This window comes from Geotrypetes seraphini, chromosome 18, assembly GCF_902459505.1.
Source record: "Geotrypetes seraphini chromosome 18, aGeoSer1.1, whole genome shotgun sequence".
Classification (NCBI taxonomy): Eukaryota; Metazoa; Chordata; class Amphibia; order Gymnophiona; family Dermophiidae; genus Geotrypetes; species Geotrypetes seraphini.
The window spans coordinates 46,515,070-46,587,158 of NC_047101.1; the positions used below are offsets into that span (position 1 = coordinate 46,515,070).

Sequence of the window (72,089 nt, forward strand, 5' to 3'; positions counted from 1 at the left end):
GTAGTTTTAAATGTATTTGTAGTGGGAAAGGAAGCCTAGATCTTGGTGTCAAAATACCTTATCATTTTTATTTCAAATGTTTTACATTCTTGGATTGTCTTCAAGTTCCCTTTTAGTATTCTTACTATAAAATCATTGGTGCAGTGGTCAGTTTTTCCAAAGTGGTGTCCAACAGAAGTGATGTCCTAGTTGGTCCTTGTGATCCTGGGCAAGTCACTTAATCCTCCATAGCCCCAGGTACATTAGATAGATTGTGAGCCCACCGGGATAAATAGGGAAAATGCTTGAGTACCTGATTGTTAAACCGCTTAGATAACCTTGATAGGCGGTATATAAAAACCTAATAAACTAATAATAATAAACTTGGTATTGCAGTTTTTAATATGATATATCTATATAAGTTGACTCTGGTCTTCAGCATTTGGCTTGTTTCACCAATGTAACATCCCTCTTTGCACTGAATGATGTAAACCACATTATTTATTTATCTATACCATTCTCCCAGGGGAGCTCAGAATGGTTTACATGAATTTATAGAAAAAACAGAATTGGCCCACAATCTATATTCAAATTCAAGTATAATTTTGAATTTTGGTATCTTATTTAAAGGAAAGGATTGAAAGGAATAGTATCAGTTCAATTTAATAATTATAAATCCTCAAATATAGAGGAAACCTTTTAACTTTAATGTCATTACTCCCATGGACATTCAGTATGAGCCATAAAAAGGCGCTCGATATATCTCAAAGGCTCAGGTAATGACCTTGCGATGACTTGCATCATCCAGACTTTTGTCTGGGTAAAAGTCACTGCCTCATAAATCATATATAGTCCATAATATGGGAGAAAAAGACTTTAAATGTGAAAAAGATGATATGTGAAGAAAATTAAAATTAAAAAAATATATAAATAGATCACCAAACTTTCCCTAACAATCCTTACTCCTAAAATGAAACCACATAAATCACATAATCTCCCAAAGCTGGTAAAATAAAGTGTCAATGGCTAATATTGCCTGTGCTCCAATGTAATGTCCATATCTTGGTAAAATGCCTGTGCTGTGTCAAAAATACCCCAAGAAAAGAAAACTAGAAAAATTGTGTAACACATAAAAAAATATAAAGTCCAAATATGTAAAATCCTAAACTCAAAAACTCAAAAAAGGGCTAGAAGAACGCCATGTGAAAAAACTATAAGAAACAAGTAAATCCTGGGCGTACACTGGTCAAATTTAGATCAAGTTCTTCAGAGACCAAAAGTTCTTAGGTGGATTATAAAAGACTACAGTTTGTTAAATAGTTGAAAAAAATGTAGTATTTCCCCCTAATTGTGCACTAGCCCCAGAGTTTTATGAAAAAATGAATACTTAGTCAAATAAAAAGTACTTAGCTTCGAGTATTCAAAGAAAAAAGTGTCCAATGTTAGTCTCCACTCAACGAAGCTCCGTTTCGTCGCCTTCATCAGGAGCGGGGATCCGGAGTAGTAGAAAAGCGACAGGCTGAAAATAAAGCTGTCAGCTGCTTAGGCGATGGTTAGACATTGAAGCCATCAACCTCTCTTGGTGAGGAGCGGTTCCAAATAATACCATCTCCTCTGAACCCTATTTTACATGAATTTATTCAGGTACTCAAGCATTTTTCCCTGTCCGTCCCAGCAGGCTCACAATTTATCTAATGTACCTGGGGCAATGGGGTGATTGACTTGCCCAAGGTCACAAAGAACAGCTTGGGTTTATGTGAAGGATTCCTTAATGCTGAATGTTTTTCTCATATGATGATCCTTTGAGATGTGCTCGCACAGTTGCAGTTTGTCAAACCAAAAGGATGTGTACCATTCTCTTCTTCGTGGGTTTGTGTGAAGAGCTTGCTTTTTACCAATTTTTGTTTCAGATTAAATGGCTGACGGAAGGCCGGCATAAGTGGAGCTGAAAATATTTCTTTTAGTAATTCGTCTTCCTGGAGTAGTGGTTGTAGATCTTGTATAATTTTTCTAGCTCTGGATTGTATGTCACTACCAAAAGGGTCCTTTCTGTGGTTTACTTGTCCTTGTAGTGTAGTAAGAACATAAGAATTGCCGCTGCTGGGTCAGACCAGTGGTCCATCGTGGCCAGCAGTCCGCTCACGGGGCGGCCCTTAGGTCAAAGACCAGTGCTCTAAATGAGCCTAGTCTCACCTGCGTACTTTCCAGTTGAGCAGGAACTTGCCCAACTTTGACTTGAATCCCTGGAGGGTGTTTTCCCCTATGACAGCCTCTGGAAGAGCATTCCAGTTTTCTACCACTCTCTGGGTGAAGAAGAACTTCCTTACGTTTGTACGGAATCTATCCCCTTTCAATTTTAGAGAGTGCCCTCTCGTTCTCCCTACCTTGGAGAGGGTGAACAACCTGTCTTTATTTACTAAGTCTATCCCCTTCAGTATCTTGAATGTTTCGATCATGTCCCCTCTCAATCTCCTCTTTTTGAGGGAGAAGAGGCCCAGTTTCTCTAATCTCTCGCTGTAAGTTTTCTCTGTGTGTTTTAAGGGATGAGGCAATATTCTTGGAGACTATTTTAGGGTTGTATCCTTTTTGTTTGAAGGATTCAGGGTCAGATTCTCAAAACCTACCATGCCCTTAACAATGGTCGCTAAACCATTCCAGCTGCTTTAGCGGGCCAATATTTTACCAACCAATTATCAAAACAGCTCACTGTGGTCTTTTCCAAGCTTTCTAGCAGTCTCCTATTCTGCCAAGCAAATGTTATACAACGAGGTCATTAATGTTAAAATGTTAGTAAAATGGACTCATTAATATTTAAATGAGTACTCCAGGCAATTCTCTCTCATCGCCAGGTGATTCTGTAACCTCATTGTACTACATTTGCAGGCAAAATTTTCTGGCAGCCTTACTTTCTGGTCAGTGCCTGAGCGCTGATTGGCTCAGGCACTGACAGGAAAGTAAGGCTTCACAACTCAGACCCACCCACCCCATTAATTAAAACAAGATCCTTAATCCCCCTGACACCTCCGCACTTTAAACAGAAGCATAGCAGGAGGAATGCACACTCCCTCCTGCCATTGGGGTGCCTCGACAACCTCCAACACCCCTCTGCACTTTAAAAAGAAGAACAGTCCCTTCTGCTGCCAGAGGTCCCCCATTCCCCCAACAACTCCCCCAACACCCCCACACTTTAAACTGAAGGACAGCAGGAGGAATGACTGCCAGAGGTCCCCTGCCCCCAAACAACCCTCTTCACACCACTGCACTTTAAACTGAAGGACGGCAGGAGAGATGCCCACTCCCTCCTTCTGTCGGGGTCCACCACCTCCGATGACCCCCACACACCCCGATGACTCCCCATACTTTGAAGAAGAAGACAGGCAGAAAGTATGCCTATTCCCTCGGGTCAGATATGAAAATTGGGGGACAAGTTACACTCAATGTAACAAGAGTGAAAAGGTGCATATATTAGAAAAAGAAAAAATCACTCTATAGACCTGTTCAAAGAGTAAAGTTGATTGAATGATGTAATTCAGTTCACCAAAACTTGCTCAGAATCAAGGAGGGGAAAACTGGGGCGAGCCCCAGAAAAACCACCTCACAGCTCAATCATCGCATGAAGGGTAAACAGTAACATTATATCATTCCATGTTTCTACCACAATCTTTAGGAAATCTACAGATAGAAATACCTTACTCAGGTATGACAGTCATCATCCAAAACATTTGCGTGATAACATCCCCACGGGGCAGTTTTTAAGACTCCGTCGTATATGTTCTACCCAAAGTGACTTTGTACATAAAGCTGAAGATATGAAACATCGTTTCAGTGAACGGGGGTATCCTCACTCCGTTGTCAAGAGGGCTTTTAAAAGAGCTTTATTTGCTCAAAGAGAAGTGCTTTTTTCACCTTGCAACAGGGAGTCTGAGTCTTCTCCAGTGTGTGTTATTCCCTACTCCCAGCAAGCCTTCAAGATCAAACGTATTATAAAATCACATTGGAGTATTTTACAACATCACGCTGTTTTTTATGAGCCCCCCCCCGTTTCGCCTACTCTCGTAGCCGGAACCTTAAACAATGTTTGACAAGGTCCCAATTTTTATCAGAGGCTCCTGCATTGAGTCCACCTGGGAGCTGTCATTCTCCTTGTTCATCCTGTAAAGTTTGCCCGTACAGTGTGCCTCTTACCAGCATCAATTTACCCTCGTGGATGCACAAACGTACTAACATACCGCCTACTAACTGCTCCACTAGTGGAGTTGTATATGTCATTCAATGCCCTTGTGACAAATTATACGTGGGACATACTATTAGGAGTATCAAAGTGCGTATTGGAGAACATCTCAGCAGGATTTCCACTCGAGTAATGGAAGCTCCACTCACCCAACATTGGGTGACTGAAAACCATCTCCTTACTTCAATGAAATTCTCTGTTTTGGAAGTTCCTGTGCTACCCCGCGGTGGTAATTTAAAAGCCAAATTACATGTGAGGGAGCAATATTGGATTTTCAAATTAAACACTTTGCACCCACTAGGCCTTAACAGTGAAATTGAGTGGCGTGCTTTTTTGTAATTCAGGCGTTTTTGTAATTCAGTTTTCTGTAATTCAGTTTTTTTGTAATTCAGTTTTTTTGTAATTCAGTTTTTTGCAATTTATTTTTTGATGCCAATTTTTTATTTTTTATTTTTCAATTTTTATTTTTCATTTTTTATTTTTTATTTTTTTGATTGATTGACAGTGTCTCTTCAGTCCTTTTGGCACCTGTTCTTTCTATGTGTGTTATGATGTCATCACGTTTCAGCGCGTGATCACGTCTTTCAGAGTCCTTTAAAATCATGGCGGTCATTCCGCTCTGGTTACCTCTCAAAGCAGTTAGCCTGCGCCACTTGCGCTTCTATATGGGAGACAATAGTCCATTTTGGTGAGTCCTTTCTCTGTTTAGCCGAAAGACAAGTCTAGATTGTTTCAATTTTTATGTGTTAAATTTTTTTAACTCATTTTTGAATAAAGTATTGATTCATTTAACTTTGTTTTTTCAGAATCTCTGTACCTATCGCATGTTTTTTCACCTATTCCTGTGTGTTCCCTGAGGCAGGATCGAAACGTGCACGTCGGAACCCGCAAGCTGCAAGTTAAGTTTGCTTAGTTCTTTGACTAAAAACAACCTAGTCATTATAGTGCTCAACGTTAACATTTTTTACAACATATAAAGCATACATGGAATGATATAATGTTACTGTTTACCCTTCATGCGATGATTGGGCTGTGAGGTGGTTTTTCTGGGGCTCGCCCCAGTTTTCCCCTCCTTGATTCTGAGCAAGTTTTGGTGAACTGAATTACATCATTCAATCAACTTTACTCTTTGAACAGGTCTATAGAGTGATTTTTTCTTTTTCTAATATTCCCTCGGGTCAGCAGGTCCACCTCTTCAAAATGGTGGGCCTTCCACTTCCCGGTGCATCCTGGGATGCATCGGGGTGGGGCCTAAAACTCTGATTGGGCCAGGCACCTAAGGCCCCTCCTATGGGAGAGGTGGCTGGGCCAATCAGAGCCTTAGGCCCCACTCCAGTGCATCCCAGGATGGTCCAGAGTTGATGATTTTAGGAATTTTTCACATGCAGCAATGCCTTCTACTACTACTATTAATTATTTCTATAGCACTACCAGACACACGCAGCACTGTACAGAGTCACAAAGAGTAAGAAAGCAGTCCCTGCACGAAAGAGCTTACAATCTAAACAGGCAAGACAGACAAACAAGATGTCATGGATACAGTTAAGGGGAACGGTTAATCAGCTGGCTGGATTGGAGGGCAGAGGAGTAGGGTTAAGGATTGAAAGCTATAACAAAAAGGTGGATTTTCAGTCTGCTTTTAAATAAGGGAAGGGGCTTGATGGACAAACTTGGGTAATTTATTCCAGGCTGTATAGCAATTCTACATGTGCCCCTTTCCTTCTCTTGTACCTCTTTAAAGTTTGTGGCACGAGCAGCAACCCCAACCTGCTGCTCGCACCAGCTTCAGCTCTTCCTCTGATGTCACTTCCTGGACCCGTGCCTAGGAAGTGATGTCAGAGGAAGAGCCGATGCTGGCAGGTTGGGGCTGCTGCTCGTGCTGCAATCCTTTGCTCATGACTGATAATGTCATGTAGAGCGCCTGCTATATAATTCACCCCAGATAGGAGCATGGGGATATTCATCTTCCTCTGAGGCCGGGACCCGAGATAGTCGGGTGTGGCAAGCATGAGCCACAAAGGAAACTGAGGCTCCCGCCTTAATCCCTAGGACCAAAGCTTCAAATTGTCTCTTGAGGACCGCATCCACTTTACAGTCCTGAGTATCCTTTAACATTGTACCTCCTTCACTAGGCAAGGAGGTTCAGTGGTGACCTGCACCACAAGCGAATCCACCTTTGACTGAACAAACAGGTCCTAGAAATCTGGAGCTATAGGGTAAAGCTTGGACATAGTCTTAGCCACTCGCAGGGACCCCTCTGGTGATTCACAGCAGTCTGTGACCAGCTTTGTGATGTTTTGATGCGAGGAAAAGAATGCAGTTGGAGTAACTGAACCACTCATAATTGAGCACTGTGATGAGGAGGCTGAAGGAACTTCCAGCTTCAATTCTCGCAGCGAGGTCGATATAAGGCCCAAGAGTGCAGGGGCTTTGAACAGCCAGTACACCGTGGGGCTTTCCTACTAGTCCAGGGCCACTACCACTTCTTGACTGCTGTTCTCATGCAAAGAATCAGACTCTGCCAGATAAACTATATCCTGGAACAATAATGGCATGGAATTGGACTTTCCATCCTTCCAGTCTATGTCAGACTGAATATCCTGGTCCAGCTCTTTGTCCTCGTTAGGGTGCATGCTGAGGGGAGATCTCCTGTGCCACTATCTCCGTCACACCTAATGCAGATGCTGAGGACCCTCAGAAGTTCAAATAGGCATTCCACATAAAGAACACAAAATTTGGGGTGAAGCCTTTTACTGGAGGTCTCAAGGACTCCGGCAGGAAACCCTGCAGGTCCTCCTGGGCTCTGTGACAACCATGCGTCTGCACTTAGCCAATGCATCAAGGGCTCTGGAAAGTGTCACTTACCTTGGGACCACACCTCCTCTGGCAGATCTGGAGGATTCAGAGGATATTAAGCCCAAGTCTCCACCCCTCCCCCATGTACTCTGCCACACGCAGGACATGGACGCTCATCGGCCAGCCATTCAGTGCATACCTGGCATGATACAGGGGTAGGAAGGCCTGAGGGGTCCATCCCTATCAATTTTAAGAAAAATTGAGGGGTTTTAAGACAGATGGAGGCTGTGAAATAAAAGATTCTTTAAAATCCAAAATGGCCACCACCAGCAAAATCATGCCAAAAACGGCTCATGGGGAGTCCCCTGAAGTATAAAAGATGCAGGGAAAGGGGTTTTAGAGGTGGAGGGCCTTGCAGAAACCTTAAAATTTCACTTTTGGATACCCCCTGATTTTCCACATAGGCTAAAATAGCCTTACTGTGCCATATGCATGCCTGCTTCAGCTTAGGAGTGCAGCTGATACAAATGTATTTATTTATTTTAAAAAATGTATCACTCACTACATCCTACTATTCTGAGCGAGTCACACTGCAAAATATACATAAAATATAAACAAATACACAAAACACACTTTTCAGTCATACATCAATATATCATCATAAGCCTACCTGACATAACCATACACAAATCAAACAAAAATATTTGACCATTCTAGTGCTGCAAAATCAGAGTTGATCAGACAAAATGTCTCTGAAATAAAATCATTTTCACCACCTTTCTAAACTGAAGCAGACTGTTAACATTTCGTACATCAACTGGAAGAGGGCACTCGAAGAAACTAAAAGGGGACAGGTTTAGAACCAATGCTAGGAAGTACTTCTTCACTCAGAGGGTGGTGGATACCTGGAATGTGCTTCCGGAGGGTGTAATAGGACAGAGTACTTTACAGGGTTTCAAAGAGAAATTGGATAAATTCTTGAAAGAAAAAGTTATTGAAGGATATAGATAGGGAAGATGTAGGATAAAGAAGGGTACAGTTAGAAGGATATAGATAAGGAAGGATAAAAGGGATTGAAGGATATAAAGGATCACTTACAGGTCATGGACCTGATGGGCCGCCGTGGGAGCGGACTGCTAGGCGCGATGGACCTCTGGTCTGACCCAGCGGAGGCAAATTCTTATGTTCTTAAGAGAATTCCATATCGCTCCCTGCACTACAACCATCGACTGACAAGAGCTTACTAGCCTCACATTTTTCACGGCTGGAGTCTCTAGGTTCAATGTGTGTTTAGAATGTAAAGACCTAGCTGGTTGATGTACTGTATATGAAACAAAGATCTGACAACTAATGGGCCATCATCTTTGAGATCACACAGAGAATTTTAATTTCAATCCAGCTAGCAATGGGTAGACAGTGGAGCTCATACAGCATAGAACATAAGAACATAAGAACTGCCATCTCCGGATCAGACCTTCGGTCCATCAAGTCCGGCGATCCGCACACGCGGAGGCCCTGCCAGGTGTACACCTGGCGTAATTTATAGTCCACCATATCTTTATATGCCTCTCTTAAGGAGATATGCATCTAGTTTGCTCTTGAAGCCTAGGACGGTCGATTCCGCAATAATCTCCTCTGGGAGGGCATTCCAGGTGTCAACCACTCTCTGAGTGAAGCAGAACTTCCTGACATTAGTCCTGAATCTGTCCCCCCTTAGCTTCATTTCATGTCCTCTAGTCCGTGTCAAATTGGACAATGTAAATAATCTTCTCAAATTTAGAAGCATAAATAATCATACGAGCTGCGACATTCTGTGCTAACTGCAAAGCCTGGATCACACATTTAGGTAAACCCAAATAAAGCGAATTGCAGTAATCAAAATGAGGAGTCACTACGGCAGTAAGAATGGAAGTTTAAAAACACTTTTGATATAGTAGTTTAATACAGCGGGGGTTTTCCAGGAAATTTCAAGATGTGTGGGAGCCATTTACAAAGTATTGTACTGATTAGATGACATTTTATTTTTTTTTTTTCCCATAAATTTACAAGTTCAGTTATGAGGGGGGAGGGGAGGGTAAATTCATTGTTACAAATTGTATAAGGTATTGATTATATGATAAGAAAGGGTGGGAAGGGTGGGAGATAAGAGCATATCATTTGTACCATTGATGATTATTAAGTGTTATATTTATTGTTAATTTGTTTGGCTATATTGTTACACTTATTGTAAATTTGAAAATGAATAAAGAATTAACCCCCCCCCCACACACACACACACTTTTGATACAATAGTTTTAATTTGAGTCCGCTGGGTCAGACCTGAGGTCCATCGTGCCCAGCAGTCTGCTCACGCGGCGGCCCAACAGGTCCAGGACCTGTGCAGTAATCCTCTATCTATACCCCTCTATCCCCTTTTCCAACAGGAATTGTCCAATCCTTTCTTGAACCCCAGTACTGTACTCTGCCCTATTATACCCTCTGGAAGCGCATTCCAGGTGTCCACCACACGTTTGGTAAAGAAGAACTTCCTAGTATTTGTTTTGAATCTATCGTCTGCATAGAAGTAAAAGTTCACCCCCCGTGGTTTCAACTCCTGGCAGAGTGGTAGCATATGTATGTTAAATAGGAAAAATTCTGCCTCAGGGATTCACGGAATGAACTTAGTCTTCAGACTGAGCCTCAACCCCTGGAATACCTGGAATTGCAGCGCCAAGGAGGTAAGAGAGGAATAGTCACTGAATTCTTTGTATGCTGGCTCTGCCAAACTAGTTTCTGGGGGCTGGGTCAGGGGCAGGGGGAGGGCGGAGCCAGGAGTGTGGTGGGGTGGGGTCAGGTATCCTCTTTTCAGGTCACAAATATGGTAATCCTATGCATAACCCTATGATTCAGGACTATTAGACTAGGGTTACCAGATGTCTGGATTTACCCGGACATGTCCTGTTTTTAGAGGACTGTCCAGATGGGTTTTCAAAATCCGAAAATTTGTCCGGGTTTTGAAAACCTTTGAGCTCAGAGCCTCCAGATGCCGTCCCCAAAGAGATGAGGTTTGTGTAGGGACGGGATTAGGAAGTGGAAAGGGGCGGGACTGGGGGGGGTAGAATGGAGTGGGGCCACACATCCTGTTTTGTTTTTTAGTACAAATCTGGTAATCCTATACTAGACATATTGCACTGGAATGACCATTTTCTGACTACAGTACAAAATGATCAGTATGCAGGAAAACTCCACATAAGCGTGTACACAGGCCACTTAATTTATTTCATTTTCTATACTGTTCTCCCAAGGGAGCTCAGAATGCTTTATATCGATGTCTCTCAAACTTTTTTCGCTCCAGCACACCAAATGGAGCAAATGTTTTTCGCAACATCTTATAATTGAAATTATAAAATTGAAAACCAACAGAAATTTAAATTTGAGAGTTATTTATTTAAAGTTCTTTAAGCTATGTATGGATAATTGTAACAATGGTGAAACTAAAGTAAATAGAATAGAATTGCTAATCAATGCGATGGGCATGATTGTTTTTGAGTGCAAATTAACTCAAAACATGGTTCAATAGTCGATAAGCAAACGTGCATTTCATCATCCACTATCTGCAGTTGTTCTCTTTTTTTCAATTTAATTTCGGTCAGAGCTGAAAATCCAAGTTCGCAAAGATAAGATCCAAATGGTAACAAAGCCTTGATTTCTTTATTATTCAAGTTAGGCTAACCACTGCATAAAAAATAAAAATAAAATTACTTGCTGTTAGTTTTCAAGGACCATCATGTCAAAGAATGATACTTGTCTGGACAGTTGTATCCTTAAGCATACAGACTCTCATAACACTGACAGACTCTTGCATACGTGATGTACATATCATCTATTCTAATGTATACTGTCACCAACCCTCCGTAGTGTAGGGCTGCCGGGTGACAAACACAGGGATTCTGGCGTGTCCCCTACAACCAGGGGTACCTTCAGGACTTTTTCAGGTGGCCCTAGGCAATTGCCTGGGCCTAAGAGATGCAAGGTAAGTAACAAGGTTTCACCATATCACCAGCCAACACAAGTTCTTTAGGAAAGAATAAGTTGTTTATTCTGACCCACAGGTCAAAAGTATGCAACAGAAAACAAACATCACTTTTGCAGGTCATTCACCAAAAATAGTAGATTTGCAAAAATAAAGCTTTACTGCAAATTCAAACTAAATCAAAACTCCTTAAGCAAACATAGCCACAGCAAACTCTGGTAACAGTTCAGCTTTTCTCTCAGCTCCCACATGCAGGCAAAATCACACAGCTGAGACAGATAATCTAATTAGCTTCAAGAACGGGAGTCACAGCAGGATTTCTAAAGTTCCAAAAATCAAACTTAACTATGTCAGTTTGAGCTTCAGGTTCATAAACTTGCTTTTAAATCCATTCCTCAGTTTGAAGCAAGTATTATTCTTACTCTCAAAATACTTATAAAGTTCAAACATATCCTAACTTCTGCAGGCATAGTTTGCACAGCAGAAACAAACCAAACATCAGCAAAAGAAAGAAAGAAACACAAACCACTAATGGTTTCTCAGTTGCTGCATTCTTTCATGCGACTTCCATACCTTCCGTCTGGCTTTCTAACATAGGGCCAGCCAGTTCTATCTCCATGCCTTCCACACGATCTAGAACCTGGTAGTTTGAAGTAGGCAGGATTTCCTCCAAATCCTGCATGGGATAATCCAGCACGTTTTCCTCTCCTGCTCTGTTCCACAGCTCTTCACCTGCCTTGAGCTGTGGGAGTGACTCGCCCTGGTCACTCGCTCCTCCCCCTCCTGCTTGACTCAACCTGCTTTTAAACAGATCAGAGCCAATCCCCTTCAGCCTGTAGCGGGGGATGGGTTTTGGCTCTACAGCAGTTTTTCTCTGCCTAGGTTTTTCTACTGCAGCTACCTTCCTCGTGGCTTCTCTAGCTGCTCTAAAGCCAGGAGGCTGCTGTTGCCAATCTGCCTGTCTCTGTTCCAGTTCACTATCTCTTTGGTTATGGGGGCAAGGGAGGTCAGCCTCAAGGTGAGTGCCAGAATCGATCTGGTCTGCTCTTCTGCATCCGATCCTATCAGGGACCGGACTAGTGCTGGTGCTGGGTTTGTCACAATACATATGAAGGGAATTTTTTAAAATAAAGTAAAATTCTGGAATCTCTTGTGGCATGTCTGGAATCTGTTCAGGGCATACCACTGTGTTGTGGCACACTGATTACTGCATATTACTAAATTAGATTACTGCAATCTACTAACTGGACTCCCGCAGTGTCGCCTCTAACCCTTGCAATCTGTGCAAAACTCTGCTGCACGACTCATCTTCTACCAATCTTGCTAAGTTACTTCACTAGCTCACTATCTGCCACCGCATACAGTTCAAGCTCCGATTGCTGGCCTACAAGTGTGTTCATTCTGCTGCAACTCAATATCTCTCCTCTCTTCTCTCTCCTTATACACCTCCCAGAGAACTCTGTTCCTCCGATAAGCCACTCTTAGCCGATAAGCCTTCTCCTCCACTGCCAATTCCAGACTTCATTCCTTTCATCTAGCTGCCCCCTATAACTGGAATAAATTACCTGAGTTTGTCCATCAAGCCCCTTATCTTGTTTAAAAGCAGACTGAAAACCCAGCTTTTTTATATAGCCTTCAATCCTTAACCCTACTCATCTGTCCTCCAACCCAGCCAGCTGATTAACCATTCCCCCCTTAACTGTATCCATGACATCCTGTTTGGTTGTCTTGGCTGTTTAGATTGTAAGCTCTTTCGAGCAGGGACTGTTTTCTTCTTCTTTGTGACTCTGTACAGCGCTGCGTACGGCTGGCAGCGCTATAGAAATAATTAATAGTAGTAGTAGTTTGAGAGACATTGGTTTATATGAATTTATTCAGGTACTCAAGCATTTTTCCCTGTCTGTCCCAGTAAGCTCAGTCTATCTAGGGTACCTGGGACAATTGGGTGACTTGCCCAGCATCACAGGGAGCAATATGGGTTTGAACCCACAATGTTAAAATGCTAAGGCTGTATAGCTTTAACCACTGCGCCACACTCTCCCTCTCAGTTTTGTAAAAGGACCCATATGTGTCCTACACTGCTTCTCTGTTCCTACTCTATAGTTGAGTATATACCAATCTCTGCATCACTACTTCTTTTTTTGTTTGCAATAAAACGGTGTGGTAGCCGTTAGTTCACTTTTTTAAAATATAATATATAGAAATAAAACAAAATTGATATGGACCCATTGGCATCATATGTCACTTCATTATAATTGTTTGTTGACTGTCAGTTTTTTGTTTACTTTAGTACATATCCAGGGAAGGGTGTGAGGGGGTTAGTTATGTTTTAAATTGATTTTTGAATATTCACACTTGGGATGGGTGGGAAGATATCAATATTCAGAATAGGGTAAGGTTTTATGGCAATATATGTTTATTGAATGATTATTGAATGAGTGGGTGGGGGGGGGATGGTTGATTATTAACGTGTGAAAGTTGAATGTGCTTTTGTCTATCATTATATGTTGCATTTGTTGTATTGCACTGTTGAAGTTTTGAAAATTAATAAAGAATTGTTAAAAAAAATATTTTAGATGATATCTATTTTATTGGACCTTTGCTTGCAATAAATTTTTATTGAATTTTCGTGATATAGGTGTAACAAAACATTGGTGAAATCAGTGATGTATTTAATTTCATATGTTTTATTATTTGTACACTTGATGTAAGATTTAAAAATGAATAAAGAATTAAAAAAAAAGAAAAGCATATCCTGTAAGATACAAACACCCGCCCATTTCCTTTCGTCTCTATGGCGGTGGACGCTCTAGCCTGCTCTTGCTGGTTCCGGCCAGGTGTGCGCTTGCAACACTTCCGGTTGCTTGGTCGCACGCCGGGATGTGGCGGCTGCAGGGCTTGCTGAGTCGAGGTCAGTCGTGTTTGGTGCTCTTTTCGGGTACTGAGGATTGGGGCGGTACCGGGTCGGACCCTGCTCATTTCTCTCTTGCTTCGAGTCACTTCCCAATAAGCGAAGGGCGGAAGACGTGCGGGCGCTCTTGGTTGTATCCTGCGAAGATAGCAAGAACACTATCTGCAGTAAACCACATGCCAGGGAAAGTGAACTTTTCTAATGTTCCTTTGTCAACCTTGCAATATATTTTGTCAGGGTTGTTGTTTTTTTTTTATTTCATAAAAATCTTTGCAAACAATAATACTGTCAGGTCGGCAAAGGGACGTTAGAATAGTTCACTTTCCTTAAAATATCATTTACTGCAGATACAATATTATCACTGCCCAAAGTAGATTTTTGAAATCGACACGTTTCACTGGCTGGATGTCAGCATTACATACGGGTGATGTAGTACCTGAACATTTAAAACTTGGCCTTGAGTATCTTTAAAATTCATACACAGTGTTGTAGGTAATTTTTTGTTTTACTTGCATTAACAATTGAAATTTAATTGTATTAACAGTTAAAATTTAATTGCATTAACAATTGAAATTTAGATCTGTCCAAAGATATCCTGTGAAGAGTTTGTTTTTCTTCAGGAGTAATAGAGCTACTTAAATTTTGACTGGGTTAAGCATCTCTGTGTATGTAGTGATGAGAGCCATAGGAGTATAAAGCACTGTATGAGGTCTACATGTGTTTTTCTATGCCAGGGATTATTAACCAATGATGCCCACACATCTTGTCAGTCTTTATGTTGCCTGCTCCCCTCCCCTCCCCCCTCCCCCCCGCAATGGTGTATGTGCCCCTACCATAATTGACTCCTTTCCCAGACTCCCTGACACACTGTTTTTGAGCGGCAGCTGCCATTTGCCTACTGGACCGCTAGGGTGGTGGACCTGCTGCAGTGCTGTAGAAGTTTGCATTCTGGGGAAGAGGGCACTCGTGGGGAAGCGTGTTCTTAAAAGAAGGCTAAAGCACAAGACAAAAATCCAAACTGGATCTAGTGGAGAAATTCTTTAAGGATCTCAAGCGCTCACAGCTAAAAGCCCGATGTATCTTACAAGCTGATAACCATAGGGTGAGCTATCATCGGTCCTTTTAAATTCTCCAATTTACTTATTATTTATCAAAAACATTCTTTTTTTCTTTTTTTGTTATTTTAGATATTTTAAACTTGTTAGATATTCTGACTTTCGATTAGCAGCCAGTACTCCTATATTCAACTATATAAGTCATAGAGTACTTAACTTGATGACTTGATGACGACGGAAGATCTCCATTTCGCTCTTACTAATTTTAGAAGAGCTTCATCAGGGAAAGTGCCAACATTAACATTAAGTTTAAAATATCTAAAATAAGAAAAAAAGAATGTTTTTGATAAATAATAAAGTAAATTGGAGAATTTAAAAGGACCAATGATAGCTCACCCTATGGTTATCAGCTTGTAAGATACATCGGGCTTTTAGCTGTGAGCGCTTGAGATCCTTAAAGAATTTCTCCACTAGATCCAGTTTGGATTTTTGTCTTGTGCTTTAGCCTTCTTTTAAGGATTTAGTGTGTTTCACAAAAATTAGAGATTTCTTAAGATTACCTGGAGGTTTACAGATGCTAGCCATTATTCAGCCTGAACTTGCCTAGTTTTTGAGCTGTAGCTGCCATTTGCTTACTGGATACTAGGATGGGGGTGGGCCTGCTGCAGTGTTGTGTAAGCTTGCTTTCTGGGGAGGGGACACTCATGGTGGGGGAACATGTAGGTCATTACCTGGAGGTTTACAGATGCCAGCCATTATTCAGCCTGAACTTGCCTAATTGTTTTATTCAGATTTCAACTGAATATCAGTCAGGACTCTCTCAATGGCATACCCTTGGCCAGTTAGACCAGGATATTCAATGCCAGTGCCAGCACTTAGCCTGTGGCAGTGGGCATTAAAAATAAAAAAACCAAAAACACTGACTGCCACTAGGTGAATATTGACTGGCATATGTCTAGTTGAGCTGTACAAGAATCAGAAGTTTGAGTATCTTTTATGAATGTATTCAGGGGCACTGTCTAAATAGATAGTGTTGCTGAATAGATGTATAACTTAAAGCCATCTAGACTTGACATTTCAAAAAAATATATTGCCTATCTAGCTAAATCTTGACCTCATGGTATGCATATGCTGCTGAAGTGGATCACTGATAATTGCTATGCACATCCATGAAGAAGGGCCTTGATTTGTTTCTTGGATCAGGAATTCTGCACCCCAGAGATGGGTAGATTACATAAGCCATATGGTCTTTAGTTGCAGTCATTTTTCTATGTTTCTGAAGGGGATGTTTTCCATTCCTTTCCTGATAATTCCTAACATTCTACTTGCTTCTTAGCCAGCTCTGCACATTGAACTTAGGGTTTCAACGTATCCTCAACAATGACATGAGTAATGTTCAAATTTTCATGCCTCTGTTTCAAGTTAGTTTGGGGATTGGCCCCTATCTACTTGTTATCTCATTTTGTGCTATATAACCCGTGAGGGTAACCAGGAATTGTTACTTATTTGCATACCCAAAGATTTTAGGCTGTAAATTTAGGTCTTTTTTAGACAGGATGCTTGCATTTCAAGCAAGCAACCAACAGTCTTGGTTGGGTAACTTTATTAGCGGAGCCATGCTGTCCTATGGCGCCTTCCGAAAAAAAATAGTACTATTTGATAGATTATCTCTTAATACGAGATTTTATTCTCAATATAATAATTTTACTGTATTAATTTAAATTTTTTACTGTCCTTTTCGTTAATATGCTGCATTCTTACTATTACCATTTTGTATTTCGCTGATTGTCCAGTTTTTCTCTTTTGTGTAAACCACCTAGAATTCTTTAGAGGCGGTATAGAAAAATAAAGTTATGTTACTTTATTATGTTAGATCCTTTCCCTGGGCAGTGACTCCTAAAGTGGAACCTTGCATCACGTAGCTATAGTTTGGGTTCCTCTTTCCCACATGCATCACTTTGCACTTATTAACGTTAAACATCATCTGCCATTTTGATGCCCAGTCTCTTGCAATTTTTCACGGTCCTCTTATAATTTTTACAACTTTGTGTCTTCAGCAAATTTATCTCACTAGTTATTCCCATCTCTAGATCATTGATTAATATGTTAAAGCAGCAGTCCTATCACAGACCCTTGGGGAATTCCATGATTTAAGTACAAACTAAATCCCACTTAAGGGTATTCAAACAAGATCATGGAATAAAATGGTCTCAGTAACTCGCTTGGATAGGGATAATACAATCCTAGGCTATCTCAATCCAATAGCAAGTCATTCAAGGTTCAAAATTACCATCACTGACCAGATTACCTCCACCTCCTATTTTGTATAACCAATTTTTACTGTATCATGAATAAATTATTATTTTTTAATTTTTCGTTTGTACACAGCAAATCAACACTTATCTTAAAGTGTGCAGAGTATTGTCAAGCCCATTATTTACCCTTATCCATTGAGAATATTGACCATTTAAACCTACTCTGTTTTCTGTCTTTCAACCAGTTCTTAATCCATAAGACATTCATTATTATTTAAATAAGAAAATGGACAAACAAACATCTCCACTGGCACTCTTTCGCCACACATACAAAGTATAAGTATGTGTGTAGAGAAGGAGAGAGAAAAATCTCTACTGTGCCTAAGAACATAAAAATTGCCGCTGCTGGGTCAGACCAGTGGTCCATCGTGCCCAGCAGACCACTCACGTGGCGGCCCTTAGGTTAAAGACTAGTGCCCTATTTGAATCTAACCATACCTGCATATGTTCTGTTCCAGTAGGAACTTATCCAACCTTTTCGTGAATCCCTGAAAGGTGCTTTCCTCTATAACAGCCTCTGGAAGAGCGTTCCAGATTTCTACCACTCTCTGGGTGAAGAAGAACTTCCTTACGTTTGTATGGAATCTATCCCCTTTTAACTTTAGCAAGTGCCCTCTGGTTCTCTTCACCTCGGAGAGGGTGAACAATCTCTTTTTTTTCTACTAAGTCTATTCCCTTCAATATCTTGAAAGTTTCGAACATGCCCCCTCTCAGTCTCCTGAACTGAATGTAAGTTGCCTTGAACTACAACTGAAAAAGGAGTGAGCCAAATCCCAATCAATAAATAAACCAACCACAGCTATTAGAAATGATATGAGACAGGTTTTTACTCCCACCTTACCATGGCAGAATAACGCAGTTTACAAACAAGTAAAACAAAAATGGGAAAAGAACGTCATCTAAGATAGAAAAGAGTATATCATCTTTATTTTATATGTTCTTAGTAGGTGATTATTGTATTTTATACACTGTCATCAACTGAACAAAATCATATTTGATTATTACATCTTTTCCTGTTTTTGTGCATAAAGTTTGTGCAGTACCGATATCTCTGCATAGAACAGAATTCCAGCACATGCACTGACACATTGGAATTACATTACATTTACATTAGGGATTTCTATTCCGCCATTACCTTGCAGTTCAAGGCGGATTACAAAAGAATTATCCAAGATGTTTTACAACAAGAACTTACAAAAAAAAATTGGTCATTTTCAAAAAGAGTAAGAAATGGGTAAGGTTATTTGTTTGGGGTAGTTGGCTTTAGTGAGAGGTGGAGTTTGAGACTTGCGGTATTATTTCTTTTTTCAGAGTTTGGTCTTTATTTCTTTTCTAAAAGTCTTATAGTCGAGGGATGCCGTCAGTAGATTGGCAATTTGGTTGTCTAGTTTGGCTGATTGAGTGGCCAGGAGGCCATCATATAGTTTTTTCCGTTTGATCTCCTTAATTGGGGGGTATGAGAATGGGGAATGCCCATACAACTCCAAGTGCCAATACAATTCTTCGTGTTCAGATCTGTGCTTGCATACAATTCTCCAGCCTGATCGCCGTGTTTTGAACACACTGGAGATGTTGTACATTCTTCAATGTGAGACCGACTAAATTGATCTTGTGCTATCCGATTGGGACTTTTGCTGGTTAAATATAATTCATACTTGCAACTGATAAATCCATTAAAAACAGTAAATACAACCAAGAAATCGAATACTTGCTGATCATGTTTAAAATACTGTTGGGTTAGTTTTCAGAAGATTTGTTTAGATAATTTCAGAAGTTAACCAGACAAAACATTTTTTTTAAACAGGTTAACATTTGTCAAGGCAGCTTGACCAGACAGACATTATTCAATTTTATTGAGGCAGGATTAGAGGCATGCCAAGTGCACAGTTAAACTTTATGGCATGCCAGGTAGTGCCTATATTCAGTGTTTGTCAGGTCGGAAATATTACTGTTCTAAAAAACCAAATAACTCATCCAGTTAACCTTGAACCAATATTTTCAATGAAACAATTTAACTAGATAACGTTAACTGGTTTATTAACCTGATTTATCTGATTAACTTTAAACAGATGAACCCAGTGAATAATAGTCTCTAAGTATAATGATTGTGAGTAATACTGTTTCTCAGTTTCATATTTTTCTTTTTATTTCTCCTCTATCTATAGCCCTTCATCGTTTCCATGTGCCCAATAGTCCCAGCTCTGTACATGCGACTCCAGGGCCTCACAGTGAAACTGAAGTCTTTAATTCCTCCTCTTTACTCCACTTTGGACAAAGCACAAGCAGCAAGAGGTATGTATGTACATCAAATTCCCTGAAACAATAGAAAATATTCAGGGAAAGAAGGTTTACACATATGCTTTATATCGGTGGTCCTCATTGCAAAGCCCATGAGCCAATGGCGGCCCTCTGAGACCTCTGTGGCGGCTCTCAGAGCCTGTGCAGAATGTCATCCCCCCCCCCATCAAGATCAAGTACTTTTGTTTTTTCCAGCGCTGCTGTCCTGCACTCTTCAGGCCTCTGACAAAGTGAATGAAGTAAACATGCTGCCTTTGGCAGCCCTGAAAGCTTTCCCTTTGCTGCAGCTTCCTGTCCCTGCAATAGGAAGCTGTAGCAGAGGGAAAACTACGGTAACGGGGGCCCCAAAGGCAGTGTGTTGTTTTATTTTATTCACGCTGCATTCGTACTGCCCGTATTCCAAAGAGTGCAGGACTGCAGTGCTGGGAAAAAAACGTTGGATCCCGACAGGGTGGGGAGCAAGGAAAGGGGAAGAAGATGCCAGACCTTTGTGGGAAGAAGTTGGGGAACAAAGGGGAAGGGCAGAGAGAGGGAGGAGATGGTGCACTTGGGTGGAGGGAGAGGAGGGGAAGACATGGAAGAGTAGACGAATTGAGAAGGAAGCAGAAAATGGAAGAAATTTGAATGTTAAAAGTGAATGCCAAAGATGGATGTAGGGCAGAAAGTGAAGGAGAGAAAACCAGCAAATAGATAAGAAGGTCCTGGAAACAGTTAAAGCACAAACAGAGCCTGTGAAAAGATGATTAGAAAAATAAAATCATCAGATAACAAAAGGTAGGAAAAATAGTTTTATTTTCAATTCAATGATTGAAATATGTCAGTTTTGAGAATTTACATCTATATTTTGCACTGTTAAGGAAGTAATGCATTTTTCTGGTGATGTACTGCATGCAGAGTTTGGCATTATGGGTTTCAGTTGTGTATATTAGGACTTTTAGTTTGTGGCCCTGTATTTGCATAGGGTGCATTGTGTGACCAAGGCCAGATGTTCTGGTAAGAATGAATATCGAGAAGCACTATTGGCTTCATTGAAGAAATTTGTCGGCTCTCCTTCAGCCCTTTTGGATCCAAAACAGCCCTCGCTTAAAAATTAGCGAAGACCACGGATATATATAGTGCCTTGTAAAACTTTCACACTCTTTCATATATTTTACCTTCTACTTTCTTGGGGAAAAAACCCCAATTGCATGCATTTTGAACTTTTTTACAGAACCTACTCTACAATTTCAATGCTAAAGAACAATTATTGAAATATTCTAAAAGTTAGTAAGAAACCAAGATTCTTGATTGAATAAAGGCTTCACACACTTAGGCATCACAAACCCAAGTTATCTCTGTTTCCAAAAAACTATCTTAACACTCGTATAAGTGTGTTAAGTCGTGATTCTTGAACTGGTTCAAATATTTTGGATGAAACATCACACTCTTGGAGGCGGGTCATAAATGTACTGAAAAGAAAACTCCAGAATTTCTTAGATCCAAGCAAATAAACAGCATCTTTGTTTTTGTCTTCCTTTCTTCTAGTTCCCAGAATGAGCAAGATAAAAATGACCAGGGACAACATAAAACATTTAAGTTTTTCCAAGGACAGCAACCACAGTACACTGCTTTGGATGCATTTCGATGGGTAAGCAACAGGTTTAGAAGAAAAGTCCATAGTCTGCTATTGAGAGAGAAATGTGAAAAGTTACTGCTGTCCCTGGAATTGGCTGCATGGAATCTTGCTACTATTTGGAATTCTGCCAAGTACTTGGCCATTGCTGGAAGCAAGATACTGGGCTAGATGAAACAGTCTGCCCCAGTATGGCTATTTAATGTTATGTTCGTAACTTCCATTTAATGTGCTTAAGTAGGACCTACCTTTAGGCATCCCTTTGTAGAACTGTCCCATGGTAACCTACATTTAACTTCAGGAAGGATAGATGGATGGATTAATAGCCTATATTGTAAAGCTTAGGTTAAGACTTGTTTCAAATATGTTTAAGATCTGTTCTGAATGGTTTTTTTTAACTATCTGAAATATATCTGTAAGATTCTTGAACTGTTTTGATGGCTTAAAGACAGTGGGAGGGTTGTGTATTTCTCAATGGAAAACTTTAACTTCAATCCACTGATCACGGAGCATTTTCTCTGCCACATTTCTGTAGATATATTTGTAGTGAGACATTAAAGGGCAAATTCTATAAGAAGAGCCCAAAAGTTAGGCGGCACTGTTGAGCGTGATTCAAGTAAAATTGGGTACTGTTTAGTGAATCACGCTGAGCAGAAACTATTTGGAGGCGCCCATTAAATAGGCCAGCTCTAGGCTCACTTTCACTTAAGATTAAGATTCTGTAAGAAGGTGCCTAACATGCATAGCGCTTATTTTTTTGAAGGCCGCCGCAATTTTTAGAGGCGCCTTGTTACAGAATCACCTTTTTCTTGATAGGCTCCTATGTTTCAGTCAGTACTGATTTAAAAGCTTAATTGGGCTTGTTCTTCAATTTAGATAGGCGCCTATCTAGATGGGCACCTCCGAAATAGGTGCCTAACTTTAGGCGCTGGTTACAGATGTGTTTGAAATCCATGCCAAGTGGAATATACTTGTCGGTGTTCAATATTTCATGGCTTTATCTGCAGATACTGTAGAGTCCTTTAGGATGAAGCTTTTATGGCCAGATTAAGAAACAGCACTCTTGACTGTATGTATAATATAGATTTAGGTAAATTGTTTTGCTCTGGTACGAGATAAGTTTCCTTTTACTTCTCCCCTTTTCTGCAGGGTGCCGTGGCTGTGGTCTTCCTGCAACTGGCCAGACAGGGCCTGTTACAAGGTTCTCTCCAGACTCACAGGGAGACAGGCCTTTCCTGGAATTGTTATCTAAAGAAGATTCTAGATTGTCTCCTACAACATCAAGGTATAGCAATCCAAAGTACAAAAGCATTTGATAACATAACATACAGTATAACATGTATTACTAATACATCGCATTTCTAAGCGGCTACAAAAAAGAGAGCAGAGGCATACCTCCAGAAGAATGAACATAATCAGGAAATCGGAAAATTACAAACCAATTTTCCTAAAATCTAGATACGAATGTGAACTTTGAAATATACCCAAAATATCTTTCCAAAATTTGGTAGATTGAAACTCCCAAGAGAATCCCAATAATTTCCATCTTTTTCTCTTTTGGAGAAAGAAAACATATTAAAGTTATGTAGCTTACAATTTCTAACAAAATTGGCAAAAACATGTTGATTTGGATAAAATGGTGCTGAACCATGCAAAATTTTATATAGAAAGCAAGCAAGCTTGAAAAAGATTCTTGCCTCTATATTGAGGTATTCTGTCATATTTTCCTAATGAAAAAATTGCCGCTTCTGGGTCAGACCAGTGGTCCATCGTACCCAGCAGTCCGCTCACGCGGCGGCCCCTAAGTCAAAGATCAGTGTCCTGAGTCTAGCCTTACCCGCATACTTTCTGGTTCAGCAGGAATTTGTCTAACTTTATCTTGAATCCCTGGAGGGTGTTTTCCCTATGACAGACTCTGGAAGAGCGTTCCAGTTTTCTATCACTCTGGGTGAAGAAGAACTTCCTTATGTTTGTACGGAATCTATCCCCTTTTAACTTTAGAGAGTGCCCTCTCCCTACCTTGGAAAAGGTGAACAACCTGTCTTTATCTACTAAGTCTATTCCCTTCATTATCTTGAACGTTTCGATCATGTCCCCTCTCAGTCTCCTCTTTTCAAGGGAGAAGAGGCCCAGTTTCTCTAATCTATCACTGTACGGCAACTCTTCTAGCCCCTTAACCATTTTAGTCACTCTTCTCTAGACCCTTCTTAAATGTTATTTGCCTGTTGACGAGTAATTCAATTGTGTTAATAATGGGGCTTTGACCAGCAGTCTGAATTCATCAAAGTTGGTATTCCCAGGTATCTGATTCTGAGCTCCCTTTGGACCACTAATTTATGCTAAGAAATTGACTCTAGTGTCCCAAGTAAGAGGCTTAAGATATTGAATTGAATAGAATCTACTACTACTATTATTTATTATATATATGTATGACATACTCAGCGCTTAACATTAAACACAAGAGACAGTCCCTGCTCAAAAGAGCTTACAATCTAATTACAAAAGGCACACTGTCTCGCTCTTGTCTGGGATACTATATTTCTATCACTAAGTCCCTCAGACCTCCTATATTTGTATCACCAGTCCCTCAAACCTGTTCCACTTAGTTTTATGGACCCCCTAGAAACTCTTGTGTAACTCTTCTGGCACAGAGCACTTGTACTGTGAGAGAGAGAGAAGGTGCTAGAAACCATCACCCTACACTATTCATGCTTCTTTAGCTTCCTGCATCACCAGAAGTGGTCACTAAATAAGCATCTGACACATTATGTAGTTTCCCCATTTTCTATGACAGATGTAGTTCTAACCCCATTCCTTCACTATCATGTTTTGTCTCATTGTACTCCCTACTCCCCATTTGAATGTAAGCTACTTAGATGGTTTGACTAATTGACGGGATAGAAAAATGTAATAAACTTAAAACATGTCAAGTACAGCATTCATAGCTTATCTTTGGTGTCTTTGTTTCAGCAAGTATGAAAAACATTCTTCATGATGCTTTTACATGTATTGAATGTTTGTTTTATAATCGTCGTTCTGATGTGATATGAATGAATGTCAAGGTTCTTCAGGTTGTCCAGTAGGGTTTAAATTTTCTGAATTTTTTTTTTTTTTTTAGTGCTGCGTAGCCATATTGTACCTAACCAAAGTAAAGCATCATGTCTGAACAGCTACTCAGTACAGGAATTGGTGTCAGACCATGTCTCCATCTCACAGAGTGGAAATTCATCTCCTGACAATTCTTCCTCCTCCAGAAAGAGTGCAACCCAGTTTAGTCCTGAAGAAGGTATGTTTCTTTCTGTCTCCACCTCAACTTGTAGACTATTTCAGGCCTAATCATTTTCTTTAATTGTTACAAGAACAACACATAGTCCAACACCTAGTTCTCTGCTCCACACACTAGCTCCAAGATTTCTAACAATGTTCACAGCCACCAAAATCAGCACACCTGTTGTCAAAAAACATTTCTTTTCATGCTCATTGAAGTATCAAGTTTTAACTACTCAGTGTGAGTCATCTTAGAGCCAGTGCAGCAATTCCACTGCTACTAGGGTTGCTGTAGTTGAAAATTATAAAACTGATCAAGAAAAAAAGAGAGATTTCATCTTATCTTCCATAACCCTGTCACATTCCGTCATTTAATATAATTTAATATCTTACAGAAGAAATACTCTTCATAAGCAGCAAAAGTACCAGATATGGCCAAGGACAAGAGCAAGACACGAAGGTATGTTCATTTCAAAGTATAGATTTTTTTTGTTAGGACCAAGCTGAACACTTTTCAAAATAACAATGACCAAATGAGGCATGAGTGCACAGCTGGAGAATGACATGGGGACAAATTTTTCCCCATCCCTACGGGAATTAATTTTCCTGAACCGGTGAGTTCATTTCCTGTCCCTGCCCCATTCCTGCAAGCTCTGTCCTCATCTGCACAAGCCTCAAACACTTTAAAATCATAAGTGTTCAAGGCTTGTGCAGTTAAGGCAGAGCTTACAGGAATGGGACAGAAACAGTGACAAAACCCGTAGGGACTGGATGGGGAAATTGAGTTCCTGCGGAGACAAATTTGTCTCCGTGTCATTCTCTATGCACAGCTTTTACTGTTACCTTGAATGACCCTCAAGCCAGTCTTAAGTTCTGACATACTAGGGTGGTATTTTCATCCAAAAAACTAGTATCAGAGCAAAAGCAGATCCTAGGATTTAATAATAGAAGACTAGGGTGAGGAGGGGAGGATGATTTCATTGCTGCTATTACAAATAGACCTAAAGCTGTTATCTTCGCACTTGTCCCTAAACAATATTTCTTCATTGCTCAAAGACGTAGGTGTTTTTAATACAGTTTTGTATTTGAGAGGAATAAAAACCCTTGGCCCTGAACTCACTTATTTGAGTTGTAATCTCATACTTGCTGGCCATGCTACAACTTTCACATCCAGTTACTCAGATTCTTAGTGATCAAAGTGACAAGAGACTTTCATAAACTTTGTCCTACTTGGCCTTGACACTAAAAACTGTTAACGTTGCAATTTCTTCTAAAAGAAAAAGAAAAATCAATTCATCAAATCACAAAATGTATAGTTTTATCTTTGCTTTAAACTCTGTTTTGTTTGTCTGACAGGAAGAGCCAAGTCTACAAGAGAGTCTGGAGGATGCAGCGTCCAGGCTGCAAGAAGTGTCCCAAACTAGTGTCTCTGTAATTCTCAATATCCTCGGTAATTTGGGTCTCGACTTCTACTTACTTGTGATTAACTGTTTTGTGTTATCTTAAATTAATTTCAAACCTTCCCAATCCTCCAAATAAAAAGAGAAGGAAAACCTATAAACTCCAATATAAATTTTCCAGTGGAACATGCATCAGACCCTGCTTCCCTGGCATACTGCAACAGCGTTAATATGTGCTAATAAATGACCCTCACCCCCTTTATGCATACAGTCATAGGCCTCAAATATTTGTTTATGTAAATACTAGCTGAAACCTACAATGCTGTTTGTTGGCAAATTTATTGCAACAATAGTTTTGTAATTCTAGAAATTGAATAGAATCCATACTTCAGGGCTCTGTAGACAGTCACTTTATCCCGAATCCTCTCACCTTTCCAACCCACATTTTTTGTGCCCCTTCTTCCACCCCCTTTTTTCTGCCATGGCTTTCACAGTCCAAGTTCCCTACTTCTGGTACACCCTAATAGAGCCTTTGTATTCTTATACTGGTACTTCTTCCTCCCCAGTCACATGACTTGCCTTGGCTTCACTCACTCTGCTGTATTGTACAACATTCCTTCCTCCAGTGCAACCTAATTCTGATGCCATAATGTTTAATACTTTTCAATGTGCTTGGGGCCAATTCCAGTCCATTCTTCCATCTATCCAGAAGTATTTTAACTTCCCCTGGCACACACCAGATGGGTCCCAATGTGGGAGGAAGGTCCAGTATGGTCTCTCACAGTACACTGTTCAAAATGACCTGAACTTGAAGAGGCTGAAGGTAATGTGTATATTTTTAGACTTTACATTTTAAGTTCTTACCATTCATAAATCCTGGTTCAAGCTATATTATAGTCGGATAGCTTAGTTCCCTGTTCAGGAGTGTGTATGGTCTGTACTGGTCTAATGGATGGTTAACTGACTTGCTCACATTAAACACTAGAAAATCTCAACAAATGAGTGGCTTTCACTTCCTTCCTTGTTACAGAATTTATGTGTAGTTGATGTCTGCTGCTGACTTTACCTGTGCACTGCCTATTCATACCTCCAGTTCAGCCAAGACACATAAGTATATACTTTCTATATACTTTCTTGCCACTAGATGGAGACTAAGAACCACTTACTGAATGACATCACTCTATATAAGATTTTGTGCGGCTCTCTGTTAACCAGTATTTCTCAGTCTCGGGCAGATGGTAGTTGCAGTCTTTCTTAGTTTGAAAAGATTCTGAGGTAGACATTTTTCAGAAGGTGAATGGGCCTTACAGCTCCTCTGGTGGAGGCAAGGCAGCATGGATTTGTGGGGAGCGGTCAGAAAGCCCAAGGGATTCAAAACTTGGCAGTGCCGGGTCCCTCCCCTCCCTTCTCCTGTGCTATCAAGCATGATCGCCTGACACGTAAACATCTGTCATTTTAGCATGTGACAATTAACTGCATCATTTAACTGCACGTCAGTTAAGCATGTATTTCGCCCTGCTGGACCCTCCCCCTACACTCACTTCTGTTACACCTATCCTCTGACCCTCTTTGCGGGTCTGGCCTCCTGGACCCCCTCACTTACCTGAAGCAGTCCTGACCTGCCGATCCCTTCCCTCACCCAAAGTAGCAGCAGCAACTGGTCATTAGCAGAGGCAGTGCTGTAAATAGGCTGCTCTCAGCCAGCCCAGGCAGGGCCTTTCCTGTGCCACGTTGGAAGTGGAAAAGCATTGCCAGGGTTTGCTGTAAGCAACCTGTTTACAGCACTACCTCTGTTAACTGGCTGCCACTGCTACTTCAGGAAAGGGAGGAGGGTTTGGCAAGTCAGGACCGCTGCTACTTAGGGGCAGGAGGGGGGATGGCGGATACACGCCACCGCTGCTGCTTCTTGTAAGTGAGGGAGGGACAGGGGTTGTCTGATCAGGACCACTGCCACTGTTGCTTTGGGGGCTGGAGGGAGGGTCAGAGGGGGGGGTTGTCTAGTCAGGATCGCTGCTGCTTCGGGGGTTGGATGGAGTATGGAGGACAATTTTTTTTTTTTATTTTTTTCCAATTGGGTGAGAATGTTGGTTGCTTGAGTAGAAACATGATGGAAGATAAAGGTCAAATGGCCCATCCAGGCTGCCCATCCACAGTAATCATTATCTCTTCCTCTCTCTTAAGAGATTCCAAGTACCTATTCCACACTTTCTTGATTTTAGACACAGTCTCTGTCTCCACCATCTCTCTGGGAGACTCTGCCACCCTTTCTGTAAAAAAAAGTATTTCCTTAGATTATTCCTGAACTTCATCTCATGCCCTCTCATTCCAGAGCTTCTTTTCAAATGAAGAGACTTGACTCATGCGCATTTATACCACGTAGGTATTTAAACATCTCTATCATATCTTCCCTTCTCCCGATTGAGATCTTTAAGTCTGTCCCCATACGCCTTATGATGAAGACCACACACTATTTCAGTGGCCTTTCTCTGGACCGACTCCATCCTTTTTATCTTTTTTGAAGGTGCAGTCTCTAGAATTGTACATAATATTCTAAATGGGGTATCACCAGTCTTATACAGGGTCATCAATACCTCCTTTTTCCTACTGGCCATACCTCTTCCTATGCACACTAGCATCTAGCTTTTGCCTTCACTTTTTCAACCTGTTTGGCCACCTTAAGATCATCACATACAATCCCAGCTACAATACTACTTTATTATAAAGCAACAACAAATACATCTTTTCTCTACCTTTGTAAGCCCTGGTTTCAGCTTTCCTCATCTTCTCATCACTCTCCATTCCATCAAGTGTCTGCCCTCTTTCTCTATTCCTTCCATTTTTCTCTGTCTCCACTCCCTTCCCCCATGCTCTGGTATCTCTCCCTTTTCCTTTCCATCCTTCCTTCCTTCCTTCCCAATCCCAACTCACCCCATAGTCTGGCATCTGCTTCCCTCCCCCATGCCTCTCTTGTTCATCCATCTCCCTCCATGCTGTGGCATCTGCTTTCCCTCCCCCTCCAAGGCCTGATATCTCTTTCCTTTCCCTCCATGGTCTGGCCTCTCTTTTGTCTCCTCTCCCTTCCCTGGTCTTCCTTCTCCCTTCCTCCCCAATCAGGTGCAGCATTTATCTCCCTTGCCCCTCTTTCTGTTTGTTACCCTCCAGTCTGCAACACAACCTTCACAATTCGCTGCTCTTGGTGTCGGGCCTTCCTCTCTGCCGGGTCCCATCAACTTCCTGTTTCCACAAAAGCAGGACTCGGCACAGAGGACATCCCCAACGCCAAGAGCAGTGAATTGGGAACACTGCTGCTGCCTGAAAGAGGTGTTTTGACATTGGCATCCCCTGCAATACACCACTGGTTACTATCCTGTCTGGGGGGGGGGGCACCGCTATCCACAACACACACTAGAACTGCTATCCACAATACATGCCCCCACTCCCTGAGTCACTGATCTCCAAATACCCATTGGTGCTGCTGCCGCTGCAGATTCACTGACCTCCATGCACCCCCCAGAGCTGCTGACCTTCGTATACTCATGGATTGTATTGCCACTAATCCACTGTATGTTGAGCCGGGAAGAGCCTTGAGCATCTTGCGCATGCTCAAGGCTTGCTGGCTCCCGACTTCTCTGAGAATCATCTCAGAGGGGACAGGAGCCAGCAGACCTTGAGCATGCGCAAATGCTCAAGGATCTGCCCAGTTCAACATACAGCAGATTAGCAGCAGCGCAATCCACAAGTGTATGGTCAGTGAATCTGCAGCAGCAGCACCAACAGGTATTTGGAGGCCAATGACTCAGGGGGTGGGGGTCATGTATTGTGGATAGCAAATCTGCAGCAGTGGGGATCAGTGACTAGGGAGTTGGAGCATATATATGGAGAGCAGCTCCAGGGATGGTGCGTGTACTGTGGATAGCGGCTCAAAGGGGAGGGCGCCCTTGTAGTTCAGCAGTAAGAGGATAGCTGTACCAAGTGGTCAGGTGGTGACTCGAATATAAACCGAGACACCACCCCCACCCCATTTCTGACCCCAAAATCTTGGTTTATATTCGAGTATATTTGGAAAATCTCAGACACAATGCTTTAGAAAAAGGTGCATTTAGTAAAGCTGGTTTGTTTGTTTTTTAGCATCATTTGAAAGGGCAGAACATAAATCCAAAATTAACAATAGTAGTTTGAGTGTTACGGAACCTGGAATTTGGCAAAGCATGCAGCAGTAGTACCTTTTGTGTTTTTATTTAAAATTTATTATATCCCACTATAAATGTATACAATCATAAAAATAACTATGGTGAATTCAGGAAACACCTAAAAACACCTGTTCTTGAAGTACCTAGGTAACGAATCTGTACAATCTCTCCCATAAAAACTGATCCCTTAAACTGTTAGCCACTAATCTCTAACTATGTATGTTCCACTCAATTTGTAAAAAACAAAAGGAATTGACCCCAAAATATTCACAAAGAAGAAAATCCAGAGAAAAACAAAAAAACTCTGTGGAGTGACGATGTTCCTAAATGGACTTTATTAGAAAGTGTCAGTTCCAAAGGTACACTGAAATCATCCACATAAAATAATTTCATCCACATAAAAATGAATCATCCACATAAAAGCCTTAAAGGACCTAGTCCGCTAGGGATACAGGACCCAACACGGTCTGCGTTTCAACAAAAGTCTTCTTCAGGTGTCCCTGGGGGTCCTATAAAGGTGACAATTGTGTGGTGAGCCAGAAGTGAGACACTGTTTGCATCTTTCTAATCATTGTAAACCGCATAGAACTTCATGGCCCTGCGGTATATAAACTGTTATTATTAAAATTAAAACAACAAAACATACAATACCAACAATTCATTTAAAAAAGTGTGCTTCAAAAGAATAGAGCTTCAGGTCCTGCAGAGTACAAATGGCTAAATAACAAATGTGGAAGTTCCTGTCCCATTGGCATTATGAAACATTACCTTCACTTCTGCTTGTCTGTTTCAGGCAAAATCTTTTAATTTGTCATAGTGCTGCTTTGGGCTGTCAATTTCTGACCTGCTTTGATTACCTATCATTTTGTGCTTGTAAAGTCTCCATTCTTTGCTTTCTGGATTGGTATACAAACTAAAACACAAGGAAAAGTGTAACTGTTCCAAACATGAACTCGGTGCATCCTGCACAGATTTGTAGCTTAATTTTTAGACCCATCTTACTTGCCATTTTCATTGGAGATAAAACCAGTTTTAAGAGCCCTACATTTTGCTAAGCTGTGGATTACTGCATCTGAGTCCAGAAATCAGGGTAAAGTATGTCATCTCGCATCTTCTGCATGTGGCCATAGTCTGACTCTGAGGCTGGTGAGTGAAGTCCATAACTCTCTTTACAGGTATTGAGAATGCCAGGAATGAGGACCACAACACAGCATTCGCCTGCTTTCAGGCAGCTGCTGATCAGGGCTATAGCAAAGCCCAATACAACATTGGGGTATGTTACGAGCAAGGAAAAGGTGTGGCCAAAGACATGGAGAAGGTACGGAGCTGCTCTAGAGACCTACAGTGAAGTTAAAAATGACAGGGCTGCTGCATCACAAGGCACACTAATGGGATTTCTTGATGGCCAGGGCTGAGTTGACATTCCAGCATTTTTTTTGTGGCATGGCTATCTGGCAGAAATTCTTCTTCTCTTAGCAAAGGTAGTGTGAGGTTGAATTGAATTCCAGGATTCATAATCCCTTAAAATTCTGAAGCGATAACAACAGAGAAAAAGCACTATGGGTGTAAATTACAATTAAAAAGTAATCCAGCGTTAATATAATCAATCTAATGAAAACAATATGAATCCAGTAATACAAAAAATCTCTAAAACATATGTATGTTTTATTTATTTTAAGAATTTCTTTTCCACCTACAATAAAACAAACAAAATATTTCACATAATCTTCACAACAGAACAAACTGCAACAAGTAACCCTAAATAATGATGCTCATTTTCAAAACAGATGAGACACTTCAAAATGCCCCCCCCCCCCAAAAGTCCATATGGTAAAGTCCAAAGCCAGAATTTGGACATTTCACACTGCAGTTCATCCAGATAGTAAGGGAACATACTTTGGCAGGATTAGGGAGAGCTAAAAAGTAGGATGTCCAACAGTGATTTTCAAACAGGAAGAAATGCCCATGCCTAAAAAGGATGTTTTTATCTAGACCTTTTTCAGTCACGGCCAAGTTACAAAAAGATGCTCTGATTGAGCAGCTGACCAATGGAGGGATTAAGATGTAAACACAATCAAATATCCAATACAGAATACTCTCAAAATTCTGGGAACACACCTAGACAGAGGCTGCACAATGCAAACACAAATACACAAAACCATAAAAAAAGCATTCTTCACCATGTGAAACCTAAGAAAAATAAGAAAATTCTTTTCCAAAGAACACTTCAAGATCATTGTACAATCCCTCATACTCAGCTCCTTAGATTACTGCAACAGCCTCTACCTACCTTGCCCAAATACTATGATAAAACAACTACAGACCGTTCAGAACACAGCTATCAGACTCATTTACTCGCTCAGCAAATTCGACCACTTCACACCCGCCTATGTAGACTCTCACTGGCTTCCGATAAAAGCAAGAACTCAATTCAAACTCTACTGCTTACTTTTCAAAGTAACCCATGGTATGGCCCCCAATTACCTGAACAACCGTCTTTGCCGCTACCGACTACCCAGATCAAGAAGAACTCAGAATCTTTTCACCTTCCCCCCTCATAATGGTACCCGACGTAAGAAACTTTACGACAGCCTTCTAGCAACTCAAGCAGTGAAAATTGACCCCACCATCACCAAACTGATGATCAAAACAACAGACATCAAAGTGTTTCGGAAAGAAATCAAAACATTTCTTTTCAAAAAACACGTCCTTACTTAATATTCCCCTCCCCAATCGCACATGCACTCTCCCAAGCAAATAACACACTAGTCATCCCCTTGAACCTCATTTACGAAAAATATCCAAACTCCTAAATAAGCATCTCCCTTAGGTACCCATTTAACCTTCTCCTAAAAAAGTATCTCCCTTAGGTATCCACTCAACTGATTCCTTCAAAGTTAGGTATCTTTCTTCAGTTGCCTATATTGTTTTCCCCACTGAACCTTGTAACTACTTGAACCCTGTCAAGTTATTCTATCGATAAATCCAGATATCTTATACTTGTATTTCTATACCACAACATGTAATTTACTTAAATCGTTGTAATGTAATTCTCTCGGTAATGTCCTGATCTCTTTTAACTGTAATCCGCTTAGAACCGCAAGGCACAGGCGGAATAGAAATCACAAATGTAATATAATGTAATGTAATAATTAAGGCGTGACCGCTCTTTCTCCTAAAAGGAAAACTGGACGTTATGAGCAAGATGTCTGAATTCTGACTTGTCATATACTGGTTTGTCTAATACAACTAACTTAAAGGACAAGCAAGTATTGAATGCATATACCCTTGGGGGTGCATCTATAATATGTATGGACCTTCAGGCAGCAATCGGGTATATAACCAGTTGCTTAATGCTTCGTCGGTCCAACCTTTATTAATTCAATGAATCACTCTCCTATTTATCGAAGTGCCACTTTTTTAGTGATGTATTTTTTTATATATATAAAACCTTTCATTTTTTCAATAACAGACCATCACTTAGCTTATAGTGAGCCTGTGCTGTCTTCACCTCTCCCGACATGCATGTTTCAAAAAAGAAACCTTTCTTCAGGGTCGAGGGAAACGGTTTGAGGGAGCTGCAATTTGAGGGAGCTGTTACAAGGCAATTGCAGCTCCCTCAAACCGTTTCCCTCGACCCTGAAGAAAGGTTTCTTTTTTGAAACATGCATGTCGGGAGAGGTGAAGACAGCACAGGCTCACTATAAGCTAAGTGATGGTCTGTTATTGAAAAAATGAAAGGTTTTATATATACATCACTAAAAAAATGGCACTTCGATAAATAGGAGAGTGATTCATTGAATTAATAAAGGTTGGACCGACGAAGCATTAAGCAACTGGTTATATACCCGATTGCTGCCTGAAGGTCCATACATATGATAGATGCACCCCCAAGGGTATATGCATTCAATACTTGCTTGTCCTTTAAGTTAGTTGTATTAGACAAACCAGTATATGACAAGTCAGACTGAACAACAGTGGCTTGTTGATTACTTTGCATGAATTCTGACTTGGACATTATTTAAAATATGCCCCTCTATAGTATTAAACAAAAATTATAATAAATTAAAAACATGATCAGAAGAAAAAGAGAAATGTTAAATTATAAAAACACTAAGGAAGAAATCTCTCAAACAAAAATCTTGTAACTGAATTACAAAACAAAGAGTGTGAATATCTCTAAAGGAGGCTTGTTCCACTCTAAGGCAGCTTGGTAAGCAAACGACATTCAAACCTTGGATAACGAAACATTTTCTTAAATTTTTTTTTTTTTAAATTCTTTATTCAGTTTTAACTTTTGCAACAAGTATACAAAATTCAATCAAATAATTCGTACAAATCACTTGATATTCTAACAATTATTGTCAAATGCATATAAAAAAGACCCCTCCCCCACCCATCCCATTCATCAGGAATAAACCCATTAAATCATATAACATACCTCCCCATCCCCACATTAAATATAGTCCTATGCCATTTTCTTAAATTTTAACTCTATAAATGAGAGTTGTTTTGCATTATGAGCACTTATACTTGCGTCACGTCAAATACGCACAATATATGCGCGTTATCACTGATTGCGGAGTGCGTACAACATACGCACATCTCATGCTGAGTGCGGCTGAACGTAATAAAAGCATCACGCCCAATTCACCCGCAGTGTAGTGACTGGTCGAAACAAGTGAGATATTGCAATACAAGTACGTACAGTACTGTATTTTCTATTAAAGGGTTGGGGATATGGAACGAATCGTCCTAGTTTCCATTATTTCCGATGGGGAAATTCACTTTGATATACGAGTGCTTTGGATTATGAGCATGCTTCTGGAACGAATTATGCTCGCAAACCAAGGTATCGCTGTACTTTCTCCACTAAAACACAAATATTACTGCCTTCTTAAAAAAAAGAAACAAAAGAGTCATATAACCAGGTGTCAAGCCACTTATACAGTTTTAAATACGAAACCGTAATTAGTGAAGTGCTGTAAATTGTGAGGTAATTGTTTCCTGGAAAATTGAAGTTTGCTTCATAAAAAATGTGAAGATGTTCCTTTGGCAAATATGAGACAGTCATTTGGAAGTGAAAGGAGAAATTTCTAGTTACATATAAGCTATATAATGGAGCCCTAAAGGATTTGTTCCTTCCTTAATCTTACAGCAGATTGTCCGTACTTAGTACCAAAATTAAGACTGATTATTAGAGGAGCCTGTCCAGGAGACATCCCGTTCCTCTAACAACTTGTAAATGATTAGGAAAACTCACATTTAGTAAAGCATTCTTCTCTTGTACTGAGAAAAAAAATACCCATCTCTGTTGTGGCTCACTGTTGGGACCTTTATTTCAATTTTGAGATGCTTCAAAACAAAGTATTCCTTTGACTGCACTTGAAGGTCTTTTAAAACTAGAAGCCCATTGTCTCGGAGTATAGTAGGAGTACAGTATGTTGTCTTAAGATTAGAATACACTGGTTTGGTTAATATATAGATTGATTTTTGTTGTTAGAATGAGCAGATGTTGCTGTGATGGCAGTCTATATTAAATATAAGCATTATGTGATGAATAATGTCTTCCTGTCAGGCATGATCACATGCACAAAGTCCAAATCCAGCTAAACCTTGTTTCCTGATGATTTTTGAAAGTCACTTAAATACTTTTCAAGATGTATAATAGCATTCAGAGCTGATATCAGTTCATTCATCTGTCTATACGTTCAGAAGCACACTAGCTTTCCCTAGTATACACAAGCAGAGTAGAAAAACAGGAGGAATGATCTCACAAACTTGAGGCCAAGGTCATTTTCAGTAATTTAATGTGTTGATTTAAATTTTAGATTTAACTACTTGAATTTCAGATTTTAAGCACCAGATGAGTTACAGTCAGGCAGAATAAGTAGTTCCTTGTCCAAGAAGTTTTACAATCTCTACCTAAGATAATGGAGGGTTAAGTGACTCACTCAAGATAAGAACTAGGAAATCTCGACAATGTATGGCTTTTACTTTCTTCTTTGTTACCAGTTCCAGATATATTTTATGTCTGCTTTCTGATGTTTAGTTAGAACGAATTAAGTAAAGCTCAGTTAGTATGTCTTCTGCATATGACCCTGCCGCATATGACCCTGATCAAACCTGACACCCATCCCAAGTTGTATATGAAGATAGGCATGAAGACGGTCTCCAAAAGCTATCATAGTGACACACTCCTGTTTTTTTTTTTTACTTACAGGCAGTTCAGTATTACAAACTTGCAGCTTCCCATGGCCATAGCATGGCACTTCACCACTATGCCAGGTATCTCTTACATCACAAAGCCAACGCAAATGCAGAAGATACAGAGCAGGCACTGACGATGCTCAGACAAGCAGCAGAAGCTGGGCTAAAGGAAGTGAGTCTCTAGATATGAAACGTTTCTTACCAGCAGTTTCTGCCAAATTATACTAGAGTGCTTAGACTGTTTTGGCTTTGATTTTGCTGCAGGCGCAGGCATACCTGGGGGTACTTTACACTAAAGCACTTCACTTTGATCCTCAGAAAGCAGTGAAATACTTGTGGCTAGCAGCTGAAAATGGGGTAAGAAACCGTTGCTGAGATATGCATTAGACACTCCTAGTATTGCAGGAATTTCATATCATAATGGAATCCATCCACTCCAGTAGCAGGCAGTGATGTGGAAAGCTTGTGACTTAAGGTCTATATTAAAATTTCCATAGCAAAGCAGCAGATGAATCCAGACTAGTGGGTATAGCTCACATCGACCAGCAGGTGGAGATAGAGAACTGATTAACAGTTGGCCTGGTGTTCCTTCTGTTGATTCAGTTTTGCTCTATCTCCCAGCAGGGACTGAGCTAGCCCTCTAGCTCCTGGATTCTGGATACTGCCGGAGATATTGGTGTTCGGAGGACTTCCTCTGTTGAAACTCGGTCTCTTCAGTAGGACAGGGGTGCCTGGCTGAGTGGTGCCGGCTTTAGGAGTTACACCTGGGCCCTCCCAGGTCCCTGCTCCACCCTCCCCTCCGGGTGATTGAGGGGTTTGTTTGTCCTGCAGGAGTCTTCTTTCTTCATTCCAGTAAAAAAAAAAAAAAAAAGAGTCGACTTCCTGTTTAGTGCTGAGCTTTGCAATCTTTGCATTTGCTTGCAGTACACTTACCAGCTGTGTCCTGGCGTCTGAGATCGCGGGAGCAACTTGGTGAGTGTTTTCCCTGCCTCGTGGCTTGGGGGTCGCGTTCCCGAGTGTAGGAGTGGTTGGGGGCGGAGTCGGAAGTCGGCGGCGTTCGCCGCGTGTGAAAAAAAAAAAAAAAGCCGTGCTGAAAACGCGGCATGGCAACGGAGGCCGGTCAGCGGTGTTCGCGCTTTGGAACGCGCAGAACACCGTCGGGCCTTTGCTCGGCCGAGTGTGAGGCTGCACCGGCTGAAGATGCCTTTTTGCAGGCTTGTGAGCTGGCTATTGCCCGGGTCAGAGAGGCAAGGGACATGTCCCCGGCACGCGAGGGTGAGTCAGAGCTGCAGGGCTCTTCCATGGCAGGGGGGAGTTCAGCGGCGGTGGGGGAGGCGGGTGCAACAGCGGAAGTCGCGGCCCCGCTCCCCGGCACGGATCAGGGCGGTGCAGCGGCCCTTCCGTGTGGTTCATTTTCGCCGGAATTTGTTATGCTGCTGCACCGGGCATTTTTGTTACAGGGTGCGCAGCCCGCCCCGCCGGTGCCGGTGGTCGGGGTGTCCCTTCCGGTGCCCTCGACGTCGGCTGTGGTGCCTGGTGAGACAGGCAGACCGGCTGAGGGCACGGTGGGGTCACCGGCGAGGTCGCTGGTTGTAAAGAAGCGCAGGCTCGCGACCGCGGAAGCAGAGGATATTCTGCCTAGATCCCCTTTTTCTCTTCCGGAATCGTTGGAGGAGGGGGAGGTCCTGGATTGGGATGCAGTGGATCCCCCGGGTCAAGAAGTGGATGACCCGTCCGCTCTACGGTTATTTCATAGAGAAGAACTTTCTTCCTTAATTTCGAAGGCTTTACAGGGGCTGAATATTTCTCAGGCAGATACTGCGGTATCAGGTAATCCCCTGATGGCTGGCACACGTAGACCACCTAAGTCTTTTCCGGTGCATGAAGCCATGCAGGAGCTGATCTCGGCGCAATGGGATACGCCAGAAGCCAGTTTAAGGGTGGCAAAAGCCATGTATCCGGTTGACCCGACTGAACTGGATAAGTTTAGATTACCCAGGGTGGATGCTTTGGTGGCAGCGGTAACCAAAAAGACTACCTTACCGGTGGAGGGGGGAGTGACGTTGAAGGATGCGCAGGATAGGAAGATTGAATCTTCCTTAAAAATGTCCTTTGAAGTCGCGGCAGTTACCTTGCAGGCCGCCATATGCAGTTCTTATGCGGCACGAGCATGTCTGCAGTGGTCGCAAGTAATGTCAGATAATTTAATGGAGTCTGGGGGTTCTGTCCATTCGGAGCTGGCAGATTTGGAGTCCGGCTTGGCTTATTTGGCAGACTCCTTATATGATATTATTAGGGCGTCTGCGAAGCAGATATCTCTTTCAGTGGTATCTCGCAGATCCCTATGGCTACGGCATTGGGCGGCCGATGCTGCTTCTAAGCTTCGGCTGGTGAGACTCCCTTTTAAAGGGGGTTTATTGTTTGGAGAAGATTTAGATAAACTGGTGAAAGATTTTGGGGATACCAAAACTCAACGTTTACCGGAGGATAGGGCTAGGCCCCCGGTGAGGCCCTCATCGTCTAGACCGCGCTTCAGGGATGTTCGGAGATCCAGGTCTGGTAAGCCTTTCTTCAGATCGGCTTCTGGTTCGTCCTCTGCTTCGAGACAAAGATTTCAGCAGAGGGGTTCCTTTCGTACGACGAGACCCTCCTCGGGGCAGTCCACACGTACCCCAGCCACTCGCACCCCACAATGACGGGGGCTTGGCTCCCTCCGCCTTTCCCTTAGGGGGCCGGCTTTCGGAGTTCCGGGCGGAGTGGGCCACGATCACGTCAGATCAGTGGGTGTTGGACATTGTTCAAGAAGGGTACAAGTTAGAGTTCGCCTCTCCCGTCGTAGATTCTTTCTTGGTGTCCCCGTGCAATGGGGCGGCCAAGGGAGACGCGGTCAGGATGACTCTTCAGGGGCTGCTCGAGCTAGGGGCAGTGGTACCGGTGCCCCCGAAAGAGGTAGGCAGCGGGATATATTCCCTTTACTTCATTGTGCCAAAGAAGGGGGGGTCCTTCAGGCCGGTGCTGGATCTCAAAAGAGTCAACAGATTTCTCAGTGTTCGCCATTTCCGGATGGAGATGGTGCGCTCGGTTATTGCGGCTGTAAGACCGGGAGAGTTCCTCACGTCCCTCGATCTCAAGGAGGCATACCTCCATATTCCGATCTGGCCTCCGCATCAGCGGTATCTGCGGTTTGCGATTCTAGGCCAGCATTATCAGTTTCGGGCAATGCCCTTTGGCTTGGCAACGGCCCCCCGTACCTTTTCCAAGGTCATGGTGGTGGTAGCCGCCTTTCTCCGCAAGGAAGGGATTCGGGTACACCCTTACCTAGACGACTGGTGTATCCGCGCCTCGTCCAGACAGGAGAGTGTGGCGGTTACTCAGCGAGTGATTTCTCTCCTCCAGTCGTTGGGGTGGATTGTCAACTTTCCCAAGAGTTTTCTGTCCCCGTCGCAGTCGTTGGTGCATCTGGGGGTGCGGTTCGACACGGCTCTGGGGAAGGTGTTTCTACCCTGAGACCGGGGGGAGAAATTACAGGCTCAAATTCGCCTACTTCTTGGGACGGCCAGACCTCGAGTTTGGGATTATGTACAGGTGCTGGGCTCCATGGTGGCGACTCTGGAGGTGGTCCCCTGGGCGCGGAGCCACATGAGGCCCTTACAACAGTCTCTGCTCTCTCGCTGGTCCCCAGCTTCTTTGAACTACAATGTGCGTCTCCAATGGAGTCATCGAGCAGCTCACAGCATGCAGTGGTGGCTCCACGAGTTGCATCTTTGGAAGGGCATGCCGTTGGCCACGCTGGACTGGGTAGTGGTCACCACGGATGCCAGTCTGTGGGGTTGGGGGGCCCAGTGCCTGCAGGCGTCAGTGCAGGGGATGTGGTCCGTCCAGGAGGCCCAGTGGCCCATCAATTTGTTGGAATTAAGAGCGGTCAGACTGGCGCTGCTGGCTTTTCAGTCACTGATTCAGGACAAGCCGACCAGAATCTTTTCGGACAGTGTCACGGCGGTCGCCTATGTCAATCGGCAGGGGGGCACCCGGAGTCCGCAGTTGGCAGAAGAGGCAAGAAATTTGTTTCAATGGGCGGAGAGGCATGTTCCGCTTCTGTCGGCGGCACACATTGCAGGTCACGAAAACGTGCAAGCGGACTTTCTCAGCAGAAATCTTCTGGATCCGGGCGAGTGGGAGTTATCTCCTCGAGCGTTCAGCCTGCTAGTCCGTCGGTGGGGATTGCCGGAGATGGATCTCATGGCCTCGTCCCACAATGCGAAGTTGCCTCGGTTCTTCAGCAGACGCAAGGAAAAGGGATCGGAGGGGGTGGACGCGTTAGCTCTCCCATGGCCTCCGAATTCCCTTCTGTATGTGTTCCCGCCGTGGCCCATGATAGGTCGAGTGTTACAGCGCATCTCTCGCTTTCGCGGCAGAGTCATCCTGGTGGCTCCGGATTGGCCGCGTCGGCCGTGGTACGCAGATCTGATTCAGCTGTCGGTAGGCGAGCGGGTAACGTTCCAGGTAACTCCGGACTTACTGACTCAGGGTCCAATATGGATGGAAGATCCGGCCCGCTTTGGTCTTACGGCCTGGCTATTGAGCGGTTAAGGCTAAAAAAGAAGGGCTATTCAGAGCGGGTGATCGCCACCCTGCTTAAAGCCAAGAAACTTTCGACGTCAGCCTCCTATGCGAGAGTCTGGAGGATTTTTGAGGCATGGTGTGGTCGCCAGGGAGTGGCGCCCTTCAAGGCTTCTCTGCCGGCTATTCTTGCTTTCCTGCAGGAGGGCGTAGAGAAAGGGTTAGCCTATAACTCTTTAAAGGTTCAGGTGGCGGCCATTGCCTGTTACAGGGGCCGGGTGGATCGCTCGGCTCTCGCGTCGCAGCCGGACGTGGTCCGTTTCCTCAAGGGGGTTCACCATATCCGCCCGCCGGTAAAGCGTATTTGTCCAACATGGAATCTTAAACTCGTCCTTGGGAAGTTGCAGGGGGCACCTTTTGAGCCCCTGTCAGCGGCCACGTTGAAAGATGTCACGCTGAAAACAGTTTTTTTGGTGGCAATGGCTTCAGCTAGGCGAGTATCGGAACTACAGGCGCTTTCTTGCAGAGAACCCTTTTTGCGTTTTTCGGAAACTGGGGTGGCGGTGCGGACGGTGCCGTCCTTCCTGCCTAAGGTTATTTCTTCCTTTCATGTAAACCAGTGTTTATTCCTCCCATCCTTCCGGAAGGAAGATTGGGGAAAACGATTTTTGTCTTTACGGCTACTAGATGTACGTCGCATGCTTCTCCATTATTTGGGAGTGACGAATGATTTTCGTCGGTCGGACCATCTCTTTGTCGCTTTCGCGGGTAAAAACAAAGGGATGGCGGCGTCCAAAGCGTCCATTGCGCATTGGGTCAAGGACACTATTGCTTCGGCGTATGTGTTGTCAGGTAAGAAGGTACCGGAGCACCTTCATGCTCATTCCACTCGGGCTTTGGCGACCTCTTGGGCGGAGTCCGGGGGGATGTCTTTAGAGGAGATTTGCCGAGCGGCCACTTGGTCGTCGACAAATACTTTTTCACAGCATTATCGGTTAGATATAGCGGCCCGTTCAGAGGCGAGTTTTGGCGCGGCAGTGCTGACAGAGGCGGCATTGGCGTCCCACCCAGTTTGAGTTTGCTTTGTTACATCCCACTAGTCTGGATTCATCTGCTGCTTTGCTATGGAAGGTAAAATTATGGTCTTACCTGTTAATTTTCTTTCCTTTAGAAGCAGCAGATGAATCCAGAGCCCCTCCCCAAAGGCACTGTTGTGTGTAGGGTGTTTAGTTGATTGGGTTAGTTGGGGCTATGGTTGGTAAGTGTATTATTTCATTGCTGAAAAAAAAAAAAAGGAACAAAAGAAAGACAAATAATTATATTAAGAAGAGAAAGACACATTTTCTACTGGAATGGAGTTTTGTTGCGGCTCATTCTCCTTTCGGGATGCTTGGGCAAAGTGCATAACTGAATCAACAGAAGGAACACCAGGCTTTAAGGCCAACTGTTAATCAGTTCTCTATCTCCACCTGCTGGTCGATGTGAGCTATACCCACTAGTCTGGATTCATCTGCTGCTTCTAAAAGAAAGAAAATTAACAGGTAAGACCATAATTTTACCTTGTCAGCTATGATGGCCTTTTGGGAAGGAAATATTAACAGTGAGACTATTAACCTCAAAGTGTAATGGTTATTTCTTTTTTTTTATTTTATTTTTATTAATTATAACTTTTTCACAAGTATAATAACTTGTTTATGGAAATACAGAGCCATAATCCAACATGAAAATAAGTACAAACTAAGAAGTAATAACAATCTTATGGAAATAGCTCTTCCTTAGACCACAAACAGAAGGAAAGGAGGAATCAAAATTACCGAGAGATAAGTTACAGGAAACTATTTAGGAAAAGGCTTAATACGTCAAACCCTCCAGTTACTAATTATTTGAACTGGACATTCCATCTCTGATAAACCCCTTGAGGTCCAAAAAGAATCTTAGCTGATCGGGCGCATAAAACATATATTTCATACCCATATATTTAATAATACACTTGCAGGGGTAGGTTAACATAAAGGTAGCATCCAATTTTTTTGTCTCTTCTCTCATTGCAAGAAATAACTTGCACCTTTCTTAGGTTAATTTTGTTACATCATGATATAACCAAATTTTTTGACCACAAAATTGTGAAATAGAGCTTTAGAAAAATAATCTCATTATAGAATTAAGATCTTGCTCAAATATAAAACTAACAATCAGTGTAGCTCTCTCTTTAATATCAGAATATGAGCTTTCCAAAACTGCCGTTAAGTTCTATAAATCAGTGTCAACAGGTAAACTTTCTGACACAGGTAACCCAATTGCAGGTAATTCATTTGTCTCAAAGTTTTTCCTTGAGGCAGTCAAATAGAACAATTTATTTATTGGTGGTATCTGGTCAGCTGGAACTTCAAATTTTCTGTAAGAAATTTTTTAAAGAGCTCAATCGGCGGCATAGTAGAAATTTTTGGAAAGTTCAATACTCTCAAATTCAGGTGACGATTATGATTTTCAATCATCTCAATCTTCTTTGAGGTTAAAGATTGTTCTCTAATAATTGTAGCAATAGAGTTTTTCAAAGAGACAGTCTCAGAATCAATTTTATCAAAACATTCCTGTTTTATCAAAACATTCCTATTTCACCTTTATTAAGTGTAGTGATTATTTCACTGAGCTGCAGACCTGAATTCCTTGTTTTTTCCCCACCATTCTTGAGAAAGTCACTTACCTTTTTGGCATCCAAGTTTTTTGTGAATTAATCTTGGATATCAACTGCGTACATGGTGCTGTATAGATGATTCTCCAAGGACAAGCAGGCATAATATTCTCACATGTGGGTGACGTCGTCCACTGAATCTGATACGGACACTACCAAGTTCATTGTCACTTTAAATCTTTAGACAGTGCCCATATTGCGTATGCCGGTGACTTCACACCTGACATCAGCTCATGGGATCATCAGTTCTTTGTTTTCCATGAAGCTGAATTTCCAGCACATCAGACTTTTTGCCTTTTTTTGTACCTTCCCTTACTTATTTTTTTAGTTAGGTTAATTTTTGCCAGTTTTTCGTTTTTTTTACATTCGGGCCACTCCAAGCACTTTTTTTTCTCCCAGGAGCATTGACTGTTTTCGGCATCCTAGTTACTCGACCTCTCCAGGCCATTGAGCTCTTTGACTTTAACGTCAGCCATTTTCCCCTCCAGGTGAAAGAGGGTACCGAGTGACTTAAGAAATGTTCTTGTTGTAATCGGATCATGGCTCTGACCCACATAATTGGGGTGTCATGTATCTGGGTCCTGAATATTCTCAGTGACCTCTATCTCCACATGCAAAAGTGGTCACTGAAAGCCCAAAAATTGAAGTTCAAAAAACATTTTGGTACTACATCAACATCGAACAAGGTGGGGGGGCTTGAGCATCAACATCAGTGCCAAGTGCACCACATCCAGAGTGCACCACTTACAGAGACAGGACTCTACTTCATCTGTGCTTTGCACATCGAGGGACGTAACATGTAAGAAAGCTAAGAAGAACAAACATTCTTCCCCTTCTAGATAGGGCACTTCATCCTCTCAAGCGTTGTCTTCCTCAACGCAAAGAAAGCATTGACACACCAAGGACTGCTCTCCTTCCATCCAGTTAATGACTCCTTTTAGGTGCGCCTCTACATCAAGGTCTCTCACACTCTGACATCTGGTAAAGCAGACTACTTCCATTCCAATTTTTCTTCTGGTACCAGCACTGTCTCCAGGAGGAGATCTAGGCTATGCTCAGATGAGAGTTTTCGGGGTTACTGAGAACGCAGTCTTCACAGGCATAAATGGCTTCCATGCTTGTCTCATCCCAGCCTGAGGATACATCAGTGTTGATTGAAGACTAGGTCATGCACCCCTGCTTGATGTCGCGCATCGGGATCACAAAGATATATGTGAAACATGCATCATCGTTGCAGGAGGAGTTATCTCCTGGATCAGACTATCAACCTGCACCTCGACGCACAGTTGACACTCAATGCACAATCCCCAATTCATTTAGTAGGGAGTACTTTAAAGAGTCTGACTCGGAGATCTCCAACCATTCAGATGAGAATTTGCCAGAATACTCAGATTCTTCTCCAGACTCTATACCCCCAATTGCATGGCATTAGATGCTTTCCTCATTCATTGGGGGTACAGATTCTTCTACACATTTCCTTCAATTTCTCATCAGGAAAAAAAAACTATTCAAACTTTGCCAAGACTGAGACACCATAATATTCATAGCACCCAAAATAATAAGATTTTCTTCCTAGTGTACTTTGCATTCTCTGGATCCCATCACTTGTCCACTGCCATCCATACTGGACTACCTTCCCCACATCTCTAACTGATCTAAAAAAAACAATTTGGTTAGTGCTATCAGTACGTTTCACCTTCCCTTGGACAAAATATCTCTCTCTGTTCACTCCTTGGTAGCCTACAAAAGGCTTATTCCATGTGAAACCACCTATTGCTTGAGATCTTAAAATCGTATTATCCGCTCTCATGAAGTCTTCCTTTGGAGCACTTACATCTTACATTCTCAAAACTTCTCACTTGGAAAGTCATTTTTCTCATTGCCCTCACCTCTGCATGCCTTGTGAGTGAACTTCAGACTCTTGTATCGGATCCTCCTTACACAAGATTCTACCACAACAGAGTAGTGCTTTGAACTTATCCAAAATTCCTACCTAAAGTTGTCTCAGAATTCCACCTCAACCAATAGTTCTGCTGTTTTCTTTCCAAAACCACATAAACATCCTTGAGAGGCAGCTCTTCACACCTTGGACTGCAAATGTGCTCTGGCTTATTACGTGGACTGGACTACATCTCATAGAGCAGGGGTAGGGAACTCCGGTCCTCGAGAGCCATATTCCAGTTGGGTTTTCAGGATTTCCCCAATGAATATGCATGAGATCTATTTGCATGCACTGCTTTCAATGCATATTCATTGGGGAAATCCTGAAAACCCGACTGTAATACGGCTCTCGAGGACTGGAGTTCTCTACCCCTGTCATAGAGGATCCTCTCAGATTTTTGTGCTTTTAACTCTTAACAGACTCAGAGTTCCTGCTACCAAGAGAACCATCTCTACTTGGCTAGGGGACTGAATCTCCTTCACGTATACTTGGGCTGTGCTGACGCTTCAGGGCCATTTAACAGCCCACAGTGTCCAAGCTATGACTATTTCAGTGACTCATTTCGCTCTGCATCTATTGAGGACTTCTGCAAAGTGTCTACTTGGTCCTCAATCCATACCTTTACTTCTCACTACTGTTTGGAACAAAACTCCAAAAGAGACAGTTGGTTTGGATAAGCAGTTCTTTAAAATATGTCTACTTACATAGAGTACACCCTACAACAAAATACCCCAGCAGTATATATATATATATATATATCATAGAAAATCAGTGCAAATACTGCTATTACCCAGCAATACACTTCTAAATATAAGCCCAGACAGCTGGAAGGGCTCGGGTCTCAGAAACGGAGCCTATGCGTAGCAGTGAAAATCACAAACTGAGGAAAATCAGCGTAGTACAATCGCTCCAACTCCAATCATTGACCCATATGCTTTGAAATTCTGTGACCGAGTGCTGTAATTGAAGCCTTGACTTTTTGTACGTCCTGGTGGCCCTGACGCAGCGGATGCTTTTGATTAATTATTTCCGCGAAACGCTGGCCGCGTCGGCAAATCTACACTAGTGACTGCACTCTTCCATAAAGACAAATCAGCAAAGTCAGCAAAGTCAGCCATAAAAGCTAAGTAGTTTGGTTGCTTATTTTTTAGTTTCTGGCTTGCACTTCTTTTTTGCAACCCGGCTGTGGGTTAGCTGTTTTAATTGCTTTTTGAAAAATGCTTTAAAAAAATATGCATATGGGTCAATGATTGGAGTTGGAGCGATTGTACTACGCTGATTTTCCTCAGTTTGTGATTTTCACTGCTACGCGTAGGCTCCGTTTCTGAGACCCGAGCCCTTCCAGCTGCCTGGGCTTATATTTAGAAGTGTATTGCTGGGTAATAGCAGTATTTGCACTGATTTTCTACTTACATAGAGTGCCAACTTTCCTTTCAATCCTCTTTATGTTCCACCCGAAACATGTTTATATATCCATTATTCTTGGAGTTCCACATGTGAGGACAGCAGAAATACCATACTATTCTCACAACCCACCCACCTCCCCCAGTTTGCTTCTTAGCTTTGTTATTGAACTGATAATCCCATGAGCCAATGTTGGGCAGGAAGGCACCAGCATGTACACAGTATGGGCTCTGCCTAAAGATTTCAAGTGACAGTTCACTTGGTAGTGTCTGTATTGGTGTCCAAGAATGTTACCACCCACATGTGAGAATATATGCCTGCTTAACTTTACTAAATAGCTATTGCTTAAGTTTTAACTATATCCAAAGTTAAATAGAAGTTTACAGCTGTTGTGTCCTATTGCTGAAAAAGATCAGAATGTTAAGTGCAATTTTGGTAATTTGATTAGGGGGCAAGCTGGAGAAATAGGGAGGTGGAAATGTGTGTTATAGTTGCTGATACCCACAATAAGAACCACGGCTAAGATCAACAGTATCTTGGTCCAATCTGACATGGATAAGGAGGTTTACTTTGCCCAGTCTTTTTTAAAATAACTGCAGCTTCTGCTAAAGTGAGTCTTGTCTTGGTATCTTGCCTCCTACTGTATTATTTAAAATATTTGTTTCATCTCTGAGGTTGTGAGTTTGATTCCCACAGCAGTTCCTTGCGACTCTGAGCAAGTCACTTCATCGTCCCTTCTAAACTAAACTAAATCTTAGTTTTATAGACCAGGTCATCAACCAAGAGGAGCTCAACTCGGTTAACAATAATGTAATACATAATACATAAACTTGACAAGGAAAAGTAGACTAGAATAGTTTCCAAAATGTTTAGCAAACAAAAAGGTTTTCAGAGCTTTCCGGAATAAAGCAAAAGAACCTAAACATCTTAATGTAAGCGGTAAAGCATTCCGGAATTTGGTTAATTTAAAAGCAAAAGAATGACTAAATCTCTTGAAGGTTTTTACCACTGAGAGGGAAATGTAAGTTCTAATTTTTGAGAACTTCTGGCAAGATGAAATATGCACATTCCAGTCTAAAGGAATCAAAGCAGCGAAAATGCCAAATAAGATCTTAAATGCAATACAAATGCACTTGAATTGAATTCTGAGATACACTGGGAGCCAATATAATTCCTTGAGCAGAGGGGTTATGTAGTCGAATTTACTCTTACTGAAAATAAGCTTAGCTGCAGTATACTGTATTAGTTGGAGTCTCTGCAGACTGATCTTTGAAAGACCCAAATACACTGAGTTACAATAATTCAACCTTGACAAAATAATTGCTTGAACTAATACAGAGAAGTGTTGCTGGTGAAAGAGTGCTCTCACTCTTCTCAGAGCACAGAGGCCGAAAAACACTTTTTAACAAGTGAGTTTAGTTGGTCCTTAAATGTAAGTGATAAGATCACAGCAGAAGGGAGAGAGTCTAACTTTGGGCCAAGCCATAAAAGCTTAGTCTTGGCAGCATTTAATTTCATCTGGACCATCGTCGCCCAGGACTGAAGTTTGGTAATGCAATGGTTAATATTGGGTATCAGATTATCGAGATGTGGATCAACCTCAAGTAATATGAGAATATCATCAGCATATGTTAGTAAAGTTTCTCAGGTATTCAAATCGTAATGTTTCGGTGTACTCATGTAGATGTTGAATAAGATTGGAAACAATGGAGAGCCCTGGGGGATTCTGCTTTGATTGTGTAAACCACACAGAAAAGGTAGTATATCGAAGTCCCATTCCCTTTACCTTTTAAAATAAGAACCATCTAAACCATATACTAAAAACAAGATACATTTTAAGAATATCAATATAAAAGTTTTAAAAAAACACAATTATCCATAAAACATAAGGTAATTAATAACAAACCAAATAAAAACACATGTTCATGTTTTTCATATGTGTATAGGATTCTCAAAGTAGATACCACCTGGCTATATGTTATGAGAGCGGTTTTGGTGTCCAGAAGAGCCACCAAGAGGCAGTAAAACATTATGAGAGAGCAGCTGCTGCAGGAAATAAACCAGCTCAACAGATGCTAAAAGCCATCTGCCAAAAACAGCTGCAAGGTATGTTTGTTTTTGTTGATCTGGGGTCCCCAAACTTTTCAGGTGAAGGGGCCATGTGATGATTCAGATTACTGAGAGGGTGGGGGATGTAGTTCTCAGAGTATTTTGGTGATGTGAAACACTGGAGAAGAGGCAGGGTTCCTGGAGTTATCGGTAATTCCTTAGCATCCCTCCAAACTGGCCTAGATGGATGGGTTATGCACACTTATCAGCGCTACACAATTCTGGTGAAGTCTCTAAGTTAGCTGTGCAGTCCCTCCCAGAGCCAGCATTTCTCAGTCTCCCAGCAGGTGGTGGAGGTGTGAGCCTATGCAGACTCGAGTGATCTGGTAAGCCTGGGGATTCCTAGTTAAGAAAGAGGACAGCAGCTCTTGTATTTTATTCTGGCTCCTAATTGCTCTGCTTCCCTCCCAGGGGTCATTCTTGCTGGTTGGGGCTGTAACCCATAAAGGTCACTTTTATTTCCCCGGGGGTGTTAAACTCCAGTGGCCAGGTCCCTTTCCCCTTCCTTCCCTGGAAAGTTAAGATACATTACTAGTTGCCATTTTTAATTATGTTTCATGAGGCTGTATATTCAGGCAGTGTTTAAATTCTATGGTAGATGAATTCCATTAATCCATTCACAATGTCACGGGCATGATTTAAATTAAGTCTTTCTGACTAGTGATTTAAATTGTGATTTAAATCAAATCCACCCTGCACAAAATAGCTTTTGTATTTACTGTATCTCTGTGTACACATTGGGGCTCATTTTCAAAGCACTTAAGACACTCAAAGTACCATAGATGATGAGCCTCATTATCTTCCTAACCAACCAGCCTACAGATATTCAGGATAGGTAGATCTTTATATAAATGTTAGAAAACAGTGTTTTCCCATTAAACGTATCGATCTAGTTTTTGAAGAAAACTAAACTAAACCTTAGGTTTGTATACCCCACCATCTCCATAGTTGTGGAGCTCGGCACGGTTTACAGGAATTGTAATGAGAAAGAAACTCCAAGGAAAGGGCCAGATGAAGATCGGAGGAAAGAAAAAAGTTAGAGGGCTAGGATGTCAGATGAGGAGGGAGTGTTAGATTTTTGAGAAGAGCCAGGTTTTCAGATGTTTACGGAAGAGTTGGAGAGCACTCAGGTTCCGAAAAGGGGAGGTAAGGTTGTTCCAGAGCTCGGTGAATCTGAAGGGGAGGGAAGTCCCCAGTTTTCCTGGGTGGGAAATGCCTTTTAATGAGGGGAAGGATAATTTCGATTTTTGGGTAGGTCTGGTGGTATTAAGATTTGAGGAGTTCCAAGAAAGTTCCAAGAAAAGCACTCATCAGAATTGCTTTGCAGTTCTTTTGGCATCTGCTTGTTGAAGGTACTTCTCACCACTTTCAGGCTGTTACACTTTGGTTTTGTATTGTCAAAATGACACCTGTGTGTGTTTTCCTTTACAGAAATCATATTTAGTCGCTCCTCTCATTTGAGTCTAAGAGCAACATCTTCCAGCCCATGTCTCTCCGGCCTGGACAGAACCAAAGGACAGCTACAGTGTCCAGCACGGGACCAGCCAACCTGTCTTTCACAGTCATCACTTGCTGCGATCGATGCAGTTTTCTATCTACCACACTACTGGAGCACAGGAAGTCTCAGCGGTGGGGGAGACAGTCCTGCAGCAGCATACATGGACAGCCTTATACCACAAGCAGCCCTCAAGACACTTCCACTCTCCTCTCTCAGGGCAATTGGTGTTGGATGAGTAGAGTAATAATATGAGCACTTGTAATAGGCACGTTCCAGGCTGTAGCACCTCTGACCCACAATAGTGCATTGAATTTAATGGTACAACTGCAAAATGTTGTAAATAATTGCTTTGCCTGCTGTTTTCTGCCTGGGGATTTTCCTCTGAAAAGTATATGGTTTCCAAATGCTTTATAATCCCTGAAAGCATTTAAGGAATATGGTGGGTTTTCTTTCTAGATGCACACCTCACAAGTGTGAGGCAAGGGGCACAGATAAAAACCACTGAAGGTAGTGCTGCCTTCTAAGTGCAATATAGTATGGAAATATGTTTGCTGGAAGATAGCGGAATTCTGGGTAATGGAGCAATTGACGCACAATTAAATTATGGAATTTGTAGTCAGAATGTGATCAAGGCTAATAATTTAGCTGAGTTTTAAAAGAATAAGGTTTGGGTGCATTTCTAGAGGGTGGGTCCTTTTAACCATGGATCAAAATAGCAAACTACCACAGACCTCATTCAAAAAAGATCAAAGACTTCTATCAGAAAAGGGAGAAAAAACCTCAGCGTTATGCAAAACTCTGGAAGGACAAAATTGAACCTCCACTGCTGGCAACTTCTGATATTTATGCCGTCAGAAGAAGCAAACATCACTGGTCAAAAGACTCCCTTGTCATATTTTATATAAAGTCACTAAATACCACACTTATTGTAATTATAATAGCATAATTATAAAGAGGAAATTTTTAAAGTCTGTTTATCTTATTCTGACATAAAGATGAAAGTCTTAGATCTCTATTTCAAATCATACAATGTCCTTCACAAATCCAATGTTTCCAGTTTTCTCCAAAGTAAGAGTGGATAGTCCAAATCTTGGTTTTCTGTACCAACTCTGGGTTCCCAACAAGAGCCCCTGATTCGCTACCATAACCTTAAGGGCTCCTTTTACTAAGCTGCGATAGCGGTTTTAGCGCACGCGCTAGACGCTAACGCCAGCATTGAGCTGGCGTTAGTTCTAGCCGCTTAGCGCACGCTAAAATTCTGCGTGCCCTAAAAACGCTATTGCAGCTTAGTAAAGGGAGCCCTAAGTATTGCTACCTCCCACCTCTGAACCGTACAGACTGAGACTTTTGGTATCTTGAGGGCCTGCTTCCAAATGACCTGGACTGGGCACTGTCAGAGATAAGATACTGTGCTTGATGGACCATTGATCTAAACCGGCTTGGCACTTTGTATCTTCCTTTTACGTGCTCAGGTCATTTTTCCGAGCAGAGTGACTTGGCTTGCATAACTTACTGTCAAAGGGGAAAACACCCTCCAGGGATTCAAGACAAAGTTGGACAAGTTCCTGCTGAACTGGAACAAACGCAGGTAGGGCTAGTCTCAGTTAAGGCGCTGGTCTTTGACCAGAGGGCCGCCGCGTGAGCGGACTGCTGGGCACGATGGACCACTGGTCTGACCCAGCAGCGGCAATTCTTATGTACTGTAGAATAATAATTGGGCAGGAAGATTAGCAGAAGAAACTTTTGTCAGAGTAATTGTAAGTTTTAACATTTTCTTTAGCACTCTCCAGACCAGTAGAGGTTAATCTTTACGAATGGTTTCTAGTCCCTGGTTTTGGCCGGACAGAGCTTGGGCGGGCCCTGTTTGGGGGTCCGTCTGACCTCGGGGGGTGTGGAACCCGGCAGGTCTCAAGCGTGGTCCCTCCCCCCACTTCCTCCACCTCCCCACATTTTTTTTAGAGGAGCCTCAGCAGTCACCCTTGCCCCCTAAATCAAGCAAGCCTGTCAGTTTACTGTATTTTTGTACTAACCGTCACTTTTCTTCTAGCTAGGTCGCGTATGGAGCAATTGTGCCCTTCTCCGGGGGAGTGTGACGCAATTTGGTCCAGCCGCGAGGTACTCGCGGCCAGTCTGAACTCTGTGGTTTGGGCCGGTGTGGTCATGGAACTCTGTCGGCAGCGGCTGCAGGCATCCAAAGCTCCCCAGCCTGCCTCATGAGCCGGCTGAAGGCAGTGAGGCAGCCCGGTCTGCTCTCACTACCTCCGGAGGGACTCCCCGAACCACCCGACGATAGGGGAAAAAGGATTCCCTTTCAGTTGATTTTTCAACAGCTGATGCCGGCTTGCCCCCAAAATCAGGGACTAGAAACCATTCGTAAAGATTAACCTCTACTGGTCTGGAGAAGCTAAAAGAAAGTAAATTAGCAGGTAAGAATCTAATTTCTCCTTAATTGATCACTAGTATAAAATGTTTAATTCCTGGCACATCAGTAACATAATTGAGGTTTGTCTGAGATCAGTTCTTTGGTTTGGAAACTATAATTCTATCCCTTTTCAGGATTTAGTAGTCCTTTTACTAAGGTGCGGTAGTCGTTTTAGCGCTTTCTAAATGCTAACAAGTGCCAACGTGTCCATAGGATATAATGGACAAGCCTGTGGTTTTAACCCACGGGCTTAAAGCGGGTTAAAACCACTGGCTTGGGAAGAAAAAAAAATACCCCTAAATCAGTGGTCTCAAACTCAAACCCTTTGCAGAGCCACCTTTTGGATTTGTCGGTACTTTGAGGGCCTCAGAAAAAAATAGTTAATGTTTTATTAAAGAAATGACCATTTTGCATGAGGTAAAACTCTTTATAGTTTATAAATCTTTTTTTTTAATTAGTCTTAATAATAATACTGTAATTTATAGCTAAAGAGACATATACATAGTAACATAGTAACATAGTAGATGATGGCAGATAAAGACCCGAATGGCCCATCCAGTCTGCCCAATCTGATTCAATTTAAATTATTATTTTTATTTTTATTTTTTTTTCTTCTTAGCTATTTCTGGGCGAGAATCCAAAGCTTTACCCGGTACTGTACTTGGGTTCCAACTGCCGAAATCTCTGTTAAGACTTACTCCAGCCCATCTACACCCTCCCAGCCATTGAAGCCCTCCCCTGCCCATCCTTCACCAAACGGCCATATACAGACACAGACCGTGCAAGTCTGCCCAGTAACTGGCCTAGTTCAATCTTTAATATTATTTTCTGATTCTAAATCTTCTGTGTTCATCCCACGCTTCTTTGAACTCAGTCACAGTTTTACTCTCCACCACCTCTCTCGGGAGCGCATTCCAGGCATCCACTACCCTCTCTGTAAAGTAGAATTTCCTAACATTGCCCCTGAATCTACCACCCCTCAACCTCAAATTATGTCCTCTGGTTTTACCATTTTCCTTTCTCTGGAAAAGATTTTGTTCTACGTTAATACCCTTCAAGTATTTGAACGTCTGAATCATATCTCCCCTGTCTCTCCTTTCCTCTAGGGTATACATATTCAGGGCTTCCAGTCTCTCCTCATACGTCTTCTGGCGCAAGCCTCCTATCATTTTCGTCGCCCTCCTCTGGACCGCCTCAAGTCTTCTTACGTCTTTCGCCAGATACGGTCTCCAAAACTGAACACAATACTCCAAGTGGGGCCTCACCAATGACCTGTACAGGGGCATCAACACCTTCTTCCTTCTACTGACTACGCCTCTCTTTATACAGCCCAGAATCCTTCTGGCAGCAGCCACTGCCTTGTCACACTGTTTTTTTCGCCTTTAGATCTTCGGACACTATCACCCCAAGGTCCCTCTCCCCGTCCGTGCATATCAGCTTCTCTCCTCCCAGCATATACGGTTCCTTCCTATTATTAATCCCCAAATGCATTACTCTGCATTTCTTTGCATTGAATTTTAGTTGCCAGGCATTAGACCATTCCTCTAACTTTTGCAGATCCTTTTTCATATTTTCCACTCCCTCTTCGGTGTCTACTCTGTTACAAATCTTGGTATCATCTGCAAAAAGGCACACTTTTCCTTCTAACCCTTCAGCAATGTCACTTACATACATATTGAACAGGATTGGCCCCAGCACCGAACCCTGAGGGACTCCACTAGTCACCTTTCCTTCCTTCGAGCGACTTCCATTAACCACCACCCTCTGCCGTCTGTCCGACAGCCAGTTTCTGACCCAGTTCACCACTTTGGGTCCTAACTTCAGCCCTTCAAGTTTGTTCAACAGCCTCTTATGAGGAACTGTATCAAAGGCTTTGCTGAAATCCAAGTAAATTACATCTAGCATATGTCCTCGATCCAGCTCTCTGGTCACCCAATCAAAAAATTCAATCAGGTTCGTTTGGCACGATTTACCTTTTGTAAAGCCATGTTGCCTCGGATCCTGTAACCCATTAGATTCAAGGAAATACACTATCCTTTCTTTCAGCAACACTTCCATTATTTTTCCAACAACTGAAGTGAGGCTCACCGGCCTGTAGTTTCCTGCTTCATCCCTGTGACCACTTTTATGAATAGGGACCACATCCGCTCTCCTCCAATCCCCAGGAATCACTCCTGTCTCCAGAGATTTGTTGAACAAGTCTTTAATAGGACTCGCCAGAACCTCTCTGAGCTCCCTTAGTATCCTGGGATGGATCCCGTCTGGTCCCATCGCTTTGTCCACCTTCAGTTTTTCAAGTTGCTCATAAACACCCTCCTCCGTGAACGGCGCAGAATCTACTCCATTTTCTCGTGTAACTTTGCCAGACAATCTCGGTCCTTCTCCAGGATTTTCTTCTGTGAACACAGAACAGAAGTATTTGTTTAGCACATTTGCTTTCTCCTCATCACTCTCCACATATTTGTTCCCAGCATCTTTCAGCCTAGCAATTCCATTTTTTATCTTCCTCCTTTCACTAATATATCTGAAAAAATTTTTATCTCCCTTTTTTACATTTTTAGCCATTTGTTCTTCCGCCTGTGCCTTCGCCAAACGTATCTCTCTCTTGGCTTCTTTCAGTTTCACCCTGTAGTCCTTTCTGCTCTCCTCTTCTTGGGTTTTTTTATATTTCATGAACGCCAACTCTTTCGCCTTTATTTTCTCAGCCACTAGGTTGGAGAACCATATCGGCTTCCTTTTTCTCTTGTTTTTATTGATTTTCTTCACATAAAGGTCAAGAAACAGTTTTATTTTACTTTTGTGATTATGATAAACATGCCGAGGGCCTCAAAATAGTACCTGGCGGGCCGCGAGTTTGAGACCACTGCCCTAAATGGATAAAATAACCCCATTTGTTCTGCTGTACGATTCAAATTGCTGATCATAAGCAGAATCCCTCTCAGACTATGTAATGGAATGAGATATTTGCACCTATTTCTCTAGAAGCTACTATGCAAATCGTACAGGCTGGGCGCTTTCTTGGGTTTCTCTGTTCCTCTTAAGCTCCAGCAAAGGCTTGTCTGGGTTGAAACCCACTATGGGGGGGCTATTTGAGGGCAATATCCCAGGAGCCAAGAACCCTGGCATCTGTTCCCTAGTGCTCGCTTTCCTTCACTGTCTCCCCAAGTAACTTGTTTTCGGGGACAAACATTGAAATAAAAACAACAATCAAATCTTTCTTTTTCCTCCAAATTTAAGCACTGTCCCAAAGGCTCCTTTAAATGGCTGTGCCCCCCCCCCCCCCCCCATTTGCTCGCATCCAGCACTCGGAGCAAGCGCCTTACTGGACTGGGAGAGATCTGCGGACTTTTCCCTGCTCTGCCGAGCACAGAGGGTCAGTGCATGTGCAGACCATCTACAGATGGTCTGCGCATGCTCAAGGATTGCTGTTCAGCGATCCGATTGAGTCTCTTGGGGGTGTGATTCCGATTGCCCTCATTTGCATGAGGGTGATTCGAGAATCAGCATGGACATAGATCGGATCCCATCTGTGTCTTTAGTGAATCTAGGCCATTATGCATTCATTTGTTTTTCTAGCACCCCCCCTCCCCCGATGAAGCAATTTAGCGAAACTCGAGTCGAGGGGATTGGATGGGATGAGCTTCAGGATTAAATACAGTAGTTGTTCCAGCAAAGGGAAGCCATATCATTGAAAACCCATCAGAAGAAAAGTTGTTCAAGATAAGTGAGATTATTTATTAAGATAAATGTTACATAGATTTTTTTCTGAGTATATATATATATATATATATATATATAGGTGGTTTGGGACTATTGGAGTGCTATGATGGTCCCTTTGGCAACCTTTTGCTTGAACATTTGGGCACATTGGCAGGTGGTCTGAGCACTTCACAATTTAAGTTTTTTTTAAAAAAAATTTATTTATTTATCATTTTTCAATAACATATCAAGTTTCCACTTGTACAGAAAGGTAAAGTTAGACAGAAAATAAAATACAATACAATACAATTTATAATCTACTAACCATTATGACTTAACTTTAACTCAAGTCCTCAGTTGCATCCAAGATGTAAAATCAGCGAGCATTTAACAAAGAAATAGAGTAAAAAAAACCTAACAATATGTTGGCTAAGACAGAAAATTAAACAATCTAAGAGTACTTCATATTCCTCCTCCTATTTTCAGTCGAGCAGTTGGCTAGGTTCAAAACTATCACATTTACATGGGTGATGAAGAAAATAAATTGCCCCAAGAGCAATAACACCTGGCTTTAACAACAAAAATTTGCGACGACGTTTTTGTGTATCTCATGACAGATCCAGGTACATTTGTATTTTATACCCTAGAAATTCTTTCTGTCTATTTCTAAAGAAAAGTCTTAATAACCAATTCTTATCCAGTGCTAAGAAGAAGGGTTGCCGGCTTTGCGGCTTCCCTATCTGAAAGTTCCAACATTGTAGAAATATTAAGCAATTGTTCATCATCTTCCTTTAGCTTTTCTTCCCTTTTAATATAGGTAAATAATAGACTTGGGTGAATGGCGGTAATAGGTCTTCAGTAATTTCTAGCACCTCCATCATATAACATTTCAACATGTCTCTCGGAGTTGCCGAAGCATCTCTGGGAAAATTAATCAATCTAAGGTTATTACTACGGGAAAAGTTTTCTAAAGATTCCAATTTTCTCCTTAAATTGATGTTATCTCTCACCAGTGTTTCTGTAATTTATTTGGAAACTTTCATTTCTTGGGAATAATTTAATGTCAAATTTTTCAAGTCTTGTAGATCAACTTTAATATTAATTTCATTTTCTTGAATATGAATTTTATGCTCTAACAGAGAGCTGAGGATTAATTGTTTTAGCTAAATCCGCCACAGGATCCCAAATAGATTCAAGGGTTTCCTCTTGGGGTTTTTTTTAATGTAAAAGAGAGTTTTTTAGAAGAAGAATCAATGTTCTCACCAACAGGAATTCCCTCTTGGCTGCTGCTCTCCTGCTCAGAAACAAGTTGTGGTGCTGGCAAGTCCCCAGATTCTGGAGGAATACCCTGTAGATACAGGGATTCCAACTCCAAGCTCCTCTCTATGCTCCCATTATCCTCCGGGGAGAGTCTCTCATCGACTTCCGATGGCTCCTCCACTCGCGGGGAGCTGGAAATCTGGGGAGGAGGGGGAGGCACTCCAGCGTCGGGGCTCAAGGTGGTTTCAAGCTCAAGGAGGACGCCACCGTCTCGCTCCGGCGTGTCTCCAGCGGGCGTGCCAACGCTCCCGTGATGTCCTGCATTCAGCGCAGGAGCTCGTCTATATTACCAAGACCAGCCGGACTCAAACGCCGCGAGGCTCCAGTGGCACTGCGCCCTCTCCGCTTCGGCATTTTACAGGTATTGAGAAAAAGAAAACAAGTTTTGACAAGCGTTCTGAAGCGGAACACTCAGTCCAACGGTTAATCCGACAATTTAAGTTATTTCACAAGAAAAGTTTTTTGTTCAGCATTTGTGATTGTACCCTGTGATTTAGCAAGATAGTATATAATTATATATTAGGATTATTATAGTGTATGGGACTCCCTATAATTAAGAAGAAAATTCTTTATATGGACCAATTTCTGTAAAATTGTTGGGAAGGCTTCAGCTTTTGCAGAATATAGCTGCTAGGTTCATTTTTTCTAGGACTAAATTTGAACAAGCTTCTCCATTATTGGCTAACCTACACTGGCTCCCAGTCTGTAAAAGAGTGGAATTTCAGGTTGAATGTTTAATTCATAAAGCCTTCTTTAGAGTTTTAATCTTATGATTGACTGGGGTTTTTTCTGTAATCTGCTTAGATATAGTTGGGTTTTCTGTAAGCAAAAAATATCAAATCTTTAAGAAATATTTGGAGAAGACGTTTATCTTTTTTGGATGCTAGATTTTGGCATCTGTTACCATCTTATTTATTTCACAAACCTATAAAAACATATTTTTATCCAGAAAATAGGGAAGTTTAATGTATTCATAGTTCTCAAATTTTGATGTTGCTGATGCTGAATTGTACTTTGTTGTGTTGAGTTCCTCAGATTGTTAAGAAGTTTTTTTTCTTATTGAAATCTGCCTCGTACTCTTTTTGAAATAAGTGGAATATAAGCAACAAACAGTCCTATTTATGCTATAATAGAATCAATTCTAGAGTTAGGTTTCTATAATGCTTTAAATGAGTGAGCAGGTACATATCAACATTTAAGTCTGTGGGAGGTGTAAATGCATGCACGTAACTGATAGTATTCCATGAAGTGCAAGCTCAAATAATCAGTTGCCATCAAGCCCAGTGGCCTGTTTCCAACAGTGGCCAACCCAGGTCACAAGTACCTGACAGAAACTCAAAAGAGTAGCAATGTTCCAGAGCTGAGGTTATGTCATAAAGCTTCATTCCATCAATGTCTAAGAGCCAAACTCATCAGTGATATCACAATGGCTCAATTATCCTATACTTGGCTCACATAAGGGCATAAGAATTGCCATTTTGGAACAGACTGAAGGTCCATCAAGCCCAGTGGCCTGTTTCCAACATTTGACAAGATCCTAAGGAGTAAAACAGATTTTATGCTGCTTATCCTAGAAATAAGCAGTGGATTTTTCCAAGTTCATCTTAATAATGGCTTATGGATGTTTAGGAAATTATCCAAACAAATATCCCCTTTGCAATTACACGCTAGACAATTTACAAATGCACTTTATAAAATAAGCTCATAACTCATGTTTGTAACTAAGTTATCCAAGAACAAGCAGGCAGTATATTCTCACATTTGAGTGACATCATCCAAGGAACCTGGCACGGACAGTCAAAAAGTGTACTGTCACTTTAAAACTTTAAGACCACACATACCATGCGCACTGATACCAGATTGCCCTCTTTACCTAGCAGTATCGCTAGTGCCAATGTGGATGAGCAGTATCAGATGGTAGTCTTCAGGCTTGATGAGACTCGGCAAGCTCTCTGTAACATCTTGGATTTTGGTACCAGGTACTTGACTGTCCATGCAGGGTTCCATGAAAGACGTCACCTGCTGTCCTCAGATAACATCTGCTACAGCTGAGTAAATATGCTTTAGTGCTAGTAAAGGCCGTTGAAGCATCAATTAAGTTACACACATAAGTACATAAGAACATAAGCAGTGCCTCTGTCGGGTCAGACCACAGGTCCATCCTGCCCAGCAGTCCGCTCCCGCGGTGGCCCAAAAACAGGTCAAGACCTGTCTGAATCATCAGAAGGGGCTCCCCTGCCACCTTGGTTTCCCATTTAAGTCCTGCCTTCCTATCGAAGTCCTAGCCCTCCGGTCTACACATGCACGACCAGGTTGGTTTACTCATTTCCTGGTTAACTTCCTACACCCGTGTTACATCCCAGCTCCTCCCTCAGTATTCCACGATCCCTCTATCCCTCAGGAATCCATCCAATCCCTGCTTGAATCCCTGTACCGTACTCTGCCTGATCACTTCCTCCGGTAGCGCATTCCAAGTGTCCACGACTCTGGGTGAAAAAAAACTTCCTTGCATTTGTTTTGAACCTGTCTCCCTTCAGTTTCTCAGAATGCCCCCTCGTATTTGCTGTCCCCTTCAGTCTGAAGAATCTGTCCCTATCCACCCTCTCTATGCCCCTCATGATCTTGAAGGTCTCTATCATATCTCCCCTGAGTCTCCTTTTCTCCAGAGAGAAGAGCCCCAGCCTATCCAGCCTCTCGGCGTATGAGCAGTGTTCCAGCCCTTTTACCATTTTCGTTGCTCTCCTTTGGACTCTCTCAAGTACCGCCATGTCCTTCTTGAGGTGCGGCGACCAATACTGAACGCAGTATTCCAGATGTGGACGCACCATCGCTCGATACAATGGCATGATGACTTCCCGTGTTCTGGTTGCTATGCCCCTCTTTATGATGCCCAGCATCCTGTTGGCTTTTTTCGAGGCTGCTGCGCACTGTGCAGATGGCTTCAGTGATGCATCCACTAGCACACCCAAGTCTCTCTCGAGTCTGCTGTCTCCCAACAATACCCCCCCTAATTTGTAGCTGAACAACGGGTTCTTTTTCCCTATATGCATGACCTTGCATTTGTCCACGTTGAAGCGCATTTGCCATTTGTTTGCCCAGTCTTCCAGCTTGTCCAGGTCCCTTTGTAGGTCCTCACACTCCTCCCTGGTCCTAACTCTGCCGCACAGTTTCGTATCGTCTGCGAATTTTATAACCTCACACTTTGCCTCCTTTTCCAGGTCATTGATGAATATGTTAAAGAGTAAAGGCCCCAGCACCGATCCCTGTGGCACACCGCTCGTGACTCCCCGCCAGTCAGAATATTGACCCTTTACTCCAACCCTCTGCAGTCTACCCGACAGCCAGTGCTTGATCCATCTGTGCACATCCCCTCCCACCCCGTGGTTCCACAGTTTCTTAAGTAGCCTTTCATGTGGCACCTTGTCGAAAGCCTTTTGAAAGTCGAGGTAAATGATGTCTATGGGCTCCCCATTGTCCATCCGACTGCTTATTCCCTCAAAGAAGTACAGAAGGTTTGTTAGGCACGACCTTCCCTTGCAGAATCCGTGCTGGCTTGTTCTCAGTAGGCCATTCCTCTCGATGTGCTCGCTAATGCCTTCCTTGATCATAGTTTCCACCATCTTCCCTATTATTGAAGTCAGGCTCACCGGCCTGTAGTTTCCGGGGTCACCCCTCGATCCCTTCTTGAAGATCGGTGTGACATTTGCCAATTTCCAGTCCTCTGGCACCTCACCAGTTTTCAAGGATAGGTTGCAAACATGTTGGATTGTGCCCGCTATTTCCTGTCTTAGTTCTTTCAGAACCCTTGGGTGGATCCCGTCCGGGCCCGGTGATTTGCCGCATTTTAACCTGTCTATCTGTTTGAGGACATCCTCCCTACTTACCTCTATGTGCTCTAATTTTTCAGCCTGTTCCCCACTCGTGAGCTCCTCTGAGTCTGGTATATTAGATGTGTCTTCGCTCGTGAAGACCGACGAGAAGAACGTGTTCAACGTCTCAGCTACTTCTTTATCCTCCTTAATCACTCTCTTCTTGTCCCCATCGTCCAACGGCCCTACCTCCTCTCTCGCTGGTCGCTTCCCCTTAACGTAACTGAAGAATGCCTTGAAGTTTTTCGCCTCCTTGGCCAGCCCCTCTTCGTATTTTTCTTTTGCTTTTCTAACCTCCCGGTGGCATTCCTTTTGGCATTTCCTGTGCGCCTGGTGATTTTCCTCCGTTGGGTCCTTTTTCCATCTCCGGAAAGATACTTTTTTGTCATTTATCGCCCTCTTTACTTCTGTTGACATCCAAACCGGGTCCTTTGATCGCTTGTTCTTGCAGCCTTTCCTGAAATTGGGGACGTACATTCTCTGTGCTTCCTGCAGGGTGTCCCTGAGTAGGGTCCAGGCGCTTCCCACAGTCTCCATCCTAAAGATGTTTCTGAGCTTCCTCCCCACCATTTCCCTCATAGCAACGTAGTTCCCTTTCTTGAAGTTCAGCGCAGTTGTTGCAGTCCTCCTAACTATGGGTGTCCCCCTTTCTAATGTGAATCTGATCATGTTGTGATCACTGTTGCCCTAGTGGTCCTCCCACTTCTACCCCTCTTGCAGGCCCCCCTAATCCGTTTAGGATGAGGTCAAGAGTAGTACCCCCTCGCGTCGGTTCTTTGACTAGTTGCTCCATGAAGCAGTCCTTCACAGCTTCTACAAATCCTGTCTCCCTAGTGCAGTTGGAGTGACCCGTACTCCAGTCTATCCCTGGGTAGTTGAAGTCCCCCATCACTGTTACACTTCCAGTCCTGCACTCCTGTCTCAATTCCGTTTCCAAGTCGTGTCCGACTCCCTCTGGCGTACCAGGTGGTCGATAGTACAGCCCCAGTTTTATGCCCGCACCCTTGTTTTCCGGTAATTTGACCCACAGCGATTCCAGCCCCTCTGCCTTCGTTGCCATATCCATCCCGACCGAGTGGATAGATTCCTTTATATATAGTGCTATGCCTCCCCCCTTTTTGTGGGTCCTGTCCTTCCTATAGAGCTTGTACCTCGGCAGCGCTATATCCCATTGATTTTCCTCTGTCCACCAGGTTTCTACAATTCCAATTATATCCAGGTCCTCCCCCTTGGCGACGACTTCTAGTTCGCCCATCTTGGCCGTGAGGCTTCTTGCATTTGCGTATAAGCACCGCAGGTCCCGTCGTTTTTCTTCCACCTCTGCATTTACCTGGTCCACTTGCCCTTGGATTTCTGGCAGTTTTCCCGCTCTCTGTGTTTCTGCTTTACCCTCAGCCTTTACCCTCTTAGCTTTCAGCTTCCCCACATTCCTGCCACCCCACTTTCCCGCTTTTCCTCTGGGATTTTTAGCCCTACCGGCCCCCTCCTGGGCTGTCATCCCTTGAGCCTCTGTTTGATCCCCCTTGCCTTGTGGTGCCTCTATGTTACCCTCGGCTTTCGCCCTTATGCCACCCAGTCCCCCTGTGTCCCCATGCCCCTTAGTCTTCTCCCAGCAATCTCCCTTTACCTGATGTTTCCCTCGCTGTCTGATTTGTAGTTCTTCCGGTCCCTCTGTTTCCTCCCTGCAGTCAGCCCGTTCAGCATCTGTTCTGGATGCTGTTGTCCGAAGCGTCAACATCAGATCAGCTGTCGGCTTTCCCCCTCTCTTCAGTTTAAAGCCCTCTCGATCTCCTTCCTCAAATTGGTTGCCAGTAGTCTGGTTCCCGCTGTGCTCAGGTGCAGGCCGTCCCGCCGGAAGAGCTTGCTCTTTCCCCAGAAGGACGTCCAGTTCCTCACAAATCGGAAGCCCTCCTCCTGGCACCATCTCCTCAACCATGCATTCATAGCTTGGAGGTCTGCCTGCCTCTTTGCATCTGCTCTCGGTACAGGCAGGATCTCTGAGAATGCTATCCTCCGGGTACTCCGCTTCAGATTTCGTCCCAGGACCCTGAACTGGTCAGTCAGTGCGTCCATGCTGAAGTTCCTCCGGCTCACATCGTTTGTTCCGACGTGGATTATTACCGCAGTCTCCTCTGTCTCTACTCCGTCCAGGATCCTCTCGATCCTGTCAGTGATGTCTCGTGTCCTGGCCCCTGGGAGACAAGTCACTAGCCGGTCCAACCTTCCTCCAGCTACGTGACTGTCTACCTCTCTCAAGATCGAGTCTCCCACCACAATAGCAGACTTCCCTTTCCTCGGCAACCTCCTCTGCCTCAGGTCCGTGTCCTTGGTGTAGTGTGGTGTCTCTCCCTCGGGGTCCTGATGAGTCGCGGTCTCCTCCTCTTGCGTTGTCCCTCCGCTAGGTCCTTCCCCGGTATCGCCTTGTGGATCCTGGGTCTCGTCTACCGACATTCGTCCGTGCTGCTGCTGATCCCATTCCTCCACCGTCCTATAGGCCTCCTCAATGAATCTCTCGAGGTCCCTCACCTGGTCCACAATGGGGCCTGTTCCGTCTGTGCTCTGGGTAGACCAGCTCGTCTCCTCTGTGGTGTGCAGTTCCTCCAGTCCCTCTAGCTCCTGGACCTTGACCCTCAATCTGCCGACCTCCATCCTCAGGCTTTCCAGTTCCTGACACCGACTGCATATGTACTCCCGCCTTCCCAAAGGGAGGTAGTCGTACATATTGCACTCTGTGCAGTATACCGGAAAGTACCTCTGGGATCCTGGGTCCTCCATCGCTCTTGTGAAGTGCTGGTGTGCTCCTGCTGTGGGCAAGAGAGAGAGAAAGAGAAAAGGGAAAAGAAAAAAGAAGAGAAAAGTGAATTACTTGGCGTTTCTGGCTCCCTCACAAGGCTCCTTCGCAAAGGCGCTCTCGCTAAGGCGAGCGCCTTTGCCGCTCGCCTTCGCCGCGCACCGAACGGCTGTGCGCCGTTGGCTCGTCTCATATAAAGGAGGAGCCCGGGCGCTGACGCTGCCTCTGACGCGGTGGGGGTGGGCGGAGCTCCCTCTCGCCGCTACCCCAGTTGATTGCCTTCCTGCCCGCCTTCTGCTTCTTCGGCGGCTCTCCTGTCTCCCCTCTCCGGCTTCAGCAAGCCCCTGCTGCTCAGCCCTGCGGTCTCAAACACGCGGTCTGAGGCAGGTCGCGCTGTGGCTCGTCTCCTATAAAGGAGGAGCCCGGGCGCTGACGCTGCCTCTGATGCGGTGGGGGTGGGCGGAGCTCCCTCTCGCCGCTACCCCAGTTGATTGCCTTCCTGCCCGCCTTCTCCTGCTTCCTCGGCGGCTCTCCTCTCTCCCCTCTCCGGCTTCAGCAAGCCCCTGCTGCTCAGCCCTGCGGTCTCAAACACGCGGTCTGAGGCAGGTCGCGCTGTGGCTCGTCTCCTATAAAGGAGGAGCCCGGGCGCTGACGCTGCCTCTGACGCGGTGGGGGTGGGCGGAGCTCCCTCTCGCCGCTACCCCAGTAGATTGCCTTCCTGCCCGCCTTCTCCTGCTTCCTCGGCGGCTCTCCTGTCTCCCCTCTCCGGCTTCAGCAAGCCCCTGCTGCTCAGCCCTGCGGTCTCAAACACGCGGTCTGAGGCAGGTCGCGCTGTGGCTCGTCTCCTATAAAGGAGGAGCCCGGGTGCTGACGCTGCCTCTGACGCGGTGGGGGTGGGCGGAGCTCCCTCTCGCCGCTACCCCAGTTGATTGCCTTCCTGCCCGCCTTCTCCTGCTTCCTCGGCGGCTCTCCTCTCTCCCCTCTCCGGCTTCAGCAAGCCCCTGCTGCTCAGCCCTGCGGTCTCAAACACGCGGTCTGAGGCAGGTCGCGCTGTGGCTCGTCTCCTATAAAGGAGGAGCCCAGGCGCTGACGCTGCCTCTGACGCGGTGGGGGTGGGCGGAGCTCCCTCTCGCCGCTACCCCAGTTGATTGCCTTCCTGCCCGCCTTCTCCTGCTTCCTCGGCGGCTCTCCTCTCTCCCCTCTCCGGCTTCAGCAAGCCCCTGCTGCTCAGCCCTGCGGTCTCAAACACGCGGTCTGAGGCAGGTCGCGCTGTGGCTCGTCTCCTATAAAGGAGGAGCCCAGGCGCTGACGCTGCCTCTGACGCGGTGGGGGTGGGCGGAGCTCCCTCTCGCCGCTACCCCAGTTGATTGCCTTCCTGCCCGCCTTCTCCTGCTTCCTCGGCGGCTCTCCTGTCTCCCCTCTCCGGCTTCAGCAAGCCCCTGCTGCTCAGCCCTGCGGTCTCAAACACGCGGTCTGAGGCAGGTCGCGCTGTGGCTCGTCTCCTATAAAGGAGGAGCCCGGGTGCTGACGCTGCCTCTGACGCGGTGGGGGTGGGCGGAGCTCCCTCTCGCCGCTACCCCAGTTGATTGCCTTCCTGCCCGCCTTCTCCTGCTTCCTCGGCGGCTCTCCTCTCTCCCCTCTCCCCCCTCTCCGGCTTCAGCAAGCCCCTGCTGCTCAGCCCTGCGGTCTCAAACACGCGGTCTGAGGCAGGTCGCGCTGTGGCTCGTCTCCTATAAAGGAGGAGCCCGGGCGCTGACGCTGCCTCTGACGCGGTGGGGGTGGGCGGAGCGCCCTCTCGCCGCTACCCCAGTTGATTGCCTTCCTGCCCGCCTTCTCCTGCTTCCTCGGCGGCTCTCCTGTCTCCCCTCTCCGGCTTCAGCAAGCCCCTGCTGCTCAGCCCTGCGGTCTCAAACACGCGGTCTGAGGCAGGTCGCGCTGTGGCTCGTCTCCTATAAAGGAGGAGCCCGGGTGCTGACGCTGCCTCTGACGCGGTGGGGGTGGGCGGAGCTCCCTTTCGCCGCTACCCCAGTTGATTGCCTTCCTGCCCGCCTTCTCCTGCTTCCTCGGCGGCTCACCTCTCTCCCCTCTCCGGCTTCAGCAAGCCCCTGCTGCTCAGCCCTGCGGTCTCAAACACGCGGTCTGAGGCAGGTCGCGCTGTGGCTCGTCTCCTATAAAGGAGGAGCCCGGGCGCTGACGCTGCCTCTGACGCGGTGGGGGTGGGCGGAGCTCCCTCTCGCCGCTACCCCAGTTGATTGCCTTCCTGCCCGCCTTCTCCTGCTTCCTCGGCGGCTCTCCTCTCTCCCCTCTCCGGCTTCAGCAAGCCCCTGCTGCTCAGCCCTGCGGTCTCAAACACGCGGTCTGAGGCAGGTCGCGCTGTGGCTCGTCTCCTATAAAGGAGGAGCCCGGGCGCTGACGCTGCCTCTGACGCGGTGGGGGTGGGCGGAGCTCCCTCTCGCTGCTACCCCAGTTGATTGCCTTCCTGCCCGCCTTCTCCTGCTTCCTCGGCGGCTCTCCTCTCTCCCCTCTCCGGCTTCAGCAAGCCCCTGCTGCTCAGCCCTGCGGTCTCAAACACGCGGTCTGAGGCAGGTCGCGCTGTGGCTCGTCTCCTATAAAGGAGGAGCCCGGGCGCTGACGCTGCCTCTGACGCGGTGGGGGTGGGCGGAGCTCCCTCTCGCCGCTACCCCAGTTGATTGCCTTCCTGCCCGCCTTCTCCTGCTTCCTCGGCGGCTCTCCTGTCTCCCCTCTCCGGCTTCAGCAAGCCCCTGCTGCTCAGCCCTGCGGTCTCAAACACGCGGTCTGAGGCAGGTCGCGCTGTGGCTCGTCTCCTATAAAGGAGGAGCCCGGGTGCTGACGCTGCCTCTGACGCGGTGGGGGTGGGCGGAGCTCCCTCTCGCCGCTACCCCAGTTGATTGCCTTCCTGCCCGCCTTCTCCTGCTTCCTCGGCGGCTCTCCTCTCTCCCCTCTCCGGCTTCAGCAAGCCCCTGCTGCTCAGCCCTGCGGTCTCAAACACGCGGTCTGAGGCAGGTCGCGCTGTGGCTCGTCTCCTATAAAGGAGGAGCCCGGGCGCTGACGCTGCCTCTGACGCGGTGGGGGTGGGCGGAGCTCCCTCTCGTCGCTACCCCAGTTGATTGCCTTCCTGCCCGCCTTCTCCTGCTTCCTCGGCGGCTCTCCTGTCTCCCCTCTCCGGCTTCAGCAAGCCCCTGCTGCTCAGCCCTGCGGTCTCAAACACGCGGTCTGAGGCAGGTCGCGCTGTGGCTCGTCTCCTATAAAGGAGGAGCCCGGGTGCTGACGCTGCCTCTGACGCGGTGGGGGTGGGCGGAGCTCCCTCTCGCCGCTACCCCAGTTGATTGCCTTCCTGCCCGCCTTCTCCTGCTTCCTCGGCGGCTCTCCTCTCTCCCCTCTCCGGCTTCAGCCAGCCCCTGCTGCTCAGCCCTGCGGTCTCAAACACGCGGTCTGAGGCAGGTCGCGCTGTGGCTCGTCTCCTATAAAGGAGGAGCCCGGGCGCTGACGCTGCCTCTGACGCGGTGGGGGTGGGCGGAGCTCCCTCTCGCCGCTACCCCAGTTGATTGCCTTCCTGCCCGCCTTCTCCTGCTTCCTCGGCGGCTCTCCTGTCTCCCCTCTCCGGCTTCAGCAAGCCCCTGCAGCTCAGCCCTGCGGTCTCAAACACGCGGTCTGTAGTATAACTAATTGTGCAGTTGCACGCATATATAATTAGAGGGAGTGTGTAAGTTACAAAAATAAAATGTAGAGTCTGCAAGTGAAGTTCTGGGCTTAGGTGGGTTACCTATAATTTTTTTTTCCCTCTAAAGCTACGGTTTCCTGTTCTCTTTGGCATTCCATTCAGTTAGAATCAGGGCTGTGGAACCAGTACATCAAACCTTCGACTCGGACGTCTCCGTTTTCCTACTGTCTAATCCCAACTCTGACTTTGGCTCCTATTATGTATAGTAAATCTAAGAGAAATTTAATTAATTACAAAAACATAGGATATTTCTTTATGTACAAATTTAGGACTAATAGACCACAAAATACATGTCTTTTTTATTTTGAAGCTTAAGTCAGTCAGTACCAACTCTACCCAAAATTGCTTCCGAATCCACAGCCCTGGTTAGAACAGCCTTAAACATGTCACCGTGCTTCCTTAGAACCCAGCTAACAAGGTCTTCAAGTCTGGTCATTAGTTGGTACTTGAGGCCATGTACTCTTATGTGCTGTGGACTCTGCCTAGGGTGTAAATTGAACCCAGATCTTTCTGTTAACTCTCTCCCCCACCCCCACAGCTAACCAGGGGGCCTTTTTATAACACTTTCTGGGGAAATGGTTATGCTTTTATGGTGACAGGTCAAAAACACGCAAGACAATTGCGCGCAGACAAAATCGCGCAGACAAATAAGCGCTAAGACAATTGCGCGCAAGACAATTCAGCGCACCGACAACTCAGCGCAAGACAATTGAGCGCAGCGACAACTCAGCGCAAGACAACTCAGCGCGCCACTAGAGGCCGCTTGACCATCGGAGGACACGCGCACGTACAGCACGTGAACACGTCATCACGTCAACGTGTGTTATGTATGATTCCCTTGACTCTTTGCGTTTTCAACATAAATCACGTGAATGCATTTTCGTTACCATGGTTACGTTATCTCATGATATATATTCTCCGAACAGCATTTAAATACAAGTCACGTGAATGCATTTTCGTTACTATGGTTACGTTTCTACATTATATATGTCCTCCTTCCTTTCGCTGCCTGACCGTGTCCGTTATAGGTAAAGATCTGGTTTTGCTGGTACTTGATCTATAACGAATATTTGTCTTGCGCGGATTTTTCTCGCCTCTGGTGAGAGCGAACGTCCACATTTCTTCATTTACAGGTATGTTTATATTTCCGCTTCACACGCAAGAAAAGGGAGGGTATGATCATAAAACTCAGCGCAATTGATTATCAAGTTTATATAGGGTATGTTGATATTTACATTTTCAGTTCTTGTCTTGCGCGCAATCGTCTATGAACCAGTTTATATAGGGTATGTTGATATTTACATTTTCAGTTCTCAAGCGCGCGTGTTTGTAAATGTCGCTGCGGTTCATAGACAATTGCGCGCAAGACAATTTCGCGCAATTTGCTTTTGCAAGGGATACCATTATACTTAAACCTTAACTTTTTCCCTAAAATACTTTTTCTCTAAAACGCCCCACAACGGTTCATAGACAATTGCGCGCAAGACGCAGCGCGATGTCCCCCCCACCCCCATGGGAGCCGTTTAAAATAGTGCTTTCTTCGGCGCGCCGTCAACTTTGCGCTCAGTCGTTCGTGCTGGGGTTGATAGACAATTGCGCGCGTTCAGTCGTTCGTGCTGGGTTGTGTACGAACCGCGCAATTTGGTCCCGTATCTAAACGCACAGGTCCTTAAAAATCCGCGTTCTGCGCCACTTTTCGGGTCCCTGCCACATTTAGTCTCTGGCTCTGACAGAGCTGTATGATAATTTAACTCTGAAGGATCCTAATGCTTTCCCTTCCCCATGCTAGGATATGCTTTCGCCCTCATCATCATCCTATTTTTAGACCAATTTCAAAATCTTTTCAATTTCAAAATTCTTATAATGATCTTTATCATTCAATGTTATTATTTGCTGTTCACATCATGTTTACTTGTGTTCAATAATACTTACTTTGCATTTAACTTTGCCCTGGGAGATCTATGTTATCCATTCTATATGTTCACTGTATTATGCTTTCTTCAATAATACAGTTACTCAGAAATAAAAACATTATAACACAACTATTGATTCCAGAATTTATTTTACACTCACAAACTCCAATGACATTATGAACTTATAATGACTAACGTTGTCATTTAACAAATTGTTTATTATTGTCTTTTAACATATTAAAACACTTCATAAAATCAATAACTAGAAAGCTGCAAACAAATTGTGGACAGTTTTGTTTGGGTTTTATTCGGTGGGGGGGGCAGTGAAGCTTGTCTTTAATCTTTGAAATCAGTTGGGCCTGAAGACAACTCAGCGTGAAGACGACAGAGCATGAAGACACTTGTAAGTTTGAACATGAATAACGATTTAAACAAACAAAGAAAATGACATAATGATCGTCATAAACACTTAAAACATATATTGTGTCATGTAAAGATTATTAAGCTAATTCAGCTTTACAAAATTTTAACAATTCATACAACAAACATATCATGCAAGACAAACAGAAATAATGAAACTTAGCATTTGACAGATGGATCAGATGAATAGACACTGCAGGCATCAGACTATGGGCATTTCATTATGACCCCAATGCAAACACCCACTATGCCCATTTACCTTCCACTATTACAGGTCTCACAGTCCACAATTAATGTGTCTGGTAACGGGACAAAAACACCTGGGTCAAAAACTTAGAACTATCCCAAAATCTGCAGCCTGGAACTGGGTAACCTGGCCACCCTGTTACTTTGATTTATTAAACTCTTTTTCCAAATAGAGAATGACACAGGGACACAGGAACTAAATTTCACCATCCTGTCCCTATGAGTTATGTAGCTGTCCTTGTCCCTCTCCCATTCCTATCATCTCTGCTTTAACAGTGTCAGGTCAAGACCACACCAAGACAAAGGCCGCTGAGCGCAGGGCAGAGGCATGTGCCTAACAAAATTAATTAAGGTCTCCAAAATAATGAGGGAAGTTGCCTTGCCTCGCGCTGAGTTGCTTGTGCTCAGTTGTCTTGCGCTCAGTTGTCTTGCGCTCAGTTGTTTTGAGCTCAGTTGCTCGCGCTCAGTTGTCTTGCGCTCAGTTGTCTTGCGCTCTTTTGCTGGTAAAGCATCCTTTTGGTCTTCATGTTCTTTTTCCTAACACATTTTGTTTTGTATTTTTATGTTAGTTGAAATATCTATTTTAATAAAGCCATGCTCTGTTTTAAAATGCTTGCCTTGAATCTGCTCTTCAGGTGTGCTGTGTTCCATATATCACTGTGAAAGAATTAATACAAGTGCCCTGATTTATTAGAGATTATTAATGAAAGAGGCCTAGACAAGGAGTTTCAAAAATGCAAATTCTTTCTTACACCAAGTTTTAAAATCGGAATAAAAAAAGATGGCCTGGATTCTTTCCTCTGGGTCTGGGAGGGGGTTGGTGGTGTCTGTTTGGGGGGAGGGAGAAATGCTGCCTTTTCTTGGGGGGGGGGGGGCGCTGATGGGATTTAACAGTTATTAAAAACAAAAAAAAGTCCAGTCATCTGGATTTTTTATTATCCAGACTGCTCTCTGCCAAGGTTAGTCCGGACAATCGACATTCTACTGTATTCTGTCTCCAACAGTGGGCCAATCCAGGTCACAAATACCTGGCAGGATTCCTATTGGAGACATGAACTGCCAAGGAGCTGGAAAAACAAATGTACTACTATTGTCATTCCTGTACATCTAACATTCACTAGATGGTCCCTGCTCAGAAGAGCTTACAATCTAATTTGGACATACAGGACATCTCAGGGTTGGGGGA

At 43.8% G+C, this 72,089-nt stretch overlaps 1 protein-coding gene across 1 annotated transcript; it reads left to right on the forward strand.

Moving 5' to 3' along the window:
- Positions 1-13,807: 13,807 nt before the first annotated feature.
- DELE1 (DAP3 binding cell death enhancer 1) lies at positions 13,808-51,449 on the forward strand. Its single transcript, XM_033927736.1, has 12 exons — positions 13,808-13,929; positions 19,465-19,591; positions 21,122-21,224; positions 22,359-22,494; positions 24,328-24,495; positions 24,872-24,936; positions 25,833-25,926; positions 31,242-31,384; positions 36,290-36,448; positions 36,541-36,633; positions 48,821-48,980; positions 50,415-51,449. The coding sequence occupies exons 1-12, from the start codon at positions 13,899-13,901 to the stop codon at positions 50,714-50,716; spliced, it is 1,581 nt and encodes a 526-aa protein (XP_033783627.1). The 5' UTR covers positions 13,808-13,898; the 3' UTR covers positions 50,717-51,449.
- Positions 51,450-72,089: the final 20,640 nt, after the last annotated feature.

Bases quoted from the DNA above. Each gene is read 5' to 3' on its own strand.
- DELE1 (XM_033927736.1), top strand. From the start codon at position 13,899: ATGTGGCGGCTGCAGGGCTTGCTGAGTCGAG. The intron at 25,927-31,241 runs GTAATTTGGGTC...CTCTCTTTACAG, and splicing joins TGTAATTCTCAATATCCTCG to GTATTGAGAATGCCAGGAAT. The intron at 36,449-36,540 runs GTGAGTCTCTAG...ATTTTGCTGCAG, and splicing joins CAGAAGCTGGGCTAAAGGAA to GCGCAGGCATACCTGGGGGT.